The sequence below is a fragment of the Miniopterus schreibersii genome (genome assembly GCF_964146895.1).
Source record: "Miniopterus schreibersii genome assembly, chromosome: 4".
Classification (NCBI taxonomy): Eukaryota; Metazoa; Chordata; class Mammalia; order Chiroptera; family Miniopteridae; genus Miniopterus; species Miniopterus schreibersii.
The window spans coordinates 9812550-9870880 of NC_138105.1; the positions used below are offsets into that span (position 1 = coordinate 9812550).

Here is a 58331-nt window from a genome sequence, read left to right on the forward strand (position 1 = left end):
TAAACAACCAGATACAATTTAAAAAAATTTTTTTTTGTCCTGCAAATTTAGAGAAAAATCAAACCTGCTAGGCCCAGTCCTGGCAAGGAGAGTGTGTAAAGGGCTCCTTACGAATGGCTGGGGCTTCATTGACTATACAATCCCCCTGGAGAGTTACTTAAGCATCTGATTCCATTTCAGTTTTATTATGCCTAAGTTTAATTTTTGAACAAATAATACATTCTCATGGATCAAAATGCAAGGACTATGAAAAGGATATGCACTGAAAATGCTCCTTCCCACCCCTATGCCCCAGAAACCCAGCACCTCCCTACAGACAGCCAAGGTTCGGGGACTCTGGTGTATACATTCGGGGTATTTCTGTGAACAACACAATCTGCACATGTTCTTTCCATCCTTTCTTACATAAAGTAGAGCCTGTTGTAACTTGGTGCAGTGATTCTTTCCATCTTAGAGATTTTTTCCATACCATTTCATAAAGACTCTTCACTTTATTTCTTTTTATTTATTTGTTTATTTTTTTAACCACAGTTTACATTCCATACCATTCCGCACCCGTTCGGATGTACAGCAAAGTGGCTGGAAAACTATGTGCTCTAGTCCCCCTGCTGCCCCAGGCCCCACCTGGCCCCACACCGTTATCTCAACAGTATTGACAATGTTCCCCTTGCTGCGTTCCACATCCCCATGCTATCCTGCAGCTACTAATTTGTCTGCTTAATCCCTTCACCTTTTCCAATCAGCCCCCAACCTCCCTCTCCTCTGACAGCTTTCAGTCTGTTCACTCTATGAGTCTGTTTTTATTTTGCTTGTTAGTTCACTTTGTTCATTACATTCAACTATAAGTGAAACCATATGGTATTTAACTTTCTCTGACTGGCTTATTTCACTTAGCATAATACCCTCTAGGTCCATTCATGCTGTTGCAAAAGGTAAGATTTCCTTTTTTTTTTTAATGGCTGAGAACTATTCCACAGTGTAAATATATTACAGTTTTTTTACCCTTTTATCTACTGATGGGCGTTTAGGTTGTTTCCAAATCTTGGCTATTGTAAATAATGCTGCAATGAACATAGGAGTTCATATAGTTTTTTCAAATTAGTGTTCCTGGATTCTTTGGGTGTGCTCCCAGTAGTGGAATTGCTGGGTCATAAGGCAGCTCCATTTTTAATTTTTTAAGGACTCTCCACACTGTTTTCCATAGTGGCTGCACCAATCTGCATTCCCACCAGCAGCTGACTAGTTAGGTTTCCTCTTTCTTTTTTATGGCTGAATACTAGTCCATTGCAAGGCATCATGGGTTGCATTGTACCCTCCCCAGAAGTTCACATGTTAAAGTCCAAACCCTGAGTAACTTATTTAAAAATAGGGCCATTGCAGACAATGACAATTAGTTAAGATGAGGTCAGACTTGGAGCAGGTTGGGCCCCTAATCCAGTATGACTGATTTCCTTATAAAAAGGGGGTCTTTGGACATAGGCACACAGAGAACGCTGTGTGAAGATGAAGAGAGAGATGAGGGTGATGCATCTGTAAGCCAAGCGATGCCAGAGATTGCCAGCAACCACCAGAAGCCGGGTGAGAGGCATGGGACACATTCTCTCTTAAAGCCCTCAGGAGGAACCAACCCTGCTGCCGCCTTGATCTTGGACTTCCAGCTTCCAGGATGGTGAGACAACAAATTTGTTATTTAAGCCACTCAGTTTGTGGAACTTTGTTGTGGCAGTCCTGGCAAACTAATTCACATGAGTGTACAATAAATATTTAATCACTTACCTACTTTGGAATTTGGGCTTTTTGATAACCTTATACTTAAAAAATACTGCAGTGAATAACCTTTTTATGTGCCATTTCATGAGTGCAAGACTCTACTAGCATGGGGAATTGCTAGAGCAGAATTGCCGCAGCAAAGGGCTTGTGAGTGGTGAGCCGCGCTGTGGAGCAGGCCTGGAGGCTGGGGCCGTCTGCACTCCCTCCAGCAGGACAAGGGGGTTCTTCTGGTTTCACCACCACTTGTCATCAAGCTTTTAGACTTTTGCCATGCTAATAAGAGAAAAATGGTATCTCTGTGCAGTTGGGGTTTGAGTTTTTAAATTATGAGTCATTTGTATACTTTTCTGTGAACCCATTTATCTATTGTTGGTCTTTCTTACCAGTTTTTTGGAGGAGCTTTTTGTGTATCAGGGAAATTTACCCGTTGTGATATTAGATGCAAATATTTTTTCCCAGTTAGTCATTTGAATTTTTACTTTTCTTATGGTGGTTTTGCCACACAATAGTCTATTGTTATGTATTTGAATGATCACTCTTTACTTTGTTAGAGCAACAAAGAATAAAAAACCTTCCCCACTCCAATATAATCAAAGAAATCCCTTGTGTGTTTTTCTAATATGTTTGAGGAGGTGGTAGCAGCAGCAATGATGTTTAGTGTGGGCACATTTTATATTTAAGTCTTTCATACAGATGGAGTTTATCCTGGTGTAAGGGCAGAGGTTTGAATTCAAACTTATGTTTTTCTAATGCATCCCAGTTATCTCCACACCATTTCCCCCACACTGATCTTAAATGCCACCTTGTCAGACACTAAATATCCATTCCTATTTAGGTCCATTTTTAGATTTTATGTCTCAAAATTACACCAGCTTATTTATAAATATGCTATAACAGTGTTCCCCATCACTTGTATTTTTTTTCAGGCATTTTCTAGCTAGAAACAAACAAGATCCTATCCACTTTTCCACATAAACTTTAGAATTCATTGTGTGTTGCTAAAGAAGATTCTGTTGGTATTTTGTCACCAAAAAGGATTTATTCCGGAAGAAGATGGGGTTGCAACCCAGTGCGTCCAGGAATGGCAAGCCACATTACACTGCCTGGGGTGCCAAAATGGAGAGGCACCCCATGAACAGAGCTCTATCAGCGGCACAGAGCTCCCCTGCGGAGTTCTGGCCCATGCTCTGGCCACTGTGTAGAGATCTCTATAGGCCCAAGTTCCTCCCAGAGACCCCCCACACTGATTGTTTTCCTAAAGCTCCAGCTGGTCTTTATCTAGATCCTTATAGCAACCGAGAGAAATGACATGGTTCTGATGCTGAGTCTTTTCATCCGGGCGAGTGATGCATCCAGCTATCTTTCCATCAATTTAGTTTGCCTTTTGTGACCCCAGGAGCATCACCTTTCTTCATATACGTCTTGACATGTCTTAATTCCAGGCATTTGGCCTTTTGCTCATTTGTTTCTATTGTAAATGTAATGTTTTCTTCTGGTATTCTAATTGTAGTGTACACATAAGAAAACTATTGATTTCTGTATGTTAATTTTGAAACCACACCCCTTACAGAATTCTCTGGTTTAGTCTAGTCTGTTTGTTTGTTGTTGTTTTTTACATAATGAAGTAATGCTATGCCATAGTGGAAGGGAGACATTTATTTTTAAAATTTGTGACCAAATTCAACAACTAAAAGTGGAGTTGGAATGAAGCCCCTTTGGGCATACATCATCAATCTGCACGTGAACCACCGCAAAGCAAGAGAAGCCCCAAGGCAGGAGCAAACTGAAGACATCATCGATGTTCCTACAGGCCTTCGAGAGCAGAGCTGAGAAATATAATTCCAGTCATGGATGGGATTTCTGATTTTCTGAAAGACACATTTAAAGTAAAAAGAAACAGGTGAAATTCGTCTTAACAATATGTTATTAACCCCCCAAAGCCAAAATATTATCAACATAATCAACACAAAAATCAACATAATTTTTAACATTTTATATTCTTTTTTTTTTACTAAGTTTTAAAAATCCAAGGTGGATTTTACATTTACAGCATATCTCAGTTCAGTCTAACGCATTTCACGTGCTTAACAGCAGTAAGTGAGCAGTGACTGCCATACCAGACAGCACAAGCCTAGATTCTCCTGGTTTGTAGGTTTCCAGAAGAGGCAGGTGTTGAAAAAGGAGAGAGTGAGTGAGTGAGTGAGTGAGTGTGTGTGTGTGTCTCAGGATAGTAAGAAGCTACGGAAATTCCTTGACAAGTAGAATAAGGGAAACTGAGACAAAATAAATAAGGCCAAACAATTTGAGCAATTTACAGCGAGCTAATGAATCACAAGGTTTTACCTTCCCTAACCAAGGGCACTTAGGAGCAAATGATTTACCCATTGCAGAACATCCCAGGTCAGACTGGCCTGGGTCCCGGTCGCTCTTCCATGACATTCTTTAAAAATAAAACTAACCAGAAAGTAACCCTAACCACTCTATACACACATTTTAATGAATCAACACATTAAAGGACACACCTGGAAAGTTAATGAATATTCTGTTAAGGCCCTCCCCTGAGGCCTCCCCTAAGATTCCCCAAGGCCAAAAAAATAAATAAAAAGCCTCAAGACAAAGCCTCAAGAACTTGTGGTGCTCTCGCTAGAGCATGCCCACTCCTAGTATCTCTGCTTTTTTCCTCTTTAAACTCTAAGGGTCCCCATTAGACTTGCAACCAGGGGAGCAGCGAGCTTACCCTCCTGAACCTGTCTCCAAGACCCCCTTTTCCTCTGACTTTCCAGTGAGCTAACAGCAGCCCCACCTGGACTCACTTCTTTCACTGTGACTTTCTCAGAGAGCCAAAGCAGCCCGCCTAGGCTCTCCCCTGTTGCTCCTACTTTAAGCCCTTCCTTTGTTTCACTGTCCCTAGCTTTAATAAACATACTCTCAAAATCACTTGGACTCATGTTTAGAAATCTTTCCTGCACAAAGTCAAGAACCCACACACTACCAGCTGGCCCAAGGCAGATCCACTCCAACCCCAGACCCCATCCAGTAACATGTAGACCCAAGAGCAAACAAAAGGTGCCTGGAGTATAACAAGGGTCATGAAGAAAAAGAAATTTAAAATAAAAATTACCCAAATTAAGATTATTTACTTGGGCTTCCTAATGATCCCTCCCCCATTCACACACTACCTTTTATGGAGATGCAAAGCCTCCTAACTTGGACACAAATGTTTGTCCACTTTGCTGCAGAGAGGGAAAAACCCGGTCTTCTCCCTTCAGGGGTGGCAGACTGACCTAACACAGCAACCTTCAATCTGGAGTGAGAATTCTTCTGGAAGCCCATCAAGATTGACTGAAGCAGTTTGGGCTGTGCTGCTCAATAAGGCAGCCATTGTCACATGTGGCCATTTAAATTAAATGTAATTTAAAAATCAGGTGCTCAGCCACACCAGCCAATTCTCGAGTGCTCAGTAGCTACTGGCCCACACTTTTGTTATAGGGAGACAGACATAAGCAGAGCAAGGATGAAGGGCCAGGTACAGAAACTTACCAGGGTAGAAAGCCCTGGATGCCTAGCAAGGGGCAATACTGGGAAAATAAGAACCTTGCCCCCAGGGTAACCTTTCCTCCCCTAGCGTATTGTTGGTCATGCAGTTTGGACCCCCCTGACTTTTCATATTGCTAGACACCCCCCCCCCCCTTTTCCTCCCTAAAGATAACATCTAGGCCTCAGGCGCATTTCAGCTCCAGGACAAGAAAAGCAGCAAAACCAGACAAGTGACACTGTGGCTGCCTCAGAACCAGCTGCATTGACTCGTGACCCCCTGCCTTGGCACTGACCAATCAGTGAGACCAGGACCCTGAAAGAGCCCACCTGGAAAGCTGATGAATATCGATTGGGACCGTCCCCTGAGACCTCTGCTAAGGTTTCCACCTAGAGAGAGATAAATACGCTCAGCACGAAGGACCCAGTGTGCACTCCCCACCCAGGGGAGCACACCCGCGCCATTCCCTTTCCCCTTCTTCCCTCTACGGGACCCCATGAGACTTGCAACCAGGGGAGCAACGGGCAGGGGCAGCTCGGCCGGGCTAACTCCCTGAACAGGAGTGTCCCTGGAGACACTCCAAAGCTTCCTTTTCTTTGACGTCTCAGTGAGCCAAAGCAGCCCTGTTACTTCTACGCCCTTCCCTGTTTCACTGTCTTAAGTATATTTTTGCTGTGGCCAATAAATTCTTACTTACTTTGCTACACGTTGTCTCTTGATTGAAATCTTTCCTTCAAGAGGACAAGATCTGAGGTCTGGTTGTCTTGCCAGTAACACTTTCTTGGAGGTGCAGGGAGTTCTGGTATGGAGCCAAATGGGGTGGAGGAGGCATTGCTACAAGAAACCCCGTTCAATTCCCTCTGTTTACCCAGCACCTGCATCTATAGAAAATGGAAAACCGGCATAGAGTTGATGCTGAATACTGGCTCACTCCGGCAATAAGTAAAATGCACCCAAGTAATTTGCATAACTTGAACTATTAAAAAGTCCATTGAATTAAAAGTTGAGCTTCCAAGAAATTTTTACTGACAGTAAAAATTTGAAGCTAAATGTTTATATGATTTTGCTAATAATCTAGAAAATGATTAACATCTGAAAGTGAGAAAAAATTGTAATTTCTTTACAGAGATGTGTGCTAGGGTGAACAATAAAACTTAAAGCATAAAATTATTTTATATTAGGATAAAACCCAGTGATACATGCAGAATGAAATTTTAGATTAGTGTAAAAATCCTGTGAGGGACATGAAATGAAACTATAGGTTCAAGGAAAAAAACTCCCAAAAGTTGTAAAATTTTTGACTATTAAGAGTGGATGGTCCTGCTGGTGTTGCTCAGTGGTTGATTGTTGACCCATGAACCTGGAGATCAGGGTTGGATTCCCTGTCAGGGCACATGCCCCGGTTTTGGGCTGGATCCTCAGTAGGGGGCATGAAGGAGGCACCTGACGATTCTCTCTCATTGATGTTTCTCTGTCTCTGTCCCTTCCTCTCTCTGAAATTAATAAAAACTTAAAAAAAAGTGGATGGTGTGCATTATTTACAGATAGCCAAGACAGGCAAACAACCTAAGTGTCCCTCATGGATGAATGGATAAAGATGATGTGATTGACATATGCATAATAGAATATTACTCGGCCATATGAAAGAAGGAAAAACTGCCATTTCTGACAACGTGGGTGGACCCTGAGAACTTTAATTAAGCTAAGTGAAACAAGTCGGAGAATGACAAATACCCTATGATCTCACTTATAGGTGGAATCTTAAAAAAATCAAAAAAGTCGGATACAGAGAACAGATTGGTGGTTGGCGGCTGTCCTGGGGATGGAATGCACAGCACTCCAGCAATCGTTCATAATACCGTATTGCGTATTTTTTTACGTTGCTAAGAGAACACGTCTTAAAAGTTCTCATCACAGGATGCCCTGGAAGGAATGATAAGCAGTTTCGTTTGTTCAGTGTCAGTATTAACAGTATGCGGGAAAACGTTTAGATGTTAACTACAAAAGAAAGTTTCCAAAGGCGTTCTGTGCAAGGGTTCGGGAGCCGACAGCCGGGCGCACCGCGCGCAGCCGCAGGTCGGTGTGGTCCCGACGGCGGGCGCTCTGCGCGGCCTCCCCGCCCCCGTGCGGGGAAAGAGGAGCGACCCGCGGCCTCCGTCTGTAAGGAGTCCGTGTTTAGGTAATAGGTCGTTAGGTGTCTAGTCCACCGAGCCACTCATTTGCTTTGTCCGCCCCACCGCGGAATGTCAAGTCCGCGAGACAGAAGCTTCGCCCACAGTGCCTGCGCCGCGGGCCGGCACTTACACCCCTGCGCACCGCGGGTCACGTGCCCGAGCGCAGGGCTTACCATCGAGTCAGTCTTCCAGCTTCCCAGAGAGGACTCGGAAGTGCCTCGGAGCCGGCGCGGGCTCTTCCGGCCGGGGCGTCCGCGCTTTTGTCCCGCCGGCGGCCGGACTCCCGCGGCGCTGCCTCAGCTAGTACGTGAGTACGCGGCCGCCCGCGCTTCCGCCCCCGGTCCTCGCCCGTCCCGCCTTTCCTTTCTGGGCCGGTCCCGCTGCCCCTCGCGTGGTGGGCGGGGTCTGGGAGGAAGCCTGCTCTACCCCCGCTCCTCAGGAGGCGCGTCTGGGGAAGCGGAGGGGAGGGGAGACCCCGGGCTGGCGGAGGGGCGTGGGGCGCCGCTGGAACATACTGGACTCCCGGAGGGCGCCAGCTCCGGCCGTTCGAACGGCCGCGGCCAGGTTGGGGTGCCCCGCGCCCAGAGAAACGCCCCGCTCTCATGTTTCTCAACTCTTCATGCTGTCTCGGGCGGGAGGGGAATCGGGAAAATTAGCGCTTTAAAATCGCCACCCCATCCCCACTCCTCGCCCCTGTGTGGTGCCCCATTGCAGTTAACTTTGGCCGTGGGACTTGACAGTGAATACGGGCGTTACAGGGACCCCTGGGGGTGATCTGATTCCTTCTCCCTCTCACCTCCCCCCTTTTTTTCTATGATGGAGGGATGATGTTGAGACTCCAGGCTCTGTGCAGGTGAGTGCTCCCGGGCCCTTTTCCTGGGGAAGCTCACCTGTATACAGACAGGTGTGTGCCTGGAGGAGGCGGCCTGTCTCGCTCAAAAACTAGAGTTTGACTAGGGAGAAGGCCTTCGGGAACGCGGGCGTTGAGATGTGGAAGAAGAATGGGGTGCCAGGGCTGGGTGTGCTGCTTTAAGACGTTTGGACTAGCGGGCCGTAGGCATGTTTTCTTTTTGAAAGCACAGGGGTTTATAGGTTTATTTTTATTTTTATTTTTTAATGTTTAAATATATAATATATGGATCAGATATTTAAAATAGAAAGTTATTAACGAAAAGGTATCTTCCCGTTCAGCCATTTTCCTAGGCCCAACCTTATCAAATAATCACATTTACTTTATTTGAATGTATCCTTGCAGAATTTATTTATGCAAATATTTGCAAATGTGAATGTAGCTAGTTCCCCTTTTTTCCGCCGTACGGATGGTAGGTCACTCTTAAAAGTTCTGCCCCTTGCCGCCGGGCGTGGCTCAGTGGTTGAGCATCTAACCTGTGATCCAGGAGATCTCTGTTGGACTCTGGTGAGGGCACAGGCCTGGATTGCGGGCTCGATTCCCAGTAGGGGGCGTGCAGGAGGCAGCCCACCGGTGGCTCTCTCATCATTGATGTTTCTCTCTCTCTCCCTTTCCCTCCCTCTCTCTGAAGTTAATAAAGATATATTTTAAAAAAAGAAAAGTTCTGCCCCTTGCTGCTTTCACTTTATCTTAGAAATTATCAGAACACAGAGGGAATAGAACTGGGACCTCCTGGATCATAGGTCGATGCTCCACGGCTGAACCACACTGGCCAGGCTGTTTGTTATTTTTCTAAAATTTTTATTATTTTTTAAAAGATCTTTATTGATTTCAGAGAAAGGAAAGGAGAGGGAGAGAGAGATAGAAACATCAATGATGAGAGAGTCATTGATTGGCTGCCTCCCGCATGCCCCCAACTGGGGATCCAGCCTGCAACCCAAGCATGTGCCCTGACCAGGAATCGAAACCACATCGCCTAGATCCTAGGTGGATGCTCAACTGCTGAGCCACACCCGGTCAGGCTGTTTGTTATTTTTTTTTATACAACTACAGGTATGTGGTATTGGGTTAACCATCATTTGGATGTTTTGGATTTTCTATAATTTTGTAGGTCTAGTCAGGGACATTGTTTCCCCCCCCAGTTTTTGTTACCTCATAGTGGTGCATTCAGTGATGTACTATGGCATATCTGAGCAAGGGTTTTTAAAGAAGTGATTAAACAATCATAAAATAATTTTTATTTTACATCAGTTAAGCCAGTTATTGGTAGATCTCTAAATATACCAAATCATTATTATACCTCATGTGTTTTTAAAAAAAATAAAACCAAGCAGTTTTTCTCTCCTGAGACTTGTGTTTATGATATTTAGTCTTACAGTAGCTTAATAAACTAATTCTGTAAATGATTCTCTTCAAGCCAGTCTTTGCTCTTTTAGCTTCAGAAAATCTCTCAGCCTCCCTTTCAGAATCTCCTTTGCTTAACTTATTCCCAAGGATGACTAGAAATTTCTTCTCCGCTACCAGGTATGAGAATGTTCTGTTTCATGTTTTACTTTGAGGAAAAATCACCTTGAATCCTTTTTTCCACTTTTAAGCAATAGAGCTAACTCATGTTAACGATCTTTCTGATATTTGTTAACTGTAAGTGCAGTAATAACTAAAGCACAAACCATATTTCTCTCTTCTGCTCTGCATATCACTTCTCTCACTCCTTAGTCCCAGTTTTCATTTATCCCATTCTCCCACTGTTTTTGCCCATGTCTCCATTTGTTCCTGTGCTCTCTGCTCCAGATGTCCTGAGGGTAGTTCCCTCTGCTGGAACTATTCTTTTCCCAAAGCTCTTCCTAGTCCTTCAAAGCAGTTTGAACCCTTTTGCTCCCCCTCCCCCCCCAGGTATGCCTCTACCATTTTTATCATGTGTTAGTTATTTTTCTGCCAGATTCACATAGTCTGCAAGCTCCTTGATAACAGGCCTTTGTCTTATCCATCTTTGAATCCCCGGGACTAGTCCAGTGCCTAGGGAAAAGCAGGATATGGATCATAATCTAAGTTCCTTAGGCAACACTCAGCCTCAGAGATAACATACTAGAATGCATCTTCAGTATTGTTTATAATAATATTTTATTCTCTTCATTGCTTTTGCATTTTAGGAGCTTAGTCCTTAGCTGTAATAAAATGCCTCAGATTTGATGGCTTATAAATAACAGAAATTCATTTCTCACAGCTCTGGTGGTTGGGAAGCCCAGGATCAAGGCACCAAGGGAATTCACTAGGGCCTCTTTTATAAGAACAATAATCTCATTCATGAGGGCGCCATCCTCATGTCCTAAGCATCTCCCATAAGTTTCTTTCTTTTTTTTTTTTTTTAAATATATCTTTATTGATTTCAGAGAGAGGAAAGGAGAGGGAGAGAGAGAGATAGAAACATCAATGATGAGAGAGTCATTGATCGAGCCCACAACCCAGGCATGTGCCCTGACCGGGAATCGAACCCCGATTGCCTCGATCCTAGGTCAACGCTCAACCGCTGAGCCATGCCTGGCCAGGCACAAGTTTCTTTCTTAATGCCTTCATCTCTGGGGGTTAGGATTTTAACAGGAATTTTGGGAGGGACACAAACATTCAAGCCATATTGTCAGCATTTACTTTAGTGCTAGTTTTACATGTCTCATTGCTTTTCTGCCTATGTTTTTTACCTTTTCTTAGTCTCAGTATTGATTAATATGAATCTCACTGCAAACTATCTCTTTTCAATGAAGATGCACATTTATACTGATGTGTTTTGATTTCAGTCATTAAGAGGATTGGGTGAACGACACTGAGTGATGGAACTCTGTGTTCCCACCAAAACAGAGAAGGTTAAATAATGCTGGAACAAGAAGACTGCTGGATTCTGCCTGGGTCAGAGGGCTAAGCAGTGAGGTATTTGTGATCATATACACCAGGTTAGTCAGCAACTAATTAAATGGGAATCCCAGAGGACATGAGGGGATTAAGAATTAACCTGTCAGAGACAGTCAAGGGAAGGGGTCAAGGACCAGTGAGTGCAGTAGCAGAGAGGGATTATTTCCCATTTAGTGTCTAGCAAGTCACTCCAAGTGGCCATATGCAAAAGGCTTCAAGTGCCACACCAACTAGCCTGCAAAGATTTGGCATTGGGGAATGACCAGTTGTACATTTTTCAGAACTCTTGACAGCTGTTGGAGAAAGAATTAGGAGTAAGAATGAAGGTAGGGAGCCTACAGGAGAAGTTCAGAAGGGAATTTAGGAGGGCCTAAACTAAGGCCTCGGCAGTGGAAATGAAGTTGGTCATGGGGACTTGGGAACTGTGTACACAGTAGAATCAGCTGGTCTTAGGGGCTTTATCAGATGTGGAGGGGTGAAAGAGAGAAGAGTGCACTTATGATTTAGGCAAATGAGGGGAGGACAGGTATGGATATGAGGGTCTATCATTGAAGAGGGAGGTCTGGGACAGAGATAATGCTGCGCAAGATACCTTGTAGGAGTGTTAGGAGCCATGTTTATACATGGAGCTACCCAGAAAGAGTATGTAGAGTCAGGAGAGGAAAAGTTCTAGGTGGAATGGGGCTAGGAACACCCAAGGGACAGTGGCCTGGGAAGTTGGCACCTGTCCCAGAAGAAGCTAATGCAGCGTGATCTGAGTAGAAGAAATCAGATTGAGTAGATGAGGCATGAGGGAAATGTGAAGATCACTTTTTTAAGACACAACTATGAACAGGCGGCAGATGATGAAAGCAGTACCTGGAGAGAGAGTTGAAGGAATTTTAAATTTACTTTTTACATTTTTAAAAAACTTTTATTTGGAAATAATTTCAAATATACAGAAAAACTTCAAGAATAAGAATAGCGAAGAGACTTCCATCTGGTCAAGATGGCGGCATAGGTAAACTCAGTACTCTCCTCCTCCCACAACCACATGAAAATTACAGCTAAACTATTGGACAACCAGCATTCAGAACTGCCTCAAATCTGGCTGAATGGAAGTCCTGCAACCAGGGAATTAGGCCACATTGAACCTGGTAGGAGGGGTGGAGGCGTGAAACAGGCTGGTCCTATACCCATGTGTGACAGTTTTTAATTGGGACAGATGTCTTGGCTGTGGAGGTTCCCATTGAGGAGTAAGGGTTCCCAGCCCCACCAGACCCTATTTCAGTGCCAAGAAGAGAGCCTATATCTTTGGGCTGTAAAAATCAGTGGGGATTGTGGCTGAGTGACATAGAGGCTGCTGGAGTCCCAGGCAGTTCCTCTTAAAGCAGACTGACTTGGACTCACTCCCTCTGAGCTCCAGAATTAGAGCAGCAGCTTGGAAGGAACTAGGGACATACAGGGAAGGATTAATTATTTGGGATCAGGGCAACAGCTGGCTGGGGTGGTGGGGTGGGCAGCTTTCTCCCAGACATAAGTGCTGGCAGAGGCCATTGTTCCTTTGCTGAGCCCTCCCACCACAGAGCTGACAGGCACCATATCTGAGTCTTCATGAACCTGGCTCTCACAGTTCACCCTGCCCTGGTGATTCTCTGAGACCCTATTCCACCCAATTTGAAGGCCCACCCAAGCTGTTTCCAGTGGCTTTTCCATAGGAATGAAGCATCTTGGCTCATGCTTCAGACTTTCCTAAAATCGCTCAAGCGGCAGCTGGCCTCAGCATGCCTTGTGCTTCTCAGTAAGTTGCCCCAGGCCTGGCACTAGCAGCAGCCTGCCTTGGTTCACAGCTTGGCCTTTCCTGGGCACCTCCAAGCCCAAGACAAGTAGTAGTCATCTGCAGATCCCTCTGTAGCTTGTGTCAGGTGGCCTCAGGCAGGCACAGGCAGTAAGCTGACTTGGTACGTCCTGGGAGGCCCCTGAGCCAGTGCACCTGGTGGTCAGCTTCAAACTATGCCAGATTACAACCCTACCACCTCCAAGAGTGACATGCAAGGGGTGGACTTGGAGAGCACCAAAGTCCCAGTGAAACAAGCCCTACTCCATAGGGTTGGCTCTTGCACAGCAGCTCTTCAGCTGTAGTTGTAGCTGGTCCTCATAGCCAGTTGACCTGGAGGTCAATCCCTCCCAGTGACATCAACAATAATCAAGGCTCAACTACAGCAGGATGGTGCGCAAAGCCCACACAGAGGTGCACCTGGAGTGCCCAGCTCAGGTGACTAGGGAGGCTGAGCCACTGGGACCTATAGCACACACACAAGGCCATTCTACCAAGTTTGGAAGACATAGCAGCTCTGCCTAATACATAGAAACAAACACAGAGAAGCAGCCACAATGTGGAGGCAAAAGAAATGTCACAAATGAAAGAACAGGAGGAATCTCCAGAAAAAGAACTAAATGAAATGGAAGCAAGCAAACAACCAGGTACAGAGTTCAAAACACTAGTATAAGGGTGCTCGAACTTAGAACTTCAACATAGAAAAGGACCAGTCAGAAATGAAGGATACACTAGCTGAAATGAAGAATAATTTATAGAGAATCAACGGTAGAGTAGAGGACACTGAGAATCAAGCCAGCAATTTGGAATACGAGGAAGCAGAAAACACCAGAACAGCAAAAAGAAAAAAGTCCAAAAATATGAAAACAGTTTAAGGAGCCTCTGGGACAGTTTCAAGTGTACCAACATTTGCATCATGGAGATGCTGGAAGAAGAAAGGGAGCTAGAAATACAAAACCTATTTGAAAAAACAGTGACAGGAATATTCCCTTACTGCTGAAAGAAACAGACATACAAGTCCAGGAAGCACAGAGAGGTCCAAACAATGAGTCCAAAGAGGCCCATACCAAGACACATCATAATTAAAATGCACATGGTTAAAGACAAACAGAGAATCTTAAAAGCAGCAAGAGAAAAGCTAGTTACCCACTTTGCAGGCCAGAATGGAGTGGCAAGAAATATTCAGTGATGAAAAGCAAGGACCTACAACCAAGATTACTCTACCCAGCAAAGCTATCATTTAGAATTGAAGGTCAGATAAAGAGCTTCCCAGACAAGAAAAAGCTAAAGGAGTTCATCACCACCAGACCAGTATTACATGAAATGTTTGTTAAAGGGACTTCTTTAAGAGGAAGAAAGATAAAAAAATATGAACAATAAAATGGCAATAAATGCATATCTATCAACAATTGAATCTAAAAATAAAAATAAACAAGCAGAACAGAAAGAGACTCAAAGATCCAGAGAACATTTGGCAGTTGCCAGATGGAAAAGGTTGGGGGGGTGGAAAGGTGAGGGGATTTAGAGGTAGAAATTGGTAGTTATAGTGTAGTCATGGGAGTGTAAAGTGCAGCATAGAGAATATAGTCACTAATATTCTAATAACTATGTATGCTGTCAGATGGGTATGAGATTTTTCAGGATGATTACTTAATAGGTTTTTTAATGTTTAATCATGGGTATACACCTGATACTAATCTAATATTGTATGTCAACTGTAATTGAAAAATAAAAAATGATTTAAAAAAAAGAATAGTGAAGAGATACCAACTCTTATTCACCAGTAGTTAACATTTTTCTTTTCTCTCTTGCTCTTTCATACATTATTCTTTTCCTAAATATATCATGACCATTTACCCCTCAGTGCTTCAATGTATATTTACTAAGGATAGGGATATTTACTTAAATAACTACAGTACAACTGGCAACTGCAGTAAATTTAAAGTTGCTATTTTGTCTAATCAATCATATTCTAGTTTTGTCAGTTGACACAATTATTTGTTATACAACAGTTTTTCTCTCTAGTGCAGACTTATTCCAGGTCATGTATTGAATTTAGTAGTCCAGTCATTTAGTCTTCTTTAACTTGAAACATTTCTAAAGCCTTTCTTTGTCTTCTTTGAAAACAATACTTTTGAAGAATACATATACCTTTTAGTGGAATATTCTTCATTTTGGAATTACCTGGAGTTTCCTTTTGATTCAGTTCAGGTAGTGTATTCTCATAGGTGATGTATCCTCAGAGTGTCATTTCTGAAAATACATGATGTCCACCTGCCCCCACTGGTGATACTAATTTACAATACTTGGCCAAAGCATCATCTGATTTCTCCACTGTATAATTACTATTTTTCCCCTTGCAGTCTTTGGGGGAATATTTATACTGCTCCTTGTCAAAATTTCCCCCTAGATTTAGAATCCATTGATAATTCTCCCCTGATTTATTCTTTCCTCCAATAGTTGCAAAATGCCAATTTTGTTTTTTCCAACTTTGCTACTATCCACATTTACTAAACAGCCCTGGCATTCTACTGTAAGCAGGGGTCCTCCCTTTCTCCATTGTTTGTTTCTGTATGGACTCACGAAATTGTATTTTATTTTTAATTTTTTTTATTATTTTTAAAAATATATCTTTGTTGATTTCAGAGAGAGGAAAGGAGAGGGAGAGAGAGAGATAGAAACATCAATGATGAGAGAGTCATTGATCGAGCCCACAACCCGGGCATGTGCCCTGACTGGGAACCTAACCCTAATCGCCTGGATCCTAGGTTGATGCTCAACCGCTGAGCCACACCCGGCCGGGCACAAAATTGTATTTTAATAGCTTATAATTTATTACTGTACTTAATTATTGTGGACCTTGGATTGGATATTCAAGCTTGCTCTTGTGGTCTTGTGACATGCTCCCATTGTTTTGTTTTGTTTTTTGAGCATCTCCTTGAAACCAAACCCAAGTTCAGCTGCCTGCTGCAACAAAAGCCAAACTTGTGGGACAGGTGCTATTGAGAAGGAAAGTGATTTATTCAAGTGCAGGCAACTTGAGAAGACAGAGGACTCCTGTCCTCAAAACCATCTTAATAGCTCTTGTCAAGCCAGCTAATTATATGGGGTAAAAGAAAGTGGGAGTTGAGTTGAGGGGAGGTGCAGGGGATTTTTGTGCAGACGTGCAATTTGACTTGCTGGTCATCCTGTTCTTGATAGTCAGCTTGCTCTCGTGTGGTCCGCTGATGTGGGCGAGTCTGCATATTTTGTGGAGGCTGGGAACAGTGTGCTCTGTCAAGGCACTTAAGCTAAAATATGTGATTTCTCAAGCATGTAAATTTCTACTTTGTCGTTAGTTAACTCTTGCTAGGATTTCAAGGTTAGCTTGGTTGTAGTAGCTCCCCACTGTCAATTTCTACTCTATATCTAAGGAGTCTGGTTGACAGGTTCTAACCTCTGATGCAAGAAATGGACCTACTATGAGGCAAATCTTTGAGGGTTAAAGGTAGGTAGTAGGTTAAGTATTAGTATTCAGGAAGACATATGTTTTCCTATAGATGTAATACAGGCTAATAGTTTTATTCCTGAGTACAATAGAAGGATTATTAGAAGTATAGTCAGGCCCAGCTGGTGTGGCTCAGTGGTTGAGTGTTGACCCATGAATCAGGAGGTCACAGTTCAATTCCCATTCAGGGCACATGCCTGGGTTTCAGGCTCGATCCCCAGTAGGGTGCATGCAGGAGGCAGCCCATCAATGATTCTCTATCATCATTGATGTTTCTTCCCTCTCCTTTTCTCTCTCTGAAATCAATAAAAACTTATTTTTAGAAATATTAGTTAGCCGAAACTTTGCTAATTCCCATAGAATAGAACAAAAACCTTGCGGTATTCAAGAGAAAAGAGAACTGAACCAATCTCTGGTCCCTTCAAATAAGGGGGTGTGGTGATCAAGTGTCTGCTGGAGCCAGGTTGCCTGTTGCCTAAATTTTTTTAAGTGCTTGTTTCTACCTGGGCCCAGGTGTTTAAGTACAACAGGAAGAGTTAATAGTCATACATACCCCTCCCTGTTTAGCTAGAATATAGTCTAAAGCAAGACAATTGTCTAAAAGTACTTTTGCTAGAGAATCTAGAGATTTCCACTGGTTAGCTAAGGAGGTGGCAGTTTCATTAGTAATAACAGTGTCTTGGACAGATTACAAAGTACATGCTGGTGCACAGCTACAAACCCCAGCAAGATAGGAGTGCATATACAAAGAAGTATCCATCCTCATTAAGAATGTCTCCAGGTAGATTTCTAGTCATGTGAGTGAATAATTTCAGTGAGCTGATCCAACGTTCAGGCTCCTGGGGATGAGAGAGGAGTAACAAGTGTCCCTTTACATCTGCCTTAATTAGGTTTGCTAATGCATTCCTTCTATAGTGGGTTCCCTCATGTAAATGTTTTAAGATTGGGTACACCAGTGCCTCAAGGAGTAGAATCATGCCATTGGCGTTGACCTTCCACGTAAAGTGAGTCAGTATTAGTGAATCCCCATTCATGGTCCCATTCTCCTTTCTGTTCTGTATACTGGGGTTTAAATTCTGACAGATCAAATGGGGTGCCAAATCCCCAATTAAGAGTCTCTCAGGTCACTTGTTTTGCTGTCCTATCAGCTGCTTGATTCCCTTTGGTTTCTTGGAAATCATTCTTCTGATGTCCCAGACAATGTATGATAGCAACTTGGGCTGGCAGGTTCACTGCTTCAAGAAAGGTTAAAATTTCTGTAGGATGTTTTATGTCTTTATTTCTCGAGGTTGAAAGTCCCCCTTCCATATTGCCCCATGGGTATGTACTATCATAAAAGCATATTTAGAGTCAGTGTAAATATTGATTGGCTTTCCTTGAGATAATTCTAATTCTCTGGTAAGAGCAGTTAGCTCAGCCTTCTGGGCCAAGGTGCCTATAGGCAGGGCATGGGCCTCTATTACCTTGTCAAGTGGTTACTACAGCATACCTGGCTCTTCTCTATCTTTCACAAAGCTGCTACCACTAGTGTATAACTCCCAGTTGAAATCTACCAGTGGCTGGTGTGATAGGTCTGGTAGGCTAAAGTAAACCTTGTCAATAATTTTTAAGCAGTTATGTTAGAGATCTGGGTCTATAGTTGTACTTGGAAGCAGGGTAGCTGGGTTCAAAGTAATTGTGGTTTGTAAGGTAATATTTAGGTTGTCTAATAAGATGGCCTGATATTTGTCCATTTGCCCTGCTGTTAACTAATAACCACCTTTCTGTTCCAAAAAAGTTAGGACCTGATGCATACAAATACTGTGATAGATTGTCCCAAGGTGAATTTTTCTGCTTCCGGGAGGACATCACAGATTGCTGCTACTGCTCAAAGGCAAGGAGGCCATCCTTTGGTGATATGATCTAATTTCTTAGAGAAATATGCTGTAGGCTGTGGGGAGTCTCCCAACATCTGGATAAACACCCTAAATCCAATTCCCTGCTTCCGATGCATGTATAACTTGAAAGGCTTCTGGGGGTTGGGCAGCCCTAAAGCAGGGGCTGAAATTAATTTTCTTTTAAGAGCCTCAGAGGCCACTTGGCATTCTGTGGTCCATTCCAGAGGCTCTGAGTTGAGGCCCTTTAAGGAATCATAAAGTGGCTTGGCTAGTAGGCCAAAGTTAGGAATCCAAATGCAGCAAAATCCCACCATTCCAAGAAACCAAGTCTGGGCCTTTCACAGGGAAACTTTGTATCCACAGGCAGCAGGATGATTAAGTACCTTAGTGGTGTTTTTAAAACAGTTTTCATTAGGAACTACTGCTTATGAGCAGATCATCAACATACTGCAAGAGTATTCCAGAGTCTAATAGGTTTCCTAGATCTTTGGCCAATAATTCCCAAAGATTGTGGGGGAGTTTTTGAAGCTTTGAGGCAACATAGTCCAGTAATATTGAGGTAGTTTTTTGGCCAGGTCTTGCTCATCAAGTATCCTTCATATCAATACCATGTGCTGTCCCCAGGCACAGTCGTCAGCAAAATGTAGGGCTTAGGAACAGTTGGGTGGATGTTCTGGGTAACTTCATTAATGGCCTGGATATATTGAACTAAATAATGTTCACTTGAATTCAGCTTTTTTTACATGCAGGATGGGAGTATTATAAGGTCATCTGCAAGACCAAATTAATCCAAATTTTAAAAACTTTTGCAAAATAGGTTGTATCCCCTCTAAGTTTTCCTCCTTTAAGGCGTATTGTTTATTGTGTGGCACTGCAGCCTTGTCTTTAGTTTTATAACTACTGGTGGAACATTAACTGCCCACCCCTTGGGTTCCATCGGCCCATACAATCTTAACTTGCTCGTAGGTCTCCCGATGGAATAGTTTCTTCTCAGGTCCCTCAGCTTCCACAAGGAACATCTGTAATCTGAGAGCATGCCCCGAAGGAACCTGCAGGTAAAGCTGTTGCTTTTCAGGAGAAAAAGTCATTTGGGCATGGAGTTTGCAGAGCAGGTCCCGCCCCAGTAAGTGCACTGGGCAGTCTGGCATGTAAAGGAAGTTGTGTGACAACTTCAAATCTCCAAATTGACATTCAAGAGTAAGCTTAAGGAAGGTCTGCTGTTGTAGCTTCCCCATAACCCCAGTAACTGCTATGGTAGCTGGACTTTTTTGTGTTAGTTTATAATTTAAAACTAAGTTGCTCCTGTGTCTAGAAAAAAGTCATTTAGTTTGTTCCCCACTGTCAATTGTACCCAGAGTTCCTGTGATGAAATTATAATAGGCGGAGAGGTATCTGAAGGAGCCCTGGAGCCTCCTCGTTTCTCTTGTCTGAGTCTCTTTTGCACTCAACCATCATCCATTGGGGTGGTTACCCTTTCCCTTTCTAGGAGCATTCTTTTCTTCATTCTTTGGACAGTCCTTTTTACAATGCCCTTCCCTACAGTAAGCGCATTGTTTAGGGCACAATGGTCTATTTTCCTTCCTAGTCTTTCCTTCTTGCCACTGATTTCTTTTATGATTTCTCTGAACAGTTTCTAAGAAAACTGTCTCTTGCTTTTGCTTTTTAGCTTCTCTTCCATGGAATGCCTTAAAGGCTATATCCAGTTGTGATGGATTCATTGCTGGAGCTCCATCTATCCATTGGAGTTTCCTCCTAATATCCAGGGTGCTCTGTCCAATAAGACGTTAACCATTTCCATATTTTCAGCAGCCTGGGGATCTATATCTGTGTACCTTGAGTAAGCCTGATAGATCTCTAAAAACTCAGAGGGGTCCCATTAGGCTTTTGTTGTACATCTTGTACTGTATTTAAACTTTTTTGCTTCAGTACTCCCCTTCTCATACCTTTTAATATTAATCTTTTCTAATGCTCTAAATGTACCAGGACTCTATTATTTGGGTCCCAATCTGTCTCAGTGAGAGGCTTGGCCCCTGCTGGATTTGGAGTCCCATTTGGGTTCTGATGGAGTTGATAGGCCTCCTCTGTAGCCTTATTTATTACTAATCCCTTTTCATCTGCTGTTAGCAAGATATTCAAGAGATCCTGGACATCTACCCAATTAGGATGATGGGTAACAAAAATGGATGTAATAATTAAATCAGGTGTTTTCTGAGGGTTCTCCCTATAAGAAGCATTAGAATTCCTTCAATTTAACAAGTCTGAAGTTGAAAATGGAGTATGCAACCAGTAGTATGCTGATTAATACCTCTGATGAGGAACTGCCTTAAAGGATATTACTCTGCCCTGGGCAACAGTACCCCTGGTCCACATTGAGTGCCCTGTTGGGTCTTGGAGTGGGAAGAGTGTTTGCTCATCATATAGAGGGGGAACAGATGCTCCCCCAGCTCCCTGGCCAATAGGATCTATTGGGTGAGGTGGAGGTGGCAGTGATGGGCAATGGTGGCCAGGTGTCTCAGGATTTCAGGCACTTAGTAATGTTATCTCCTCATTGTCTTTTTCTTCCTGGGTCTTTCTGTCAGGGAGAGGCTTAGGTTTTGAGTTCCCCTGTTGTATCATTAATTTATTCCCTTTCTTTGCTGAATCCTGATTGTGTAATTACAAAGGCTTGTTATATAAGGTATGTCATCCCATTTTCCTGATCTCTGACAAAACAACTCCAGTTGCAAAATAGTATAGTAGTTCAGAGAACCATTTAGGCGCCATTGCTTTTCCAGCCCCAAAACATACATCAGTCAAGCCATGTTACAATAAAAGATCATCTTTTTCTTCATCATTGGCTCATACCCATAGGTAGACCAGTGCAGCGAAGGGGACTGCCCTTTGGAATAGAGGTAATACCACCCATTGTATACTAAGTCAGGGACTGACAAATAGCAACAAATACAAGCAAGAAGCAGTGCAACCCAAATTGCACAATCTAGTTAGACATGTTATACAAAGACCGTCTTAGAACAATTAAGTTCTGAATCAGAAACACAAGAATTAAAATGCCCTGCCTGGCTGGTGTGGCTCAGTGGTTAAGCATCGACCTGTGATCCAGGAGGTCCTGGTTCAATTCCCAGTCAGGGCACATGCCCAGGTTACAGGCTCAGTCCCCAGATGGGGGTGTGCAGGAGGCAGCCGATCAATGACTCTCTCATCCTTGATGTTTCTATCTCTCCTCTCCCTTCCACTCTCTGAAATCAATAAAAACATTAAAAAAAAAGAATTAAAGTCCCAAAATATGTAAGCCAAAAGAAAAGCATTCAAAACCCCAAAATCCATGGAAACAAATGAATGCTCCAAACAAATCTGTCTTGTGGGACTGGGATTTTCTAGTTGTAGAGCCGTATCTACTGCCTACTAGTACCACAAATGGCCTTTATCCACGACCAAATGTCTCAAAAGCCCAATGACAGCAATAGAGGGCTCCTGGTCATGCACAATGGGGACTTACCCAGTATAGAGCCCGTCGGCTCCCTAAGTACTGTTTCCTTTTCCCGGCTAATGCATGGCAGGTGACTGGCGCTGTGAGAGAATACAGACACTTCCCCAAGAAAATATCTCTCAACAGCTGCTGGAAGTCCCTAAAGTCTCTCCCCAGGGGTTGATCTGCCACAGGCAGCTGGGGAACCACCACCTGGGCACCAGGGGGAAGTCCCTGCTTATTCCTAGCTAGCTCACCAATGGCTGAAACTAAACCTAAGGTCAGCTGCCTGCCACAACGAAAGCCAAACTCATGAGACAGGTGCTGGTGAGAAGGAAAGTGATTTATTCAAGTGCTGTTGACTTTAGAATGGGTGGGGAACCTTTTTTCTGCCAAGGGCCATTTGAACATTTTATAATATTATTCATGGGCCATACAAAATTATCAACTTAAAAATTAGCTATGAAAAAAGCTCCTAGATTTTTGAATTTTGAGCCCCACCTGCAGTTATCTTGGCAGGGCCAGACCAAATGGTTTCTCAGGCTGTATACCTCCTGTGGGCCAGATGTTCCCCACCCCTGCTTTAGAAGATGGCGGACTCCTTTCCTCAAAACCATCTGAACAGCTCTTGTCAAGCCAACTAATTATATAGGGCAAAAGGGACATTGGAGTTGAGGGGAGTAGCAGGGAAATTTTCTGTGGACATGCAGTTTGACTTGGCTGGTTATCCTGTTTCTGATACTAATCTTGCTTTCCTGTGGTTGGCCGATGTGTGTCATCTGGGCAAGCCTGCACATCTGGTGGTGGCTGGAAACAGGAACAGTGTGCTCTGCCAAGACACTTAAGCGAAAATATGTGATTTCTCAAGCATATAAATTCCTACTTTGTTGCTAGTCAACTCTTGCCAGGATTTCAAAGTTAGCTTGTATCCTTCCTTGCTGGTATAACAAGATGCCCCAGCTCATCTTGTATGTATCCTGCCCCCAGTCTGGAAGCTACCTGGTTCCTTTTAGTAGCAATGGTAGTAGAGACCGAGAGCAGGATGCTAGATAGGCTCATTACCACTGAGGTGCTTTTGCTTATTGGCAGACAAAGCTAGGGAATACAGGCTGTCCCCCTGAAATGTATACACACTTTGAATAATTATAAAGGCAGTGTTTGTTCAAATACATTTCATTTTCAAAATGTAATAGAATCTACAGCTATCAGCTATTAATGTGTCTATACATTTTTTTGGACACCCTGTATATGTACATCTATATACAAATATACGTACATGTGAATGTACGTACATTTGTATATGTGCACACACACATATAATTCAGAAATCATGACTTAACACCAATGCCCCCATTTTATTCCTACAGGGTTCTTTCTTGCCTTCACCTATTCCATATTTCTATGTCCCTTTCTTCCTCCAGGAGAGCCCTGGCTCACAACTAAACACATTTGCTCAGTGCCTAAAATTGTTTCAGAATTGCTTTGCCTATACCACCATAGAAAACAAAGTTGCTAAAAAGAGCTCATTTATTTGCTGCTCTTCCCCACCACTCCCTTCCAGCCTTCCCATAAACAGAGTATATAGCATATAGTCACCAGTATGTATGTAAGTTACATGTTAGTTCATTGTTTTTTTTTGTTTATTCTCTTCCTGTGGTTGTGGTATTCATGAGAAACACAAATGAGTTCTTTTTCATTTGCTTTCTGGTTTAGTGGCTTTCCCTCTTACCATTCTCCTTGATTTAATTTTATTCTTCAAACCTGTAGAACATTACCATGCTTCAAAAGGTAAAAACTATACAAAAAGCTGTGCACAGAGTGTCTTTCTCCCCTAACCCTTCTGCTCTATTCCCCCTTTCCCACCCCTTATAGGTAATGAGGTTCACTGGTTTCTCTCATTACTGTTAAAAACAAACAAACAGATATGTGCTTGTTTCCTTATTTTTCTTAAACAAAATATAGCATAATATGCTTTTTCACTATACATTATATCCTTGAAATTGCTCCTTATCAGTTATTAAAGATATTCCTTATTTTCTAGTACTCAATTTTGTATATGTACCATAGCTTATTTAACCCCTCTTCTGTGTGTGGACTTGTAGGTAGTTTTCCAGATTTTGTAGTTACAAATAATGCTACAATGAGTAGCTCTGTGAATATATATTTTTGAATTGTTGGAAGTGTATCTTCACTATAAATTTCTAAGGTGGGATTTTTGGATTGAAGTGTAAATGCATAAATACCTGTGTTTGAGATTGGCAAATTCTCCTCAACAGATGTTACGCCAGTTTGCATTCCCAGCAATGTATGAGAGTACACATTTCCCCCACAGCCTCACCAACCAAATAGATTGTTAAGCTTTTGAATATTTGCCAATCTAACAGGTGAGAATTGGTATTTTAGTTATTTGTATTTCTCTTATGAGTGAAATTAAAAACACGTTAAATGGCCATTTTAATATTTCTTTTTGGTATGTGTCTTTTGCCCATTTTTTCAGTAGTACTTTTAGTGTTATTTTTCTTCAGTTTTGAAAAATTAAAAAAAAAAAGTATCTTTATTGATTTCAGAGAGAGGAAAGGAGAGGGAGAGAGAGAGATAGAAACATCAGTGATGAGAGAGTCATTGCGCAACCCAGGCATGTGCCCTGACCAGGAATTGAACCCTGATCACCTGGATCCTAGGTAAATGCTCAACCGCTGAGCCATGCCTGGCCAGGCTTGAAAATTCTTTATATGCTAAGGATATTAGCCTTTATGTGTGATGCATGTTGTAAACATTTTCTTCCACTTTGTCATTCATTTCTTGATTTTGCTTATGGTATTTTTGACATGCAGTTTATATTTATACAGTCAAAAATACCAATCTTTTTTTTATTGCACCTGGGTCATAGTTAGAAAGCTTTCTATAGCCCAAGTTATAGAGGCATTCACCCATATTCTCTAGTATTTGTGTAGTGTTACTTTTTTATATTTATGGCTCTGCTCTGTTTGGAGTTTATTCCTGTGTATGGTGTAAAGAATGGATCTAAGTTTATCTTTTTCCAAATGGCTTTATAGTTGCTCTAACACTAATCAAAAGATCATTTCCCCAATAATTTGATATATTATCTTTATCATATATTTGATTTCAATATGTAATTAGGACTATTTCTGGACTTGCTATTCTATTCCATTTGTCGGCTGAAGCAGTACCATACTGTTTTGGTTATAGAGGCTATGTGGTATTCTTTAATACCTAGTATGGCTAGTCTCCCCTCATGGCTCATCGTTTTCTGTTTTTTTCCCTCTAGCAATTTTTGTGTATTTATTTTAGGGCATTTGGTTTTATGTCTGTAGGAACATAAAGGCCAAAGGGAATGGATAGAGCAGAGTCCCTGTGTGCGGAAGCAGGATTCAGAGCACAGATCAAAGGTGTATTTGTGCTGATGGTTCTGGAATTTCAGTGCTCACCCAGTGACATGGACTGTTCTGCCCAAAGTATAAAGAAAGAGAGCAAAGAACTAGGTTGTGCCACCATTTCGCAGTGACCTCTGAAGGTCTCTTACCTAATATAACTTGTCATTTTGTAAAGCTTTCTCAACTGAACCACCTTTTTTGGTTTAATGTCTGCTGACTGGTGCTTTTTTTTTAAATTATTGTTTTAGAGATATTCTGAGTTCCTTGCTGCTTCTCTTTTTTTTGTAAATTTTAATTGAGTCTATCATTACAGTCACTGAAGCATAAATTGGATCATAAGTGCTGTTCTTTTTTAAAAAATATATATTTTATTGACTTCAGAGAGAAGAAGGAAGAGGGAGGGAGAGATAGAAACATCAATGATGCGAGTCATTGATCAACTGCCTCCTGCACACCCCCTACTGGGGATTGAACCCGCAGCCCGGGCATATGTCCTGACTGGGAATTGAACCATAATCTCCTGGATTATAGGTCAGTGCTCAACCACTGAGCCACGCTGCCCAGGCAATAAGTGCCATTCTTTATACATGTCCACTCCAGAATATATATCTTTCTTTTCTTTTATTGCCTTTGCTTCCTCCTCATGTTTACATGTAGAGTTTCTAAGTGGGACTGACAGAAGTCCAGAGTTCTGACCCAAGAGAGTCTGATACCCAGGGTAGGAGGAGAGATCCATGTTTTAACTAAGTCTAATCACAAATGTCTCATTATCTAAGGTTGGGGGATAAGGAACTTAGAACTGTTTCTTTTGATCCTAGGAGTCAGTTTGTCAGCAGTTGGAGTGCCAGCTATGTGTAGAATACTTTCACAGAGACAAAGCTACACTGCTTGGCTCCTAAACTTTGGAAAGGAGTTTACCTTTCCTGAGTCCTGTACTTTATCTTTGGGTTCCAATGCTGATCCAATGACCTGACCTCAAAAAAAAAAAGTAATAACAGCATATAGCACTTCACCAAGTGACATTGTTCTCAACACTTTACATATATTCTCTCATTTAATATTCACACCAACCCTATCATTGTCCAGATGAAGAAACTGTGGCACAAAGAGGTTAAATAATTTTCTCAAGGACCTAGGCAGAATGCCTTTGCCTAATGATTTGTGTTTTTGCTTTTTGATATTCTCTCACTGCAGTTAGCCTCTTCATAAAGTAGGAGTGAAAGTCTTTTTGCCTCCCAGGCTGGAGTGTCCTCTTCCATATAGAGTTCCTCCCTGACTGCCCTGATTTGCCATTTTTCAGGGTCAGAGTTTTCCTTGGAGGGGAAGTCCAGGAGGCCAAACCAAAAGGCTGTGTGTGTGTGTGTGTGTGTGTGTGTGTGTGTGTGTTTTATCATCTCTGACATGACTATCTTCATGACTTTATAACCACCTCCCCAATATTTCCACATACTGATTTCTCTTTAGTTTTGCCTGTCTTCTGCTGATTATGTCTTCTTAACTTGTCTTACTAATCTGTCTGCTATTCTTCAGAGATTTCTTCTACCCTCTGCTTGTTTTTTGATGACTTGGTATCATTTTTAAAAACTGATTAGTGTTGCCCATGATTCTGTACATCATTTCAAACCATTTCCATTTACCCTCATGTCAATCTTTTAGGCAAGAATAGGAAAGTTCTCTGTTTCATTGAAAATTCAGGCCTCTAGCATTTCAACATTAGCCCCACAGCAGCAGAAATTTTGGCATGTCCACCATTGTATCCCAGCAGTTAAAAAGTGGTACCTATCACATAGCATGCAGTCAGTAAACACTTGAGTGACTTAGGATGTAATTCTTCCAGTTTCTTCTAAACAAAGTGAACAAGTATCATTTTCATTTTCTTGGTTTAGTGTCACATTTCAAGACGAGGGGCACTGAGGATGAGGAATCGACTGAGAAGTGTGAAAGTGTTGGAAAAGCAGAATCTCTGTGGCTAAAAGTGGAAGGTCTTCACAAGGATCATATGCGGGAATCTAAGGTTGGTGAAATTTGTGATTGGGATAGCAAGGTACAGAACCAATTGGAAGAGCCTGAGGGAAAAAGAATGATGGAAGACATAAGTGGCATCAGGGAAAAGATTGGAAAAGCCAAGAATACAGCAAATATAAAGACAGAACAGGAAGATGAGGCATCTGAGAAAAGCTTACATCTGAGCTCAAAGCATGTTATACACCAGACCATCCCTATAGAACAGAAAAGCAGTGAACAAGGAAAATGTGTGGAGAATGTCAATGGAAACTCTCATCCCCATCTGAGGCAGAAAATCAGTGCTTTTAAGAAATCCCATAAATGTGATGAGTGTGGGAAATCCTTCAAATATAATTCCCGCCTTATTCAACATAAAATTATGCACACTGGGGAAAAACGCTATGAGTGCGATGACTGTGGAGGGACGTTCCGGAGTAGCTCAAGCCTTCGAGTCCACAAGCGGATCCATACTGGGGAGAAGCCGTATAAGTGTGAGGAATGTGGGAAAGCCTACATGTCCTACTCCAGCCTTATAAATCATAAAAGCACCCATTCTGGAGAGAAGAACTGTAAATGTGATGAGTGTGGAAAATCCTTCAATTATAGCTCTGTTTTGGACCAGCATAAGAGGATCCACACTGGGGAGAAGCCCTATGAATGTGGCGAGTGTGGAAAAGCCTTTAGGAACAGCTCTGGTCTCAGAGTCCACAAAAGAATCCACACAGGGGAGAAGCCCTATGAATGTGACATCTGTGGGAAAACCTTCAGTAATAGCTCTGGCCTTAGGGTTCACAAAAGAATCCACACAGGTGAGAAGCCCTATGAATGTGATGAGTGTGGGAAGGCCTTCATTACTTGCAGAACACTCCTAAACCATAAAAGCATCCACTTTGGAGATAAACCTTACAAATGTGATGAATGTGAGAAATCATTTAATTATAGCTCTCTCCTCATTCAGCATAAAGTCATTCACACTGGAGAGAAACCTTATGAATGTGATGAATGTGGGAAGGCCTTCAGGAATAGTTCAGGCCTTATTGTACATAAAAGGATCCACACGGGAGAGAAACCTTACAAGTGTGATGTCTGTGGCAAAGCGTTCAGCTATAGCTCAGGCCTTGCAGTCCATAAAAGCATACACCCTGGGAAGAAGGCACATGAATGTAAGGAGTGTGGAAAATCCTTCAGCTATAATTCACTTCTTCTTCAACATAAGACCATTCACACTGGAGAGAGACCTTATGTATGTGATGTGTGTGGGAAAACCTTCAGAAACAATTCAGGTCTCAAAGTCCACAGGAGGCTCCACACTGGAGAAAAACCATACAAGTGTGATGTGTGTGGGAAAGCTTATATCTCACGTTCTAGCCTTAAAAACCACAAAGGAATCCATCTTGGGGAGAAGCCCTATAAATGTAGCTATTGTGAGAAATCCTTCAATTATAGCTCTGCCCTTGAACAACATAAAAGGATTCATACGAGGGAGAAACCTTTTGGGTGTGATGAGTGTGGAAAAGCCTTCAGAAATAATTCAGGTCTTAAAGTACATAAACGAATCCACACTGGGGAGAGACCTTACAAATGTGAAGAATGTGGGAAAGCCTACATTTCACTCTCAAGCCTTATAAATCATAAAAGTGTACACCCTGGGGAAAAGCCCTATAAGTGTGAGGAGTGTGAAAAGGCCTTTATCACATACCGAACCCTTATAAACCACAAAAAAATTCACCTTGGGGAGAAGCCCTACAAATGTGACGTGTGTGAGAAATCTTTTAATTACACCTCACTCCTTTCTCAACATAAAAGGGTTCACACTAGAGAGAAACCCTATGAATGTGACAGGTGTGAGAAGGTCTTCAGAAACAACTCAAGCCTTAAAGTGCATAAAAGAATTCATACTGGGGAGAAACCCTATGAATGTGATGTGTGTGGAAAAGCCTACATCTCACACTCAAGCCTTATTAACCATAAAAGTACCCACCCTGGCAAGACACCGTATACATGTGATGAATGTGGAAAAGCTTTTTTCTCAAGCAGAACTCTTATAAGCCATAAAAGAGTGCATCTTGGGGAGAAACCCTTCAAATGTGTTGAATGTGGGAAATCTTTCAGTTATAGCTCACTTCTTTCTCAACACAAGAGGATCCACACAGGGGAGAAACCTTATGTATGTGATAGGTGTGGAAAGGCATTCCGGAACAGCTCAGGCCTCACAGTGCATAAAAGGATCCACACAGGTGAGAAACCCTATGGATGTGATGAGTGTGGGAAGGCATATATCTCACACTCAAGTCTTATCAACCATAAAAGCATCCACCGTGGGCAGCAGCCCTATAATTGTGAGTGTGGGAAATCCTTCAATTATAGATCAGTCCTTGACCAACACAAAAGGATCCACACTGGAAAGAAGCCATATCGGTGTAATGAGTGTGGGAAGGCTTTTAATATCAGATCAGACCTCACCAAGCATAAAAGAATCCATACAGGAGAGGAACCTTTAAATGTGCCAAATGTGGGAAGTTATAGTGGCACATCGCAAAAGAGAACTCACGAGGGTGGGAATGTTCTGGATGGGACCAGGATGAGCTTGTCTCTGTAGGAGGCAAAGCTTACTGAGTCTCAAAGAACTCAAATGGAAGAAAAACCTTTTGAATGTAAGAATATATGAGGTCCTTATTCATGGCTTATAATTTACATAGTATAAATGAAACCATGAGTAATCTTTTCTATGCTTCAATCATAGCCAGCAACGAAGCCTCCAGTGTCAAGGTAGTTGAGCCCTTATGGAATATAAAATAGTTCATACTGGGGATAAAACCTATCAAAACGATAGAATGTTAAAATAAAACCTTCAAAATAAGCAGACATTTCTGGACATGTAAGGAAATACATGAATAAGGAAAGGGTTTCAATTAGAAGTCACACAGTCACCATTAAGAAGTTCATATTTAGGTAAACTCTGTGAATGTAAATGTGGGACATTCAGGTATAGCTTTGAGTCCCAATTATACATTGGTCAGTGGAAAAATCCCAAGAAGGGCCTCCAACAGGCAAATTCAGGGAGAGAGAGGCTTCAGGGAATATAAATTTATTTAATAGTAGTGATCATGGAGTCAAAACCTGATATAATTGAATGGTTTAGGGGGATGATGACAAATTCTTAAACAAAATTTAAATTTTGTAGGGAAAGTAAAAAGTAGACAAATAACGAGATAAGAGAGAGCACTAAAAAAAAAAAAAAAAATTGCAGGTTGATTGGATTATACTGTTGTAATGTGAGGGTGAACTTTTAAACATTTTCAATTAAACCCCCACAATGAATGGTAAAAGCATGGTGAGTGAAAAAACCTACAGATATAAGGTTCTACCATGGATTGAAATACAGTACATTAAGTAACTAATGGAACACATCTTCAATATGAATTTGCACACAAAATTGATTCAGGGATTCCTATGAATAGGAATGCTGAAAAGGAGGGCATTTTATTGCAGAAGCAAAAAAGCTAAGTAACTACCAGTAATCAGGCCATAGGAGGAAATTCATGCTTCTTAATCCTGTTAAATGATTGTTTTGGACTGTGTTATTGTAAAGATTTCATGCACTACATCTGTGTATTGTCTTTTGTAAAATGTTATGAATATATTGTTCAGGGCTCACTCTCTCTTGGCCTTGAAGAGCCAGATAATTGTCGCAAGGTAGGGTGGAACTCCAATAAAGAAATTCCTCAAAAGTAAACAGGCTGTGCCTGACTTGATGGAGCAGTATACAGGGAAAGCCATTCCTGTCACATCTTTGTGGGATAAGTTATGCCAGATACAAACCTCGGACGGCAGCAGGGGCTTATTCCCCAGGTCTAGCAGCTCAGGTCTCATTAGATGTTAGGTGGTACCTCCACCAGGAGAAGTGCAAAATGAATTGAGCCTCACATACTGGTGCTGGATTGTAACTTGTAGGAATGGGCAGGCTCTGAGTGGTAGTCACCACACAGAAACAGTTCTGTTGGGAACAGAGAAAATTTAACAAAATATTAACTTTGCATAAAGCTGTTAACTAGGTAACTCAAAGGGTAAAAGGAGAATCTTCTGAGAGTTAAGTAACCTGCCCAAGAATAGCCTGGGCCCATGGGGCTTATCTGTAGAGGTTGAATTTCTTGTCAGGTCACTCTGGCTCCAAAATTCACTCTTTTTACAAGACAAAAATCTCTAGATTGTTTCCTTGCTATCTCTAGGATTTCACGTATCTAGCCACAAAGTTTATATGCCTCTCTCTAGGAGTATAATTCTTTCACTTTGTCTCCAAACCCTCACTAGTAAATTTTGATGGAGGGAGTAGGGATGGGACTAGGAAAGGGAGAGGTAGAGCATTTCTGCCACCCCACTTTGGAATGTCACTACCACACTTGCTCTTTGTCCTCTCTACATGCAACACTGGCAAGCATGATTCTCTCCACAGACTTGGGTTAATTTATTCAGCAAATTCTTGTTGAGGATGTGCTAGGGACAGTCCACTGTCCTAGGCACTAGGCAGAAGGAGTAAATAAAGGATATATAAGGGAGAGAGTCCACAAGCAAAGCTACCCCAATGGACGCTGAACTAAAATGCAGCATTCCGAGGAAAGAGCACTAATAGCCATCAGGAAGACGGAGCAACAGTGATATCTGGGTAGGACAATTGAATTGGGTTTTTGTTTGTTTTATTAAGAGAGATGAGTGGGAAATAGGTTGGTCTGATGAAAGGCATCATCAGAAAAGCTCACACATCCTCCAGCGTAGCCAGTCTCTAGCAGAGCTGGTACCCAGTGGGCAGAAAGGATGGTGGAAGCCATTGATTATCAATTTCCAGGAGTCACCAGGTATATTGGTTTATCTTCATTTACTGAAGATAAAACCAGCACAGTTTTAGATTGGGTTACCTGAGGTTTGTGTGTGCTATCAGTGTGCTGGTGGCTTGAGGCCCCCACCTGGACCTAATGCACTGCCTACTTTCAGGAGATGCATGGGTTTAATAGAGGAGAGGACAGCCACCACACAAATGGGGGTTCTAAGTGCCCTAGCCCACTGAGCACTGGGACACATTACTACTGAAACCTCCATTGACTCACCCACAGAAGTGGGCCTCAGGGCTTCTTTGAGGCTATCTAAGGACACATATGTGCAACTCAGGATGATCCCAGACAAGGTGGGGTCTTTGGGTCTCTAATCATTCTCAGCAGACTGGTGCAGATCCAGTAATGTGGTGTGACTGCATCTGTTCGGGATCTTGGGAATTGAACTGGTTTAGGGACTGCCATCCCTCACCTCTTTTCAGAGAAAATTTCTGATATGCAGGAAGAAAAATAAAATTGCTAACATGTAGGTAAATCAAAACACTTTTTTAAGTGTCTAATTCAAGGCTTAAAATAGAATTGAAATATTGGACAATGTAGGTAAATTGGAAGATAGAAGATCTGCACGGAGGAGGGTCAAGATGCTGTTTAGGCCCAGCCGGGCGTGGCTCAGCAGTTGAGCGTTGACCTAGGATCCAGGCGATTGGGGTTTGATTCCTGGTCAGGGCACATGCCCGGGTTGCGGGCTGCAGCCGATCAATGACTCTCATCATTGATGTTTCTGTCTGTCTCTCCTTTCCTCTCTCTGAAATCAATAAAGATACATTTTTAAAAAAAGAAAAAAAAAGGTGCTGTTTAGGTTTTATGATAACTATGTATGATAAATTGTCATGGGCAAGCACTAGAAGGATAGAAATAAAGGATATAAATTTAAAAATACGGGCTGGAAAACCTCAAAGTCTAGAAAAGAAAAACAACATTGAAAAAGTGGGATGATGCTTTCTGGTAAAGATAGGCTAGGTTATTTTGGTCAACTTCCTACCAAAAAACAAAAAGACTAAAATGTAGATAGTATGCCCTCCCCAAGAGCATTGAGAGTGAGAAGACAATGCAGTTTAAATAAGCAGGGCAGTTTAAAAATGGGATCCTGTCATCAGAGAGGGAACACCAAAGCAGCTTATGCCCTACATGTTTTCTGATGCTGCACAGGTGAACACTACTTCACCTACGGCGGGGGAGAGACAGAAGGTTGGTGCCAGGCCCACCGAGGTGATGAATCTTACAGGAGACCCTTCCAAAGTTAAACTGGATTCCCAAAGGGCTTTATCCTCAGGATAAACCAATTCTAAACCCATCCCCAACTCCAGTGGCCTGTAGAGACAGTGGCCATTACTAAGCAGAGCAAGAGAAGAAAAAATAAGGGAAAGGAAAACATCTTGGGTCCTGTGGTCACTGGTCAACCCTCATCAAGAAAAACACCTGGTAGAAGCAACACATAGAAACCTTGGGAGAACACTCCTTCAATCCCGAACTGAAGTAACCCTTATAGATAACTTTTCAGGGACAATTAATAAAGATAATCAGGCACATAAGGAAAAAAGGCAACATGACTGAAAGCCAGCAGAAAGGAACAGACCCACGTAGACTTCATATATTGAATTATTGGTTACGTTGGGGTGGAAGGAGGAACTGTTCTGAAAATATTTGAAGATGTATTTGGCAACAGAGTGTGACAGGAACAAAAGAATTGGTGAAAACATGAAAGAGATGGGTGAATAAGCAGGGCAGAATGCAGCATGGAGACAGAAAAATATGGGACAATGCAGAGAAGGGAAGGTTTCATTGGGAAGTTCAACATACATTTAATCATAGTCTCAGAAGACAAGGACAGAATAAAACAAGCAAAGAGAATGGGTCTGAGAAGTTTCCAGAGCTGACAGAAAAATAAGCCTATAGATTTACAATCCCAAAGAATACAAAGCAGGATACCTTTCTAAAAGTCACACCTACACAGATCATGTAACTAGAAAATCAAAGAAAAAATTCAACAGCTAAACACACCAAAAATTCCATCAAAGGAAGAATAGGCTTCTCAGTAGCAACAATGGGAGCCAAGAGTGGAGCGAGAATATCAGCATAAAGATAGAAAATAATTGCCAACCTAGAATTTTATACCAATGAAAATATACTTCAAGAATGAGACTAAAATAAGCACATTTTAAGACATAAAAATTTATTTCATTATCCACTGCGGACCCTCACTAAAGGAAATTTTAAAGAATCCATTTTAATACAGAAGGACAGTGATCCCAGATGGGATTCTAAGATACAAAAAGAAATGAGCAAAGAGAATAAGAAATATGTAGGCAAATGTAAATGAATGTTTTATATAAAACAATAAAATTTTGGAGTTGTTAAAATAAAAAAAAATACCAAACAATAGTAACATTAGTCAAGAGTAAAAAGTATTGAAGTATTACATAAGGGCAAAGGCTTTGGTTAGTCTCATGCATATTGTAAAGTCTAGGGGAATCATAAAATAGAATGTGCAATTACAATACTAGTAGATAAAAATGGATTTTAAAAGTCAATAAAAAGGCAAATAAAAAATGGGTGGGACAGAGGAAAAAACCAAAAAGGTGGTAGATCTTAAGCCATATATATCAGTATTTATATTCTATTTAAGAAGATTGTCAGCCATTGTTAGTCTGTTATGCTGCTGTAACAAAATACCACAGATTGGATGACTTACAAACAATAGAAATGTGTTCCTTACAGTTCTAGAGGCTGGGAAGCCCAAGATCAGAGTATTTGAAGATCAGCATGGTTGGATGAGGCCTCTTTTCTAGTTCTCAGATTTCTAATTGGATCCTCCCATGGTGGAAAGGGCTGAGAAGTTCTGTGGGGTCTCTTACAAGAGCACTAATCCCATTCATGAGGATTCACCCCCATGACCTAACCACTTCCCAAAGGCCTCACTTCCTAACACCATTACACTGGGCATTAGGATTCCAACATGGGATGGGGGACCACAAACATTCTGACCATAAGAGGACAAAAGTACAAAACCCCACTATATGCTGCATGCAAGAGACTCGCCTTAAAAAAAAAAAAAAAAAAAAAGCCTTGGCCAGTTTGGTCCAGTGGTTAGAGTGCCCGCCCTCAGACTAAAGAGTCTTGGGTTCGATGACCAGTCAAGGACACGTAGGTCAGTTACAGGCTGGATCCCTGGCCGGTCAGGGTGCATGCGGGAGGCAACTAATTGATGTGTCTGTCTCTCTGTCTCCATTCCATTCTCTAAAAAAATCAATGGAAAAAATATCCTCTGGTGAGGATTAACAACCACCAAACCACAAAGCAAATAGTAACTGAAAACTGGTGTATGTAGCTCTACTAAAATTAGATGAAATAGGGACTTTTAAGGCACAAACCATTTCTAGAGACAAAGGGAATCATTAAAACAAAAGGTTCAGGAAAGGAAAACAGTGGGAAGATAAAACACTTTTAAGTTAGTATCTACCTAATAACATAGGTTAAGGGTTGGCAGATACATTCAAACAAAGGAGCAATATAAAATCCACAATCATGATGGGAGACTTGACACCTCTCTCAGTAATTAATGGGACAATTAGAGTAAAAATTAGTAAAGATACAAATTTGAACAATATGATTAACTAGCAGTCCAACTGATAAATGTAGGGAACACTGCACCAGTGTATCAAGGATAAATATTTTTCTTCAAGCACACATGAAACATTTTCAGAATTGACAATTTTACTTGTCAATTATATCTCAATAAAGCTGGGAGAAGAAATTATGAGCCACATGCTGACCCATAAAGTAAATCTCAAATTTTTAAAAATTGAAATTTTATAGCATATATTCTCTGCATAATTAAATTGGAAATTAGTAATAAAGATACCTTGGGCATCCCTGTTATATTTGGAAGTTTACATATACATTTCGTAATCATAGTTCAAACAAATATTTTGAATGAATGATAATGAAAATACTGCATATCAAGACCAGTGGGATATTACTAAGGCAATGCTTAGAAATTGATAGCCTAAAAAGATATTTTAGAAAAATCAGAAAACCTATTACCATCTCAGAACAATCAAAAAAACCCAAAAAAAGTTAAAATAAGTAATAAGTGGTAGACATTTATGAAATAGAAAAACATACAATACAGAGGCTCAGTGAAGCCAAGTATGTGTGTACGTTGGAAATGACTAATAATATTAACAAATGAATCAAGAACAAAAGAGAACCCATAAATCACCTAAGTCAGGAAAAAAGAGGAAATATGGAGCACTGTAAAAGCTTTTCCCTCTGGACATACACTGACCTTCTAGCTCCCTAATGCTGAAAGAATAACCCACTCCTAAGCTCCTTGAGTCAACGGTCCCCAAAATAGGGTGTAACATAAGATGAGCCAAATCACAAAGAAATGACTCATTTCTGTAAGATTGTGATGTCTGCCTGACCAAAGCCCACCAAAACTGCAGTGGGCACAGCTACTTTTGTTTCTTTACCCTATAAAGCCCCTCACATTCCTCATGTTTGTAGAGACGTTCTCTCAGATCTTCACTTGTTGCAACAGTTGGAATAAGGCACTCATCCCCTTGTAGTCTCGGAGAATTTCTAAAGTTTGATGGTATTTTAGAGTTTTATGCTATTAAATTAGAAATTGTAGGTGAAATGATAAAATTCCTAGAAAAATATAACTTACCGAAACTTACTAAAGGTCTCATGACTTACGGACGTGGGGAGTGTGGGAGCCTATGGGATGAGTTCAGTCCTTATGGAACGAAAAGGAGGAGCAGCAGTTGGTTGGAGCATCGCCCAGTCCACCAAAAGTTTGTGGTTGGCCTGTGGCCGGTGTGGCTCAGCCGGTTGGCTGTCATCTGTGCACCAAAAGCTTGCCCGAGTTGTGGGTTCGATCCCCAGTATGGGGTGTGCAGGAGGCAGCCAGTGGATGTTTCTCTCTCCCTCTCCCTCTCCCTCTCCCTTTCTCTCTAAAGTCAATAAACATATCCTCAGGGGAGGATTAAAAATATTAAAATGAAGAGGGAGCAAGGGGAGAAGGGGAGAGAGGAGGGAGGGGTAAGAAAGCAGGGAGGGAAAACCTTGATCGACAGTGAATACAGAAAAGCCTTCCAGAGGCATGCACTCTTACTTCTGGCGAATTCGAAAATGAAAGCCTGGAAAATAATTTTATCTGGGTTTGTTTACAGAGACTCTAGGCATGAAATGGTACTGAGGACCAGTCATGCAACGCAAGGGAATTTTTCCTCATGGGATTAAAAAATGAGGGTTAGCTGAGAACAGACTGGGGAACCTGAAGCCTGTCTGCGTCTGGACCTTGAGGAGTTGGCTGCATCTGTCCTCCAGGGATTCCCTGGGCCGGGGGTTCTCCATTCTCTTTCCCAGCCTCAGCCTGGAGACATGGGGAAGGAGGTCACAGCACTTCAACTCAACTCATCTCCCCCCTGACTATTCCCCGTTTAACTTTGGAAGGTTTTCTCAGGCCATGCATAGCATCAGTTATGCTCAGGAAGGAGTCTGTGTGAACTGTGTAGTGGCTGAGATCACCAGCTCTCCGCCTGGTTTCAAATGAAGACTCTCACTCCCAGATGATTTTATGCAAGTAGCCAAACCTGTTTTTATGTTGTGCCCTCATCTGTCTCTTACCAGGATAATAGTAGTCGGATCTCCTAGGTTGGAGAAGTTGGTGTTTATTAGAGTTTTAGAGGTATGCCTGGGATGAGAAGCATTTGTGTATGGGTGTGTTACGTAAGTCTGGGGGGGTGGTGGCCTCCATCCCAGGACCAGCATCTAGACACTCGGGTAGTGGAAAGCAGCCCCATCTGGAAGCCAAGTAAATTCCCCAAGGAACACCCCACACCCCACAATCTGAGACAAGATTTAAGAAAAATAACTCTTTGATCTGGTTACTCAGTGGTATCTAGCTTGTAAGCAAGCAATCCATTGTTTCTAAGTAAACATGCTTTGCTTTGTCAGGCTGGAAAAAGGGTCAGCAGGAGGAATTACCAAATGTGGTGTATTAGTTTTCCATTGCTGCTGTAACAGATTCCCATAATTTGGTGTCCTAAAACAACATAAATTTAGTATCTTAGAGTTCTGGACGTCAGAAGTCCGAAATGGGTCACAAGGGCCTAAAATCAAGGTGTGAGCATGAGTTGCATTCTTTCTGGAGGCTCTAGAGGAGAATCTATTCCTTGCTTTTTCCAGCTTCTACAGGCTGCCCGCCTCCCTTGGTTCATGGCCCCCTCCCATCTTCAAAGCCAACAATGGCCAGACAAATCTTGCTCATGGTGCATCACACTGATGCTCCTGCCTCCCCCTTTCAGTAATAAGGACCCTTGTGATTATTTGGGGCCCCCTGGGAAAATCGAGCATAATGTTCTCATTTCAAGACCATAAACATCTGCAGTGTCCCTGTGCCATGTCCACAGGTTCTAGGGATTAGGATGCGGACACCACAGGTCCACTATTCTGCTGATCGCAGTGGCGAAGACCACTAGCTGCCTACCAAATTCTGCTTTTCCCTTCTGTGGGCACACAGCTGGACTACATTTTCCAGCCTTTTTTGAAGTTGAGTGAGGAGTATAACTAAGGTCTCTCCAAAGGAATGTGAGCAGAACTTTGCTTTCCTTCCGTGTCAGGTCTGTGAGAACTTTTGTGCATGCTCTACATGTTCTTTCTGCTTTCTGGGGCCCTTGGGGGATGGTGGAACCTGGGTGCCTGAATGATCACCAACAATGGAACCACCCACTGACTTAAACACCCATCCTGGAATGTTAAGTGAGCAAGAATTAAATTTCTATACCATAGAGACTATACTGTAGAGCCATTTAAAAAGAAATTATTAATTCTCATCTGTTGGTGTATCAGTAATATGCCAACAAATGAGAATATTTCTTCATATGCCCCTGACTCCCAATGCTCATTTTTCATAAGACCCAACCTCCTACTTCCCTACATTCAGTGAGCAACAGGTACCAGGCAGGTACACTACTAAGACCTGTGATGCCCCTATCTTTGTCTCTTTGGGCATACCTTCCTTCCTTGTTGGCTTTTCTAAACCAGGTCTCCTTTTTCAGCTATACTGCTCTGACCACGTCCAACTTTCTCTCCACTGGCTACTACCAAAACGATCTATAGGTTCAATACAATTCCTATTAAAAAGCAATGGCATATTTCACCGATCTAGAAAATATATCCCAAAAATTTATATGGAAACAAAAAAGACCCAGAACAGCCTCAACAATCTTGAGAAAGAAAAAAACAACATCGGAGGTATCATACTACCAGATATCAAACTATACTACAAGGCCATTGTAATCACAACAGCGTGGTACTGGCATAAGAACAGGCATATAGATCAATGGAACAGAAGAGACAGCCCAGAAATCAACACACCTTACAGTCAATATTTCACAAAGGAGGCAAGAGCATACAGTGGAGTAAAGACAGTCTCTTCAATAAATGGTCCTGGGAAAATTGGACAGGTACATGCAAAAAAATGAACCCATATGTTCATTTTCTGGATGCTGGTAAGACCTCTGCCTGATTCCAAGGGGAAGGTTGTGATAAACCAGGAAGCACATCAGAATTATGAAACTATGCAGAGCTTTGCTGTCTCTCAACCAAAGTCCACCAAAGAAGATTTGCAGTCCTGCTTGATTTGTGTGGCAAGGAGAGCCCCCATGAAGGAGAGACTGTTTTTTCCCTCATTGGAAAGTTTTTCTACTTGCCAAGATCTCCAAGGCGAGATCATTTCACTGGACACCAGAACCATGCGTGTGAGTCTAGGCTGGGAGGACCTGGTGAGAAGGTGCGTTCTGAAGGTCCATGCACAGCGTGGGGGGGAATCTCTGTCCTGTGCCAAAAGGCATCATCGTGAGGTGCTGAGACAAGGATTGGCTTTCAGTCAGATCTACCATCTCTCCTTGTCCAACAGCATTTGTGTTGTTGCACAAACAAAAAGCAAACTCATCAGTTCTAAGACTACCAATGAGCCACAGCTGGTCATACCTTTACATATGCTTCACAGAGAGCAGAATGTGTATTTGATGAATCCAGACCTGGCTGGACAAGTGATGGAGAAGCCACTGAATCCAATTAGCTCCAGCAGCCTTGCCCATCAGGCCATGTGCAGTGCGAGCCCAGAAAATGGTGTAAATGGAACAGTAACTTCAAATGGACCAGACTCTCCTGTAATAGAAAAGAGAAATTGTCATAATGAATTATAATCTAATTGAGTAATGTCCCCAAAGAAATCAGCTTTATACTGTATCTTTCAGCACTAGAGATTTTTTTCTGTGCTTACAAATGCAGTTTATGCTCTTTGGGTTTTGCTACTGTACTGTTTCATGCGTTTTTTTAAAGGGCAATTGACAGGAGGATAATTACTATAAGTGAGAAAAATATTTTAGCTTAGACTAAGCTACTTGCTTTTAAAATAGTTCAGGGACCACGACCATATTTTACTTTGTTTTTGAATCTTTGAACATTTTTCTAATGATTTGGAGAGAGAACTATTTACAAAAATTCTACATATATATCAATGATACAATTTTTTGCTCTCACTGATTTTTTATATTAGCAAGATGGTCTTTTCCAGCCAAGTCATATTTTTAAGTTATCTTTCAGGGTAAAATGGAGATAATATAAAGGTGGTTGCCAAACTTTAATATGTTTTCAGTGTTCTCTAATTTTTAGGAATTTTTGTTGCCTTTATACTAGGGAAAAAAGATTTGTAAATTCACCAAAATAATAGTGTGCTTTATTTTATAGGTAGTGGTTACACCCCATTTTTTAAAAAGAAAAAACCAAACACATATACTATTGGTTACAATGTGGAGATTCATTGCCATATTTGTTGAATCAAAATATCTTCTATTAACATAAAAGTACTTGTGAAGTAAAATCTTTCCTGTGCATTTTCAACACTTGTAAACAGGAAATCAGAAAATTAAATATTTGCTATAAAAAAAGGTCTGATATAGCCCTTTTTGATATGTTAATAATGATTCTTTTTAAAAATATATCTTTATTGATTTCAGAGAGTGGAAGGGAGAGGGAGAGAGAGAGAGGAACAATCAATGATAAGTCATTGATCGGCTGCCTCCTGCAGCCGGGGATGGAGCCCACAACCCGGAGATGGAGCCCACAACCCGGGCATGTGCCCTGACCAGGAATCAAACCACCATCTCCTGGTTCACAGGTCGATGCTCAGCTGCTGAGCCACGCCCGGCCGGGCTTAATAATGATTCTTAATGGGGCTTGTCATAAGTTCAACATGCATAGCATCTTAAAAGAACATTGTTTAACCTGCAAACCCTCTTTAAAAATAATGCCTACTTGATTTATATCTACAAAAAGAATGTCAGGTAATTATATTTGGAAAACATTTAATGCACTAACCTTAAAAAAATTGAAAATACAGGTGGATAAATACTCTTAAAAGGACACAGTGCTTTATGTTACAACTATAGCTTTGGTCCCATCTTTAATTAAGAAGCATTTATCTGTATAAAACATCCTTTTGATAAATATATATATATATATATATATATATATATATATATATATGTACACACACACACACACACATGTATTTGTATCTCTACACAAAGTCTCTAAAGACATTTGAGTAAAATATTTGGCTCTCTTTTCTATAATTATCCTTTAAAATCCTTTTGTGGTTTTTACATACATGCATTGCTCCTTTCGGTGTTCACATCTTGTCCCCCACTTCTCACTTTTGTCACCAGTTCATCTTTGTACCGTCTTGAGTATAAAGGTGCAGCCTGTTGGCTGTGCAGGTGAGAAGTTTCCATGCTGCTTGGGAGCCGTGCTTTCTGTTTCTAGCTGTTTACCTACTTCCTGGGAAAAGTAGTAGCTCTCTGTAGCATCACGGAGTTTGGAACCACATTTTTGCCATTAACAACTGGCATTATATTGAACCATTCTTTGAGAAATCAATCAAAATAAATTATTTTACTTTTACAAGCTAAAAAAAAATAGAGTGAACAACTGATCTGTTTACACAAGTTGTGCCAGTGTAATTATTTCCACAGGTGTCTCAGTGTAGATGATAAATTGTATGGACACCCTACTTAAAGAGCAAAGGACTTTCTATCTCTCTCACTTTACATGGCAAAGTGAGCATTCCTGGCACTCCGCCCTCAGTTCTTTTACAGGATTGCTCTGCAGACTTCAGGGCATTATCATCTGCAAAATTGAAGCTGGGCTGCTGCAGGTGGAGGTAATCATCAGGGATATCTCAGCTGCAGGGTGTTCACCCCAAGAAATGTGGGGCCTAAACCCCAAGTGGGGCTCCCAGCCCAGAGCATCAGAGCTGGGAAGAGGCTCCCACATGCTGTGAAAAGCAGTGGGGTTTTCTGTCATCCTGGGAAAGAAGAGTCCGATGGAGACACAGGCACCCTCTTGAAGGGCCAACACACAAAATTTTATTCACAGCCTCTCACCCTGGGCTCTGGCAGAAGGAGGGCAGAGCAGACTAGAATTGCCTGAGGAAAATCTGGGGATTGAGGCTCTGGGGAGGGAGCTCGGGGGATCAGCACCAGGATCCTTGTGCTGAGTCATTCTATGACACAACAGTTCCCACCTTTCTTGGGTGGAGCACTCCCCTCAATATGCATCAGCCTAGGGGAAGCAATTGCCTTACCCTCTGGACTCCCACTCACCTCACCCTGCAGAGCTTAGTTCCTTCTGAAAAGTCAGCTGCCTTGGCCAGGGTGTAGAGATCTGGGAAGACTCAGGGGGTGTCAGCGCCTGAGTTGTCTGGCTTTGGGGCAGGGGCCATCCCCCACTTTTCCGTGAACCTGACTGGCACTTCTCTCTCACAGGTAATCCAATAGACACATCCTCCCAGCTTCCTGCAACCCACCTCAGGGTTCTGCGAGGCCCACTCACCTGACTCCTAGTGGCTCTGCAAAATCTGGGATAGAGTCGTGTGGCACTGGAGCAGGGACCACACCCACCACCTTCCCTGAAGCCTGAATGGCACCTCCCACTCATGGGGCATCCAATAGCCTCATCATCCTGACTCCGCCAGAAGCTCTTTCAGTGACTGAGTCTAACAGGCAGCCGGTAGGTGGAGGCGGATCTCAGGGTGCCTTGTGACTTTTGCTGACCTGCCCCTGGGCCTATTGCTGGTAAAAGCTGGCCTTGGTGTATAGCTTGGTCATTTCCCTGCACACCCAAACCCAGCAGAGGCAGCTATAAACTGAGGATCATTTTTAGCTCCAAACAAGTTGCCAAGGACCAGGCACAGATAGCATCTGGCATTAGCGTGCACCAGAGTCCCTCCCAAGAGGCCTAGAACCAATACACCCAGCGACCAGCTTCAGACAACATCAGAGCAGGATCCAGTAAGCTTCACAAACAGTATATCCAAAGGGAGATCTCAGCGAGCACTGAACCCTGCTGAGGTGAATTCTGCTTCATGTGGTCAGGATCTGCACAGCAGCTCAAATGCCATGGTTGGGGTTGAGCTTCACAGTCAGCCAGCATGAGGGTTGATCACACAGTCGAATGGACCAATAACAATCAAGACTCAATTATAGCCCAGCCCGCATGGCTCAGTGGTTGAGTGTCAAGGAGGTCAAAGTTTGATTCCCAGTTGGGGCACATGTCTGGGTTGCTGGCTCAATGCCCAGTAGGGGGCATGCAGGAGGCAGCTGATTGATGACACTCTCTCATCATTGATGTTTCTCTCTATCCCCCTCCATTCCCCTATCTGAAATCAATAAAAACATATTTTTAAAAATGACTCAATTACAACAGGAGGGCCCACATGACCCATGCCAGGGACATTCCTGGAGCACCCACATCAGGTGATCACTGAGACTCCACCACTGGGTCCCAAAGAATACCTACTAAGTAAGGCCACCCCGCAAAGACTGGGAGTCATAGCAGATCTATCTAATAATTAGAAACAAATACCTTCGTTAAATTTATACCTGGGTAATTTATTCTTTTTGAAGCAGTTGTGAATGAGATTGTTTTCTTAGTTTCCCTTTCTGATAGTTCATTAATGGTGTAAAAAATGCAACCAATTGCAGAATATTTATTTTGTATCCTGCTACTTTACTGAATTCATTTATCAGTTTTGGTAGGTTTTTGGTAGAATCTTTAGGGTTCTCTATATAGAGAGGCCTTTTATTTCTTCTTCTTGCCTGATTGCTGTGGCTAGGACCTCCAGTACTATGTTGAATAAGTGCGGTGAAAGCAAACATCCTTGCCTTTACCCGATCTTAAGGGGAATGCTTGTAGTTTTTGCCCATTGAGTATGGTGTTGGCTGTAGGTTTGTCATATGTGGCCTTTATTATGTTGAGGTATGTCCCCTCTATTCCCACTTTGCTGAGAGTTTTTATCATAAATGGGTGCTGGATTTTATCAAATGCTTTGTGTCTATTGATATGATCATGTGGTTTTTATCCTTGATTTTGTTATGTGGTGTATCACGTTTATTGATTTATGAATATTGTATCAACCTTGAATGCCTGGAATAAATCCCACTTGATGATGGTGTGTGATCTTTTTAATGTGTTCCCGGATTCAGTTTGCTAATATTTTCTTGAGGATTTAAAATATTTTGTTTAGGACATAAAGGACCTGTACTCAGGAAATTATAAGAAACTGAGGAAAGAAATTGAAGAAGATACAAAGAAGTGGAAGCACATAGTGTGCACATAGTGGACAGGAAGAATTAACATCATTAAAATGTCCATACTGCCTTGGCCAGTGTGGTTCAGTTGATTGGAGCAGCGTCCCATACACTGAGAGGTTGTAGGTTTGATTCCTAGTCAGGACACATACCATATTGCAGGCTCAGTCCCTGGTTGGGGTGCATACAGGAGGCATCAGTGTTTCACTTTCACACCTATGTTTCTATCTCTCTTTCACTTTCCTTTCCCATCTCTCTAAAATCAATAAAAACATATCCTTGTGTGAGGATTTAAAAAATAATTTAAAAAATGTCCATACTACCCAAAGCAATCTATAGATTCAATGCAATTCCTATCAAGATACCAATGGTGTATTTAAAAAAACTAAAACAAACATTCCAAAAATTTACATGGAACCACAAAAGACCCTAAATAACAACAACAATCTTGAGAGAAACAAAGTTGGAGGAATCATGCTATCTCATATCAAACTATACAACAAGGCCATAGTAATCAAAAAAGCATGGTACTGGCATAAAAACAAACATATAGATCAATGGAACAGAATAGAGAGCTCAGAAATCAACCCACACCTTTATACTCAAGTAATATATGACAAAGGAAGCAAAAACATACAGTGGGGTAAAGATATGCTTCAATAAATCATGTTGGGAACATTGGACAGATACATGCAAAAAATAAAACTAGACCACCTTCTTATACTACACACAAGAATACACTCAAAATGGATTAAAGACTTAAATATTAGACTCAAAACCATAAAGATCCTAGAAGACAACATAAGTAGTAAAATCTCGGACATTTCTTGTAGCAACATTTTTCCTGTTATATCTCCTTGGGCAAGGGGGAAAAAAGAAAAAATAAACAAATGGGACTACATCAAAATAAAAAGTTTTTGCACAGCAAAGGAAACCATCAACAAAATGAAAAAACAGCCCACTGAATGGGAGAGCATATTGGCTGAAACATCTGATAAATGGTTAATATCCAAAATTTATAAAGAACTTATAAAAGTCAACACCAAAAAACAACAACAAACAATCCAATTAATAAATCGGCGAAGGACCTGAATAGACACTTCTCCAAAGAGGACATGCACATGGCCAACAGACATGAAAGGACACTCAATGTTGCTAATCATCAGAAAAATTCAAGTTGAAACCACAATGAGATATCACCTCACAGTGGCTATCATCAGTAAATCAACAACAAGTGCTTGGCAAGGATGTGGAGAAAAGGGAGCCCTCATGCAGTGCTGGTGGGGATGCAGACTGGCGCAGCCCCTGTGGAAAGTGGTATGGAGCTACCTCAAAAAATTAAAAATGGAGCTGCCTTATGATCCGGCAATTCCATTTCTGGGAATATATCCAAAGAAACTCGAAACACTAATTTGAAAGAATTATGCACCCCTATGTTCACTGAAGCGTTATTTACAATAGCCAAGATTTGAAAGCAGCCCTAGTGCCCATCAGTAGGAAGTAGCTGAGTGGCTGAAGAAGCTGTGGTTCGTTTTCACGATGGAATACTACGCTGCTGTAAAAATTAAGTTCTTACCCTTTGCAACAGCAAGCGTGGACCTGGACATTATTATGCTAATTGCAATGAGCCAGTCAGAGAAAGACGAGGACCATATGATTTCACTTATACGTGGAATCTAATGAACAAAATAATCTAATAACAATGTTGGAACAGACACATGGATACAGAAAACGTACCGACAGGTGTCAGAGGTGAGAGTGTTGGCGCTGGGTGAGAAGAGTGAAGGGATTAAGTAAAGAAAAAATAAAAACAGACACAGACAACAGTATGGTGGTGGTTGGGGGGGGGAGGTAGAAGAAGGTGATGGGGGATAAATGGTGATGGAAGGAGACTTGACGTAGGGTGGCCAACACACAATACAATGTACAGATGATGTGTTATAGAACTGTATACCCGAAACCTGTATCATTTTATTAACCAGATACAAGTAACAGTCCAGAAGCTGGACTGGCAGGACACCTGAGCCATCTGCCTCTGGGCCAGGTGACTGCTGCAGTCTCACAGCGTCCCTAGCTGATGGGTGGGATAAAGGCAGGGCAGGCCCAGTTGTCACAAGGGCAACACCTGGACGTGGTACGCATCGCTTCCCCCTTACCCCACGAGCCAGAGCTTAGTTGCAAGGACACGCCAAGCGTCAAGCGAGGCTGAGGTCGATTTTGTTATTTGCCTGCAAGTCTTCCTCCCCTCCCTGGCCTTGGCAAGGTTCACCAAGGTGGAGACGACTTCCCCATCCCACTGATGTTGGGCTTTGGCTCATGGAATGTGGATAGAAGTGACAGTGTGTCAGTTTTGAGCTGAGGCCTTAAGTGGCCCATTGTGCTTCTGCTTGGCCCATTGGCACAACTGCCACCCTCAGTGAGAAGAGCGTGCCCCAGGTAGCCATTGGTCCAGAGCATGAGAGACAAGTGAAGCACCTGCGATTGATTCATGGCCTGAAGCAGAGCTGCCTCTGCCTGCAAGAAAAATAAATGACTTTTTTTTTTTTTTCTTTTCGGTAAACCACTGAGCTTTTGGAGTTGCTTGTTATGCAGCTTTAGGGCAGAAAAAAACTAATGGCCGTGAGTTCAGCCTGACTGAGGAGTTCTATTACTAAATAAGGGTTGAACCAACATTGCTGGAGCAGAGACAGCCTGACCTATGGGGATCCTTCAGAGTCCAGAGCATTGCCTCACCAGCTTATCTGGCATGAATATAACATAAGGGGGCCCACTTTCCTGGGACTATGTCGTGGGTGGAGGCACTAGAGATGGGCTGACCTGGGGTCAGCCAGCACTGGGAGAGCGGACTGAAGCACCACCGTCTTGAGGCATCTTGGAAGGGAGGGCAGGTGGGGGATAGGAGGAATGGTGATGATGGAAAACTGTCAAAACTGTCACATTAACAGAAAGAGTGTGGGAAGTTTCCCTGGTAAGTCAAGAAGTGGTATCAACAGAAGCCTGAAATAATGGTGCATTTTACCGTATTAAACAGTTAATCAGTGTCTACTTGTTGCCAATACATGTTTGTAGCTGTGGAGATTGATGCCATTCCAATCTGTAGCCCAGATTTCGGGCTCGATCCCCAGTGGGGGGCGTGCAGGAGGCAGCCAATCAATGACTCTCATCATGGATGTTTCTATCTCTCTCTCCCTCTCCCTTCTTCTCTGTGAATTTGGGTGTGCAAAAGTGACATCAAAGTCTATCCACCTGGGAAGCTGCTAGAGACATGCAAAAGGTAAAATCTTTCGAAAGCATAGCAATTTGGGAGTGAATGTCTCTTTTGAAGTGGATGAACTAGTCCCTGGTAAAGTATTGGCTACTTACTTGAGACTAGTTGAGGAAAATAAAAACATCGTTAAAATACAATATATTCTAAACTTTACCTAGAGATTTTTTTGGTATTTATTTTCTTTCTTTTGTGAAAAATTTAAAACACTTTAAAATATTGAAAGACGAGATGGAAAAACAAGATGGCGGCCAGGTAACAGCTGCACCCGCCGCCTCCCGCAACCACATCAAAATTACCACTAAAATACAGAACCACCGTCACTCAGAGCCTCCTGAGATCTGGCTGCACAGAAGCCCCACAACCAGGGAGCTGAAGAAGCACCGAGAGCGGGAGGAGGGGCGGAGACGCGGGTGGATCGGGGCTGAATCTCAGAGAGGTGGCTTCGGGCCCACCCCCGGTGCCGCGGGTGAAACCCGGAAGGGAATCTCGGGGGCGAAGTTTTCCTGGAGGAGCGAGGGGTCCCAGCCCCACAGCAGGCCCCAGCCCAGGGCTCCAGGCGGGAAGAGACGTCCCCACAACTCCGGGCTGTGACACCAGCGGGGATAGTCCCTGAGGGTCGCGGAGGCTGCGGGAGCCCCAGCAGCTCCTCTAAAGGGCCTGGCACGGACTCACTCAGACACTCCCTCTGAGCCCAGCGCCGGGAGCAGCCTGAAGGGACCTGGGACACTCGGGGAGGAACTAACCTGCCTGAGATCCGGGCGAGAGGCAGAGGGCGGCTTCCTCCCAGGCAGAAGGGCTGGCGGAGGCCATGGCTCCTGTGGCGAGTCCTCCCCGCACAGCCGGCAGGCAGGCGCCATGTTTGAATCGCCAGCACCTGACTCACCTTTGGCCCCGCCCCCTGATTCCCGGAGGCCCCCCCCCCCCACCTGCAGCTCATCCAGGCCATTTCCAGGGGCTTTTCTGTGCAAGTGGCCTCTCGAGCCTCATGCTTAGGACTTTCCTAAAATCTCTCAAACAAGCAGCAGCTGCCCCATACGGCTTGATAAGCGGCCCCAGTCCTGGCACTAGCAGCAGCTGCACTGGCTCATAGCTTGGCCTCTCCTGGACACCTCCAAGCCCAGCACAAGGAGCAGCCAACTACAGTTTGCTGTGTAGCTCATGCTGGGTGGCCCTGGGCAAGGCACTGGCACAGGCTGACTTTGCACCTCCTGGGAGGCCTCAGAGACAGTGCACCTGGTGGTCAGACTCGACCACACTGGATTACAACCCTACCACATCCACGAGTGACACTCAAGGGGTGCACTTGGTGAACCAAAGCTCCACCGAAGTAAATCCTGCTCCATAGGGGTGTCTCCAGCACAGCAGCTCTTTGGCTGTAGTTGCAGCTGGTCCTCACAGCCGACTGGCCTGGGGATCAATTCCTCCCAGTGATGCCAACAGCAACCAAGGCTCAACTACAACAGGACAATGCACACAGCCCACACAGGGGAGCACCTAGAAGGCCCTGCTCAGGTGACTGGGGAGGCTGAGCCACTGGACCCTACAGAACACCTACTACACAAAGCCACTTTACAAATTCCAGGAGATGTAGCAGCTCTACCTAATACATAGAAACAAACACCTGGAAGCAGCCAAAATGTGGAGGCAAAGAAACATGTCACAAAGGAAAGAACAGAAGAAATCTCTAGAAGAGGAACTAAATGAAATAGATCCAAGCAAGCTAACAGATAGAGAGTTCAGAATTTTGGTTATAAGGATGTTTAAGCAGATGGTTAGGGAAATAACTGAGAAAATCGATAACATAATAAAGTACCAATTTCAAATGAAGGCTACACGAACTGAAATGAAGAATAATTTACAGGGAATCAACAGTAGAGTAGAGGACACTGAGAATCAAATCAGCAATTTGGAACATGAGGAAACAAAAAACACCCAACCAGAAGAGCAAAAAGAAAAAAGAATCCAGAAATATGAAGAAGTATAAGGAGCCTCTGGGACAACTTCAAGAGGCCCAACATTCATATTATTGGGGTGCCAGAAGAGGCAGAAAGAGACCAAGGAATTGAAAACCTATTTGAAAAAACAATGACAGAAAACTTCCCCTACCTGGGGAAAGAAATGGACTTTCAAGTCCAGGAAGCACAGAGGGTCCCAAACAAGAGGAACCCAAAGAGGCCCACAGCAAGACACATCATCAATAAAATGCCAAAGGTTAAAGACAAAGAGAGAATCTTAAAAGCAGCAAGAGAAAAGCAATTAGTTACCTACAAGGGAGCACCCATAGGACTGTCAGCTGATTTCTCAAAGGAAACCTTGCAGGCCAGAAGGGAGTGGCAAGAAATATTCAAAGTGATGAAAAACATGGAACTACAACCAAGATTGCTCTACCCAAAAAAGCTATCATTTAGAATTGAAGGTCAGATAAAGAGCTTCACAGATAAGAAAAAGCTAAAGGAGTTCATCACCACTAAACCAGCACTACAGGAAAAGGTGAGGGGTCTTCTTTAAGAAGAAGCTAATGAACAAAAGAATCTGATGAACTAAATAGATCCAGAGACATTGACACATACAACAGACGATCATATTTCAGAGGAAAGAGGGAAGGGGGGTGGAGGGTGGAAAGAGATTAACCAAAGAAGTTATATGCATATATGCATAACCCATGGACACAGTCAATAACAGGGTGAAGGCCTGGGGAGGGGGTGGGAGTGAAGTGGAGGGGGTCAGTTGCGGGGGAAAATGGTATACCTCTAATACTCTCAACAATAAAGATAAATTTAAAAAGTAAAAAAAGAAAAAAAAAGAAGAAACTCACACTTTTTTAGCTTTAGTGTAGTATCAAAGAAAATATTCACAATTATCTGAAATGGCTATTAAAATACATACTTCTTCCTCTTCTAATAACATATCTATGTGCAGCCAGATTTTCTTCAAATACTATTCTTCAATCAAAACAACATATTACAACCAAATGAATGTAAAAGGAGATATGAAAATCCAGTTGTCTTCTAACAATCCAGACATTAAAAGATTTGCCAAAATGTAAAACAATGGTCCTCTTCTCACTAATTGTTTTTGTTCAGGAAAATATAGTTATGTTTTATTAAAATGTTATTTATGTTAAAATAAAATATTGAAAGACTACAGCCACAATGTTTTACATTTGCTTTCTCTCCTCTCTCTCCACCCACCACAGACAAACACAGATGACACACATTTTCAAAATAAGTTGTCAATGTGACATCATGACCCCTAAACACTTCAGCATGAATCTCCTAAGAATGGCAATTTCCCACATAACCACAATGCCGCTATCACACCTACAAAAGTAACAGTCCTTCTACAGTCACAACTAATATCCAAAGACAAACTTTCCCAACTGTCCCCTACGGATTTCTATGCAATTTCCCCCCAGGATCTAACCAAGATTTGTAGAGTCTAGAAAATATCCCACCTCAACTTCTGCTTGGTTTTGAGCTATGACATTGGCTTTTGAAGAGTCGACGCCAGGTGGCTTAAGGGAAGTTGTATGTTCTTTGTTTGCCTGGTTGCTTCCTGATGGTGTCCTTTAACTTTTACATTTAAGCCTGTATTTCCCTTAAAATGGAAGTTAGGCTTGGAGGTTTGATGAAATGTGAGTCAAACTTCTTTTTTTTTTTTTTTTTTGTGAGAATACTTCAGAGACATCTCATGAGGAGGTTCATATACTGGGTGTTCCCACTACTAGTGACCTATCTCCATGGAGAAGAATCTGCCTGGAAACAAAGACTGAGGCAAAGTTTGCAGGCTAATATTTTATGACAAGTGCAATCCTATGAAAACAGAAAAGGGGGAGGGAGAAGAATTGAGGCAGAAGGGTTGGGAAAATGAATACAAAGGGGGTGGGGGGTGTTGCCAAGCTGGCCACAGCTTCATAGGCAGCTTGCTGGGCGCTTTGTCATGTGGGACGTCTTCCAAGCACCGTGTGACATCATCACATCCAGGAGGAGTCCTTCTCCGGGACAAAGCCCACATGGCATGTTACTGCCCCCAAACTTCCGACTGTGGGCAGCCGCTGGGAAAGCCTGGGCCTCCATGGATCCTGCTCCACGGGCCCTGGGCATGGGCACTGCAGCAGCTCCTGCCCTGATGGGCGTAAGGAGCCCCTGCAAAGGCAGAGAAGTCTCCCACTGTAGGAGGAAGACAAGATGGAGACTGACGCTTCACAACCCGGGAGTCAGGGCAAGTTGGGCCAAATGCATCTGCGGGGCTGGGCATACACGGGATCCAGTACAAAAAGGCGCACCTTTCCCACTGATAGTAAGGATCTGCCTTTCGTGTAATGCTTTTAGTACCCACTGCTGCTAGGGTGTCATTGCTTCTCAGCTCCCTCAGGAATACAACTAGGAAATCCTACCTATATGTATTTTATATATATAAAGTAGAGTGAGTTCATATTGCTACCTTTTAACATAAGTGTTTTTCTTAAATTCTTTTAATATTTACCTTATCCTCTTATACTAGAAATTTCTGGTTCCCAATAATATTTATGTATGTATGGCCAGAGTAGTGTGTTTAAGTTACCCAAAATAACTCTCTCTTTCATTGTTAGCTCAGTAACCAATTTTATATAGAGTTAGGTCATTTGTTTCTTTTATGACCCAATTTTAAAGCATTTTCCCTTTATGATTTACTTTTATTTCATGGTTCAAAAATCACTGTTGTATAAACACATTTAGTCAGAGAGGTCTCACTCCCATGCATATCCCCTCCACACTGTTCCAATCTAACCCTGACATTAGTGTTTGGTTCCTCCTTTACTGTATTTCTTTTTGCAAAAATAAGCAAATACATTTGTACATTTTAGTTTCCCTGACTTTCTTACATAAAATGCAGCACACTGTATATTCTGTTCTGTAGCTTGCTTTTTTCCTCTTAATAATATATATCCATGGAATTGTTCCATACTGGTTCACAAGCTACCTTAAATGCTAAAATTCGTTAACTGTTTAATACATACATGTCAAGTGTATTACTCAAGGCAGGCTATGCCATGCTGCAGTAACAAACCCCCACATCTCAGCGGCTTTACAAATAAAGGATGATTTCTAGCTCACATAAACTCCTGTGTGGGTTGGGCCACCCTCCTTTGTCTTGTAGCCACTTTACCTGGAATGTGTCCCCCATGGCAGCCAGGCCTAGAAATAGCCCAGGCCAGAGCCCAGTCACATGGCCCCAAACCAGCCACAGGGGAGGTTGGAAACGTGGTCTCACGCTCATGAAGAGAAAACGGAAGTGGACTTGGTGACTATATGGCATTGCCTCTGCCACACCGGGCTTTACATTCATTTTCTCATAGAAACCCCACAACAGCTCTGCAAGGCAGGTACTTTCACTATTCCTCTCTTACAGCCCTCACAGGCCTTTCTAAATCACAGTGTTCCTGTGCGTCAGGATGGGTTTCAGAGCCCAGCGTATTTGCCTTGGAAGCCTGTGCTCTTTCCACATTCCATGGGCAGCCAGCACTGTCCACTAGGGAGCACGGCAAATCCATGTCACCCGCGCCCGGGTGCACATCGGGAGAAACGCTGGCCATCAGAACAACTGGCACAGGGCACTAAATATCTAGGCTTAAGATTCGTAAGTTCTTCTCTACGAAAGAGTGCAAGGTAAATCCCTGGAACGATAAAGATGGAACCGCGCTGGCTGGTGTGGCTCAGTGGTCAGAGCGTCGGCCAGCAGCCTGAAGGGTCCCAGGTTCGGTTCAGGCCAGAGGCACGCACCTCGGTTGCGGGCTCCATCGCCACGCGCAGGAGGCAGCCAATCGGCGCGTCTCCCTCACACCGATGTTTCTCTCTTTCTCTCCCTCTCTCTCCCTTCTACTCTGCCTCTCTGAAAAGCAATGGAAAAAATAAAAGAGACTAAACCATCACAGGACACAATGTTTCAGTAACATTGGATGATAAAACAGCTTTATAAGTTCTGAATCAAGAGCTAATTGTTATAAAAACGTTTGAAGTTGAAAGTGAAACTGTAAACACGTTTCCTTCTTCTTCCCAAGTAAAAGCATGAGGGAAATGACGACTCTCTCCACCAGGGTAGCTCTAATGAATTAAGCCCAGTAATCTCCAAGGGTTTCAAAATTGAAAACCCTTCCCTTTAGGAGGAGATAATTTTAACAGCCCCATGGCCACTTGGACAGTGCCTTAGTCCCACATTACCACCTATATTTAATTGGTGAAGATTCAGTGCAACAATATTAGATTCCAATTACACTTTCGGTAAGTGATTACAGTAAAATGAACAAAACGACAAGACTGGGAACTCAGATTTCAGGGAAGCGCCGGCCACTCATATGCAGGGACTCCATGAAAAGGTGAGGTGGTTCCAGAAGGTGATTTTTCCAGAACAATGCAAAGTTCAGCCTCACTTGAGAGTGTGACACTAATTCATCCTGGCTGCCCACCAACGCATTTTTCACAGTAATGCCCTGCAAGTCTCAATGTCATATCAAGGCTTTCAAACATTTTGGACCCTGACAACAGTTAGCCATTTAGACACACACAGTCACTCACAGAAACTAGTTTTATGAGACAAAATACAGGCAAAATACTCTTATCCCCTCTCCCAACACCCCTCCCCTCCCCTAAACACTGGCCTGACCTGGATTCACAGCTGTAAGTTGTGGCCGGCTGTTGGACATCCCGAGCTATGGCCACCTGCTTTGGCTGGCTGATCACACCAGCCTGTGCAGAATATTTATTTTCCCTTTTTGTCCCACAGCTCCAGAGGAAAGGGGGACTCAGTGCTTGCAGAGGACAGTGTCACCTGGGAATTAGCAACCAAACCCTGGAGCCTGGAGGACTCGCAGCCATTTGTGGAAGTTGCTGCTACTATTCTAACACCGTCCTAAAAAATTCTGAGGTCCACTAAGCATGTGATCCTGTCACTAGGAATGACAGGTTTAGCAAAGCAGACAAAACCAGGATGCCTAGTTACATTTCAATTTCAGATAAACAATGAATACTTTTTTTAGTGTGTGTCCCATGCAATGTCAATAATTCCTCATTTTAAGTTCAAATTTAACTGGGTGTCCTGTATTTCATCTGGCAACCCCACTGGCTGATGCCCTATCCCTTTTCTTTGAAGGTCCTAAATCTTACGAATGGGCCCAGGCTGGACTGGATGTGGGTACTGCTCCTGGGATGAAGGGGGACATCTGGCTTGGCCTCTTTTTGCTCCTCTCAGTTTTCATTCCTGGTTACACAACCCACGGCCCCCTGCAGGGTTCCCTCATCCGGTGGGCACCCTCTCAGACAGGGAATTGGGTTGGCAAGGTGGCCCGAACCCTCCTCCTGATCTGTCCACTTGACCCTGGGATCCTCCTGGAACCGGGGCATGCAAATCTCGGGGATGCAGGCTGTGCCACTGCCACCCCTAGCTGGAGAGAACCCCATTTCTCCCTCCTGCAGTCACATCCCGCTCTACGAGCGACCTCTCCATGAGGGAAGGGTCACAGGGAGGACAGGAGCCCCTTCCCTCCAGTCTACATCCCCAGCCTCCCTCCTGCCTCCTAGTTTGTACATCTCAAAGAACAGTCTTGCCTTTCCATCTAAGCACACACTGTGCACACAGGCCAAGTCTGCCCATCCCCTCAGAATCAGGGCCTTTGGACTTGGTCTTTCTTACTCGCCCTTCCTCCCCACGGCCCCCCTCTACACTCCTGCCCCGGCAGAAAATTGGTCATTGTCTACAATCGCTGACAAATAGTTTCGTGAAGAACTGTGCCCTTCCCTGCCTCTTTCCTGTTCAGGTGGTTCCCTTAACATTTGGTTAATAGCAAGAATAAAAGTCAGCTCCTGGCCGAGGCTTCTCAAAGTCCCCTGGCAGCCGGGCACCCAGGCCCGGGTTCTGAGCACAGGGGCCTTGCGGGGCCTCCCTTCAGGCCTGGGTTGTGTTGAGAGGCTGTTGACATGTCTATTTATCCAACTGGCTGTGAGCAGCACCAAGAGAGGGACTCCATATTTTGGAATCAGCTGCTGCAGCTGGGCAGAGAGGGGCAGTTGAGAAGTACAGTCTAGGTACCTGCTGTCCCTTCCTTTTGCTTTCAGCAGACTTTTCAGGAAGCATATCTTCCCTCTGACTGCCAAGACTCTCCAGACCAGCAGCTCAGGCCACAACTCCTCCTGGGGCCTTCTCTCTCTCTTTAAAAACTTACATGTCCAGCCCTAGCGGGTTTGACTCAGTGGTTAGAGCCTTGGCTGAGGGGTGTTGGGTTCAATTCTGGTCAAGGGCAGGTATCTTGGTTGCAGGCTTGAGTCCCAGCCCCAGTTAGGGCGTGTGCAGGAGGCAACCAATTGATATGTCTCTCTCACGTCAATGTTTCTCTCTCCCCCACCCCCTTCCTTCCACTCTCTCTGAAAAGCAACAGAAAAAAATATCCTCAAGTGATTAAAAAATATCCTCAAGGGATTGAAAAAACAAAAAGACCTTACATATCCAGACCCTTCTCCCAGGGCCATCCGGTTCTTCCAAAGTGGCATTAAAAAAAAAAAAAAAATCATTGCTAATATGTAAATGGTTGCTATTGGAACAAATTTGAAATTTTGTATTAAAAAAACTAACAAGTGTTTATTAGCTCTGCTATGTGTGCTGAACACTGTTAGGGTCACATAAGATTAAGACATAGTTCCTACGTTCAAGAATCATACTGGAAGACAAGATTTCAGTACATAAAAAGCCATTTAAGTATGACCCGAAGAGCCTAGTAGAAAATGCGTTTGAAGTGACTTACAAAGGTCATATAATGATACTGCGTTTCATTGTCTGTGGAATCGCACAGGATTTAATCAGGTTATCCCTAAAGTTTCTTTATTTTTCCAAATAACTTGCCCACTAGAGCTTAGAAATTTCTTATCACAATGCCATCTGGTATTCACTTTGTACCAGGCCTCATCGCATCAACACTTCCAGTCTTACAAGAACACTCTGAGGTGGCCGTCATTCATTTCCCACTCGGCCGGGGAAGCTGGGGCGCAGGGAGGTAAAGAATGGCCCATGGATAGAGCTTAGTGGAGGAGCCGGCATCTGAGCCCCGGCCGCAGGCTCAGCGGGCGCCCACGGCAGGCCACGGCCTCTGTGCAGATTCCCGCCTTCCCATACGGACTTTCCAGGTTGTACTGCCTTACTTTCCAAACGGGAAAACAACAGATCACCCTTGGAATGCCTCTATTTTCCATTACTTCATGCAACCAAGTTTCTAACACGTTCTTGGCTTCTCTAGGGATAGCTATCAATTTCACTCAGAGTTTAGCCCAAAGTCCTGCCTCCACTGTATCACATTAATTTCTTGGTTTTCGCAAAATGTATGAGGTTAAATCTTCAACATTTTATATCTCTCTACCCCTCTTTCTTAATTCCGGCTTCACAGCCTCCCTAGGAGGATTTGCATACAGTGCTTCACTAAAACTTTGGTTTCCTCTGTGGTGCTTCTTTCTTCTACATTCTCTAGCTATTCACACTCCACTTGAATCTCTCAAGATACTGCTGGGGGGGGGGGGGAGATCGAGGAATTCATGAAGGAGTGGGACCAGGGACAGCTGTTCAACAGTGAATTCTAACACAAGGCGAAGAAGAACCAGCACCCATGCACCTGGCAGCAGACCCAGCTTAGAGTATAAAGAGCACAAATATTCTTACTGGAGCTTGGTTCTGCTCGAAGGAAGGACTCATTACCCCCAGACCAGGGGTTCCACTCCGCCTCCCTTCAAGCCCTTCCTGGTGTGAAATGTTGACATAAGTGGGGCCGTTTACAAATAAGCCAGGGCTGCCATTCCAGAGGAAATGCTTGCATGACTTGCTCCTTGAACCTTTGGGTTGTTTGAACTGGACAAAATAACCTTTGGGCCAAAGCAACAGTCTCACAAACAACTATCTGTAAAACTAACAGGAAAGCAGACATCCTGGCCCCAAGGGCTGTTGATGATACTCTTTCTGAAAATAGAATCCATAACCAGCCACGTATAGCTAAAGAGTAACACAGCTTGTCAGCACGGACAGGAATTATTCTATTCATGTAATTATTTCCCTTCCTAGTCTCATAAATACCCCTTGCCTTCACCTCATGATCGGGGCACAATTTGGGTTCCTGCATGAATCTTTGCCCACAGATTGCAGTTTTAGGGTCTCAGATGTT

General features: G+C 42.9%; 1 protein-coding gene across 1 annotated transcript; it reads left to right on the top strand.

Moving 5' to 3' along the window:
* The first annotated feature begins 7658 nt into the window (after nucleotides 1–7658).
* On the top strand, nucleotides 7659–36270 carry ZFP62 (ZFP62 zinc finger protein). Its single transcript, XM_081134346.1, has 2 exons — nucleotides 7659–7786; nucleotides 27221–36270. The coding sequence occupies exon 2, from the start codon at nucleotides 27334–27336 to the stop codon at nucleotides 29935–29937; it is 2604 nt and encodes an 867-aa protein (XP_080990472.1). The 5' UTR covers nucleotides 7659–7786; nucleotides 27221–27333; the 3' UTR covers nucleotides 29938–36270.
* Nucleotides 36271–58331: the final 22061 nt, after the last annotated feature.

Excerpts from the sequence above, each read along its gene's own strand:
- ZFP62 (XM_081134346.1), top strand. The coding sequence starts at position 27,334 with ATGCGGGAATCTAAGGTTGGTGAAATTTGTGATTGGGATAGCAAGGTA.